Raw genomic sequence first — 72,089 nt, 5'->3', positions numbered from 1 at the left:
GGAATCTAAAACTGGTCTCACAGGAAAGGTTCCATTCATAGAATATAAGAAGGGTCAGTTCTCTTGTACTTAAGTGGCATTGTGCCTTTTGTATTTATTTCCGATGCAATTTCTGTGTTTCATCGTCAATAAGAAGGTCCAAGGGATACAGTAAACCTGAGGTGAAGCATCGGAATCTGAAACTGGTTTCAGAGGAAAGGTTCCAAACATAGACAATAAGATGACTCAGAATTCTTGTACTTAAGTGGGCATTGTGCCTTTTGTATTTAGTTCCGATGCAATTTATCTGTTTCATTGTCAATAAGAACGTCCAAGGGATACAGTAAACCTGAAGTGAAGCATCGGAATCTAAAACTGGTCTCACAGGAAAGGCTCAAAACATAGACAGTAAGATGAGTCAGACTTCTTGTACTAAAGTGGGCATTGTGCCGTTTGGATTTAATTCCGATGCAATTTCTGTGTTTCATCGTCAATAAGAAGGTCCAAGGGATTCAGTAAACCTGAAGTGAAGCATCGGAATCTAAAACTGGTATCACAGGAATGGTTCAAGTCATAGAATATAAGAAAAATCTGTCCTCTTGTACTTAAGACGGCATTGTGCCTTTTGCATTTAATTCCGATGCAAATTCTGTGATTCATCGTCAATAAGAAGGTACAAGGGATACAGTAATCCTGAAGTGAAGCATCGGAATCTAAATCTGGTCTCACAGGAAAGGCTCAAAACATAGACAGTAAGATGAGTCAGACTTCTTGTACTTAAGTGGGCATTGTGCCTTTTGTATTTAATTCCGATGCAATTTATGCGTTTCATCGTCAATAAGAAGGTCCAAGGGATACAGTAAACCTGAAGGGAAGCATCGGAATCTAAAACTGGTCTCACAGGAAAGGTTCAATTCATAGAATATAAGAAGAGTCAGTTCTCTTGTACTTAAGTGGCACTGTGCCTTTTGTATTTATTTCCGATGAAATTTATGTCTTTCATTGTCAATAAGAAGGTCCAAGGGATACAGTAAACCTGAAGTGAAGCAGCGGAATCTAAAACTGGTCTCACAGGAAAGGTTCAAAACATAGACAGTAAGATGAGTCAGTCTTCTTGTACTTAAGTGGGCATTGTGCCGTTTGGATTTAATTCCGATGCAATTTCTGTGTTTCATCGTCAATAAGAAGGTCCAAGGGATACCGTAAACCTGAAGTGAAGCAACGGATTCAAAAACTGGTTTCAGAGGAGAGGTTCAAAACATAGACAGTAAGATGAGTCAGACTTCTTGCACCTAAGTGGGCATTGTGCTTTTTGTATTTAATTCCGATGCAATTTGTGTGTTTCATTGTCAATAAGAACGTCCAAGGGTTACAGTAAACCTGAAGTGAAGCATCGGAATCTAAAACTGGTCTCAAAGGAAAGGCTCAAAACATAGACAGTAAGATTAGTCAGACTTCTTGTACTTAAGTGGGCATTGTGCCGTTTGGATCTAATTCCGATGCAATTTCTGAGTTTCATCGTCAATACGAAGGTCCAAAGGATACAGTAAACCTGAAGTGAAGCATCGGAATCTAAAACTGGTCTCATAGGAAAGTTTCAATTCATAGAATATCAGAAGAATCAGTCCTCTTGTACTTAAGTCGGCATTGTGCATTTTGTATTTGATTCCGATGTAATTTCTGTGTTTCATCGTCAATAAGAAGGTCCAAGGGATTCAGTAAACCTGAAGTGAAGCATCGGAATCTAAAACTGGTCTCACAGGAAAGGCTCAAAGCATAGACAGTAAGTAGAGTCATTTCTCTTGTACATAAGTCGGCACTGTGCCTTTTGTATTTAATTCCGATGCAATTTCTGTGTTTCATCTTCAATAAGAGGGTCCAAGGGATACAGTAAACCTGAAGTCAAGCATCGGAATCTAAAACTGGTTTCAGAGGAAAGGCTCAAAACATAGACAGTAAGATGAGTCAGACTTCTTGTACATACGTGGGCATTGTGCCTTTTGTATTTAATTCCGATGCAATTTATGTTTTTCATTGTCAATAAGAACGTCCAAGGGATCCATTAAACCTGAAGTGAAGCATCCGACTCTAAAACTGGTTTCAGAGGAGAGGTTCAAAACATAGACAGTAAGATGAGTCAGACTTCTTGTACTTAAGTGGGCATTGTGCCGTTTGGATTTAATTCCGATGCAATTTCTGTGTTTGATCGATAATAAGAAGGTCCAAGGGATACAGTAAACCTGAAGTGAAGCATCGGAATCTAAAACTGGTCTCACAGGAGAGGTTCATTTCATAGAATATAAGAAGAGTCAATTCTCTTGTACTTAAGTCTGCATTGTGCCTTTTGTATTTAATTCCGATGCAATTTCTGTGTTTCATCGTCAATGAGAAGGTCCAAGGGATACAGTAAACCTGAAGTGAAGCACCGGAATCTAAAACTGGTCTCACAATAAAGGCTCAAAGTATAGAGAGTAAGAAGAGTCATACTTCTTGTACGTTAGTGGCCATTGTGCCTTTTGTATTTAATTCCGATGCAATTCATGTGTTTCATCTTCAATAAGAAGGTCTAAGGGATGCAGTAAGCCTGAAGTGAAGCATCGGAATATAAAACTGGTCTCACAGGAAAGGTTCAATTCAAAGAATATGAGAAGAGTCAGTTCTATTGTACTTATGTCGGCATTGTGCGTTTTGTATTTAATTCCGATGCAATTTTTGTGTTTCATCGTCAATAAGAAGGTCCAAGGGATACAGTAATCCTGAAGTGAAGCATCGGAATCTAAAACTGGTCTCACGGGAAAGGAACAATTCATAGAAAATAAGAAGAGTCAGTTCTGTTGTACTTAAGTCGGCATTGAGCCTTTTGTATTTAATTCCGATGCAATTTATGTGTTTCATTGTCAATAAGAACGTCCAAGGGATACAGTATACCTGAAGTGAACCATCGGAATCTAAAACATGTGTCACAGGAAGGGCTCAAAACATTTACAGTAAGATGAGTCAGACTTCTTGTACTTAAGTTTGCATTGTGCCTTTTTTATTTAATTCCGATGCAATTTCTGTGTTTCATCGTCTATAAGAAGGTCCAAGGTATACAGTATACCTGAAGTGAAGCATCGGAATCTAAAACTGGTCTCACAGGAAAGGTTCAATTCATAGACTATAAGAAGAGTCAGTCCTCTTGTAAATAAGTCGGCATTGTGCCTTGTGTATTTAATTCCGATGCAATTTCCGTGTTTCATCGTCAATAAGAAGGTCCAGCTGATACAGTAATCCTGAAGGGAAGCATCGGTATATCTAAAACTGGTCTCACAGGAGAGTTTCAATTCATAGAATATTAGAAGAGTCAGTCCTCTTGTACTGAAGTCGGCATTGCGCCTTTTGTATATAATTCCGATGCAATTTCTGTGTTTCATCGTCAAAAAGAAGATCCAAGGGATACGGTAAACCTGATTAAAGCATCGGAATCTAAAACTGGCTTCACAGGAATGGCTCAAAACATAGACAGTAAGATGTGTCAGACTTTTTGTACGTAAGTGGGCATTGTGCCTTTTGTATTTAATTCCGATGTAATGTATGTGTTTCATCGTCAATAAGAAGGTCCAAGGGATACAGTAAACCTGTAGTGAAGCATCGGAAACTAAAACTGGTCTCACAGGAATGGTTCAATTCATAGAATATAAGAAGAGTCAGTTCTCTTGTACTTAAGTCCGCATTGTGCTTTTTGTATTTAATTCCGATGCACTTTCTGTGTTTCGTCGTCAATGAGAAAGTCCAAGGTATACAGTAAACCTGAAGTGAAGCATCAGAATCTAAAACTGGACTCACAGGAAAGGTTCAATTCATAGAATATGAGAAGAGTCAGTCCTCTTGAACCGAAGTCGGCATTGTGCCTTTTTTATTTAATTCCGATGCAGTTACTGTGTTTTATCGTCAATAAGAAGGTCCAAGGTATACAGTAAACCTGAAGTGAAGCATCGGAAACTAAAACTGGTCTCACAGGAAAGGTTCAATTCATAGAATTTAAGAAGAGTCAGTTCTCATGTACGTAAGTCGGCATTGTGCCTTTTGTATTTAATTCCGATGCAATTTCTGTGATTCATCGTCAATAAGAAGGTCCAAGGGATACAGTAAACCTGAAGTGAAGCATCGGAATCTAAAACTGGTCTCACAGGAAAGGCCCAAAACATAGACAGTAAGAAAAGTCAGACTTCTTGTACTTAAGTTGGCATTCTGCCTTTTGTATTTAATTCCGATGCAATTTCTGTGTTTCATTGTCAAGAAGGACGTCCAAGGGATACAGTAAACCTGAAGTGAAGCATCGGATTCTAAAACATGTGTCACAGGTAAGGCTAAAATCATAGACAGTAAGATGAGATAGACTTCTTGTACTTAAGTGGGCATTGTGCCTTTGTATTTAATTCCGTTGCGATTTCTGTGTTTCATCGTCAATAAGAAAGTCCAAGGTATACAGTAAACCTGAAGTGAAGCATCGGAATCTAAAACTGGTCTCAGAGGAAAGGATCAATTCATAGAATATAAGAAGAGTCAGTCCTCCTGTACTTAAGTCTGCATTGTTCATTTTGTATTTAATTCCGATGCAATTTCTGTGCTTCATCGTCAATGAGAATGTCCAAGGGATACAGAAAACCTGAAGTGAAGCATCGGAATCTAAAACTGGTCTCACAGGAAAGGCTCAAAACATAGACAGTAAGATGTGTCATACTTCTTGTACTTAATTGGGCATTGTGCTTTTTGTATTTAATTCCGATGCAATTTATGTGTTTCATTGTCAATAAGATCGTCCAAGGGACACAGTAAACCTGAAGTGAAGCATTGGAATCAAAAACTGGTCTCACAGGAAAGGCTCAAAACATAGACAGTAAGGTGAGTCAGACTTCTTGTACTTAAGTGGGCATTGTGCCATTTGTATTTAGTTCCGATGCAATATCTGTGTTTCATCGTCAATAAGAAGGTCCAAAGGATACAGTAAACCTGAAGGGTCGCATCGGAATATCTATAACTGGTCTCATAGGAAAGGTTCAATTCATAGAGTTTAAGACGATTCAGCCTCTTGTACTTAAGTCGGCATTACGTCTTTTGTATTTATTTCCGATGAAATTTCTGTATTTCATCGTCATTACGAAGGTCAAGGGATTCAGTATACCTGAAGTTAAGCATCGGAATCTAAAACTGGCTTCACAGGAATGGCTCAAAACATAGACAGTAAGATGTGTCAGACTTTTTGTACGTAAGTGGGCATTGTGCCTTTTGTATTTAATTCCGATGTAATGTATGTGTTTCATCGTCAATAAGAAGGTCCAAGGGATACAGTAAACCTGTAGTGAAGCATCGGAAACTAAAACTGGTCTCACAGGAAAGGTTCAATTCATAGAATTTAAGAAGAGCCAGTTCTCTTGTACTTAAGTCGGCATTGTGCCTTTTGTATTTAATTCTGATGCAATTTCTGTAGTTCATCGTCAATAAGAAGGTCCAAGGGATACAGTGAACCTGAAGTGAAGCATCGGAATCTAAAACTGATCTCACAGGAAAGGCTCAAAACATAGACAGTAAGATGAGTCAGACTTCTTGTACTTAAGTGGGCATTGTGCTTTTGTATTTAATTCCGATGCAATTTTTGTGTTTCATCGTCAATAAGAAGGTCCAAGGGATACAGTAAACCTGTAGTGAAGCATCGGAATCTAAAACTGGTCTCACAGGAAAGGCCCAAAACATAGACAGTAAGAAAAGTCAGACTTCTTGTACTTAAGTTGGCATTCTGCCTTTTGTATTTAATTCCGATGCAATTTCTGTGTTTCATTGTCAAGAAGGACGTCCAAGGGATACAGTAAACCTGAAGTGAAGCATCGGATTCTAAAACACGTGTCACAGGTAAGGCTAAAATCATAGACAGTAAGATGAGATAGACTTCTTGTACTTAAGTGGGCATTGTGCCTTTGTATTTAATTCCGATGCAATTTCTGTGTTTCATCGTCAATAAGAAGGTCCAAGGGATACAGTAAACCTGAGGTGAAGATTAGGAATCTAAAACTGGTTTCAGAGGAAAGGCTCAAAACATAGACAGTAAGATGAGTCACACTTCTTGTACTTACGTTGGCATTGTCCCTTTTGTATCTAATTCCGATGTAATTTATGTTCTTCATTGTCAATAAGAACATCGAAGGGATACAGTAAACCTGAAGTGAAGCATCGGAATCTAAAACTGGTCTCACAGGAAAGGCTCAAAACATAGACAGTAAGATGAGTCAGACTTCTTGTAATTAAAAGGGCATTGTGCTTTTTGTATTTAATTCCGATGCAGTTTATGTGTTTCATTGCCAATAAGAACGACCAAGGGATACAGTAAACCTGATGTGAAGCATCGGAATCTAAAACTGGTCTCACAGGAAAGGCTAGAAACATAGACAGTAAGATGAGTCAGTCTTCTTGAATTTAAGTGGGCATTGTACCTCTTGTATTTAATTCCGATGCAATTTCTGTGTTTCATTGTCAATAAGAAGGTCCACGAGATACAGTAAACCTGAAGTGAAGCATCGGAATGTAAAACTGGTCTCAGAGGAAGGGATCAAAACATAGACAGTAAGAAGAGTCAGTTTTCTTGTACTTAAGTCGGCATTGTGCCTTTGGTATTTCATTCCGATGCATTTTCTGTGTTTCATCGTCAAAAAGTAGATCCAAGGGATACGGTAAACCTGAAGTAAAGCATCGGAATCTAAAACTGGTTTCAGAGGAAGGGATCAAAACATAGACAGTAAGAAGAGTCAGTCTTCTTGTACTTAAGTGGGCATTGTGCCTTTTGTATTTAGTTCCGATGCAATTTCTGTGTTTCATCGTCAATAAGAAGGTCCAAGGAATACAGTAAACCTGAAGTGAAGCACCGGAATGTAATAATGGTGTCACAGGAAAGGTTCAAGTCATAGAATATAAAGAGAGTCAGTCCTCATGTACTTACGTCGGCATTGTGCCTTTTCTATTTATTTCCGATGCAATTTCGTATTTCATCGTCAATAAAAAGGTCCAAGGGATACAGTAAACCCGAAGGGAAGCATCGGTATACCTAAAACTAATCTCACAGGAAAGTTTCAATTCATAGATGATAAGAAGAGTCAGTCCTCTTGTACTGAAGTCGGCATTGCGCCTTTTGTATTTAATTCCGATGCAATTTCTGTGTTTCATCGTCAAAAAGAAGATCCCAGGGATACGGTAAACCTGAAGTTAAGCATCGGATTCTAAAACTGGTCTCACAGGAATGGTTCAAAACATAGACAGTTAGTAGAGTCATTCTTCTTGTACTTAAGTCGGCATTGTTCCTTTTCTATTTAATTCCGATGCAATATCTGTGTTTCATCGTCAACAAGTTGGTCCAAGGGATACAGTCGACCTGAAGTGAAGCATCGGAAACTTAAACTGGTCACACAGGAAAGGTTCAAAACGTAAACAGTAAGAAGAGTATGTCTCCTAGTTCTTAAGTCGGCATAGTGCCTTTTGTATTTAATTCCGATGCAATTTCTGTGTTTCATCGCCAATATGAAGGTCCTAGGGATACAGTAAACCTGAAGTGAAGCATCGGAATCCAAAACTGGTCTCACAGGAAAGGTACAAATCATAGAATGTAAGAAGAGTCAGTCCATTTGTACTTTAGTCGGCATTGTGCCTTTTGTATTTAATTCCGACGCAATTTCTGTGTTTCATCGTCAATAAGAAGGTCCAAGGGATACAGGAAACCTGAAGTGGAGCGTCGCAATCTAAAATTGGTCCCACACGAAAGGTTCAAAGCATTGACAGTAAGAAGAGTATGTCTTGTAGTACTTAAATCGGCATTGTGCCTTTTGTATTTATTTCCGATGCAATTCCTGTGTTTCATCGTGAATGAGAAGGTGCAAGGGATACAGTAAGCCTCAAGTGAAGCATCTGAATCTAAAACTGGTCTCACAGGAAAGGCTCAAAACATAGACAGTAAGAAGAGTCAGACCAATGTACTTAAGTCAGCATTGTGCCTTTTGTATTTAAATTCGATCCAATTTCTGTGTTTCATCGTCAATAAGAAGGTCCAAGGGGTATAGTACACCTGAAGTGAAGCATCGGGATCTGAAACTGGTCTCACAGTAAAGGCTCACATCACAGAATGTAAGAAGAGCCAGTCCTCTTGTACTTAAGTCGGCATTTAGGCTTTTGTGTTTAATTCCGATGCAATTTCTGTGTTTCATCGTCGAAAAGATATTCCAAGGGATACAGTAAACCTGAGGTGAAGCATCGATATCCAAAACTGGTCTCACAGAAAAGGCTCAAATCATAGAAAGTGTGAAGAGTAAGTTTTCTTGTACTTAAGTCGTCATTGTGCCTTTTGTATTCCATTCCGATGCAATATCTGTGTTTCATCGTCAATAAGAAGGTCCAAGGGATACAGTAAACCTGAAGTGAAGCATCGGAATCTAAAAGTGGCCTCTCAGGAAAGGTTCAAAGCATAGACAGTAAGATGAGTCAGTTTTCTTGCACTTAAGTCGGCATTGTGCCTTTTGTATTTATTCCCGATGCAATTTTTGTGTTTCAACGTCAATAAGAATGTCCAAGGGATACAGTACACCTGAAGTTAAGCATCGGAATCTGAATCTGGTCTCGCAGGAAAGACTCAATTCATAGCGTGTAAGAAAGATCAGTCTTCCTGTACTTAAGGCGGCACTGTGCCTTTTGTATTTAATTCCGATGCAATTTCTGTGTTTCATCGTCAAAAGGAAGGTCCAAGGGATACAGTAAACCTGAAGCGAAGCATCGACATCTAAAACTGGTCTCAGAGGAAAGGCTCAAATCATAGAATATAAGAAGAGCCAGTCCTCTTGTACTTAAGTCGGCATTGTGCATTTTGTATTTTATTCCGTTGCAATATCTGTGTTTCATTGTCTATAACAACGTCCAAGGGATGCAGTAAACCTGAAGTGAAGCATCGGAATCTAAAACGGGTCTCACAACAAAAGTTCAAAACATAGACAGTAAGAAGGGTCAGTCCTCGTGTACTTAATCGACATTGTGCCTTTGTATTTAATTCCGATGACATTTTTGTGTTTCCTCGTCAATAAGAAGGTCCAAGGTATACAGTAAACCTGAAGTGAAGCATCAGAATCTCAAACTGGTCTCACAGGAAAGGCTCAAAACATAGACAGTAAGAAGAATCAAACTTCTTGTACTTAAGTCGGCATGGTGCCCCATGTATTTAATTCCGATGCAATTTCTGTGTTTCATCGTCAATAAGAATGTCCAAGGGATACAGTGAACCTGAAGTGAAGCATCGGAATCTAAATGTGGCCTTACAAGGAAGATTCAAAACATAGACAGTAAGAAGAGTCAATCTTCTTGTAGTTTAGTCGGCAATGTTCCTTTTGTATTTAATTCCGATGCAATTTCTGTGTTTCATCGTCAAAACGAAGGTCCAAGGGATACAGTACACCTGAAGTAAAGCATCGAAATCTGAAACTGGTCTCACTGTAAAGGCTCAAATCAAAGCATGTAAGAAGTTTCAGTCTTCTTGTACTTAAGTCGGCATTGTGCCTTAGGTATTTAATTCCGATGCAATTTCTGTGTTTCATCGTCAAAAAGTAGATCGAAGGGATCCGGTAAACCTGAAGTGAAGCATCGGAATCTAAAACTGGTCTCAGAGGAAGGGATCAAAACATAGACAGTAAGAAGAGTCAGACTTCTTGTACTTAAGTGGGCATTGTGCCTTTCGTATTTAATTCCGATGCAATTTATGTGTTTCATTGTCAATAAGAACGTTGAAGGGATACAGTAAACCTGAAGTGAAGCATCGGAATCTAAAACTGGTCTCACAGGATAGGTTCAATTCATAGAATATAAGAAGAGTCAGTCCTCTTGTACTTAAGACGGCATTATGCCTTTTGTATTTAATTCCGATGCAATTTCTGTGTTTCATCGTCAATAAGAAGGACCAAGGGATACAGTAAACCTGAAATGAAACATCGGAATCTAAAACTGGTCTCACAGGAAAGGCTGAAAAACATAGACTGTATAATGAGTCAGACTTCTTGTACTTAAGTGAGCATTGTGCCATTTGTATTTAATTCCGATGCAAATTCTGCGTTTCATCGTCAATAAGAAGGTCCAAGGGATACAGTAAACCTGAAGTGAAGCATTGTAATCTAATACCGGTCTCATAGGAAAGGCTCAATTCATAGAATATAAGAAGAGTCAGTTCTCTTGTACTTAGTCGGCATTGTGCTTTTGTATTTAATTCCGATGCAATTTCTGTGTTTCATCGTCAATAAGAAGGTCCAAGGGATACAGTAAACCTGAAGTGAAGCGTTGGAATATAAAACTGGTCTCACAGGAAAAGTTCAATTCATAGAATATAAGAAGAGTCAGTCTTCTTGTACCTAATTCGGCATTGTGCCTTTTGTATTTAATTCCGATGCAATTTCTGTGTTTCATCGTCAATAAGAAGGTCCAGGGGGTACAGTAAACCTGATGGGAAGCATCGGAATATCTAAAACTGTTCTCACAGGAAAGGTTCATTTCCTAGAATATAAGAAGATTCAGTTCTCTTGTACAGAAGTCGCCATTGTGGCTTTGGTATTTTATTCCGATGCAATTTCTGTGTTTCATCGTCAATAAGAAGGTCCAAGGGATACAGTAAACCTGAAGTGAAGCACCAGAATCTAAAACTGGTCTTGCAATAAAGGCTCAAAGCATAGAGAGTAAGAAGAGTCAGACTTCTTGTACGTAAGTGGCCATTGTGCCTTTTGTATTTAATTCCGATGCAATTTACGTGTTTCATCTTCAATAAGAAGGTCTAAGGGATGCAGTAAACCTGAAGTGAAGCATCGGAATTTAAAACTGGTCTCACAGGAAAGGTTCAATTCAAAGAATATGAGAAGTGTCAGTCCTCTTGTACTTATGTCGGCATTGTAGCCTTTTGTATTTAATGCCGATGCAATTTCTGTCTTTCATCGTCAACAAAAAGGTCCAAGGGATACAATAAAAATGAAGTGAAGCATCGGAATCTAAAACGGGTCTCACAGGAAAGGTTCATTTCATAGAATATAAGAACAGTCAGTCCTCTTGTAGTTCTGTCGGCATTGTGCCTTTGGTATTTCATTCCGATGCAATTTCTGTGTTCCATCGTCAAAAAGTAGATCCAAGGGATACGGTAAACCTGAAGTGAAGCACCGGAATCTAATACTGGTCTCACAGGAAAGGCTCAAAGCACAGACAGTAAGAAGAGTTAGACTTCTTGTACTTAAGTGGGCATTGTGCCTTTTGTATTTACTTCCGATGCGATTTCTGTGTTTCATCGTCAATAAGAAGGTCCAAGTGATACAGTAAACCTCAATTGAATCATCGGAATCTAAAACTGGTCTCACAGGAAAGGATCAATTCATAGAATATCAGAAGAGTCAGTCCTCTTGTACTTAAGTTGGCATTGTGCCTTTTGTATTTAATTCCGATGCAATTTCTGTGTTTCATTGTCAATAAGAAGGTCCAAGGGATACAGTAGACCTGAAGAGAAGCATTGGTATACCTATAACTAACCTCACAGGAAAGTTACAAATCATAGATGATAAGAAGAGTCAGTCCGCTTGTACTGAAGTCGGCATTGCGCCTTTTGTATTTAGTTCCGATGCAATTTCTGTGTTTCATCGTCAAAAATATGAGCCAAGGGATACGGGAAACCTGAGGTAAAGCATCGGATTCTAAAACTGGTGTCACAGGAAATGTTCAAAACATAGACAGTACGTGGAGTCGTTCTTCTTGTACTTAAGTCGGCATTGTGCCTTTTGTATTAAATTCCGATGCAATTTCTGTGTTTCATCGTCAATAAGAAGGTCCAAGGGATACAGTGGACCTGAAGTGAAGCATCGCAATCAAAAGTGGCCTCTCATGAAAGGTTCAAAACATAGACAGTAAGAAGAGTAAGTCTTCTAGTACTTAAGTCGGCATTGTGCCTTTTGTATTTAATTCCGATGCAATTTCTGAGTTTCATCGTGAATAAGAAGGTCCAAGGGATGCAGTAAACCTGAAGTGAAGCATCAGAATCTAAAGTGGCCTCTCAGGAAAGGTTCAAAACATAGACAGTAAGATGAGTCAGTATTCTTGTACTTAAGTCGGCATTGTGCCTTTTGTATTTAATTCCGATGTGAATTCTGTGTTTCATCGCCAATACGAAGGTCCAAGGGATACAGTAAACCTGAAGTGAAGCATCGATATCTTAAACTGGCCTTACAGGAAAGGCTAAAATCATAGAATGTAAGAACAGTCAATCCTCTTGTACTTTGGTCGGCATTATGCCTTTTGTATTTAATTACGTTGCAATTTCTGTGTTTCATCGTCTATAAGAAGGTCCAAGGGATGCAGTAAACCTGAAGTGAAGCATACGAATCTCAAACTGGTCTCACAGGAAAGGCTCAAAACATAGACAGTAACAAGAGTCAAACGTCTTGTACTTAAGTCGGCATGGTGCCCTTTGTATTTAATTCCGATGCAATTTCTGTGTTCCATAGTCAATAAGAAGGTCCAAGGGATACAGTGAACCTGAAGAGAAGCATCGGAATCTAAATGTGGCCTTACAAGAAAGGTTCAAAATATAGACAGTAAGAAGGGTCAGTCTTCATGTACTTAAGTCGGCATTGTGCCTTTCGTATTTAATTCCGATGCAATTTCTGTGTTTCATCGTCAATAAGAAGGTCCAAGGGATACAGTACACCTGAACTGAAGCATCGGAATCTGTAACTGGTCTCACAGGAAAGGCGCAAATCATAGCATGTAAGAAGTGTCAGTCTTCTCGTACTTAAGTCGGCATTGTGCCTTTTGTATTTAATTCCGATGCAATTTCTGTGTTTCATCGTCAATAAGAAGGTCCAAGGGATACAGTAAACCTGCAGTGAAGCATCGGAATCTAAAACTGGTCTCACAGGAAAGGCTTAAAACATAGGCAGTGAGAGAGTCAGACTTCTTGTCCTTATATGGGCATTGTGCCTTTTGTATTTAATTCCGATGCAATTTCTGTGTTTCATCGTCAGTATGAAGGTCCAAGGGATACAGTAAAACTGAAGTGAAACATCGGAATCTGAAACTGGTCTCATATGAAAGGCTAAAATCATTGAATGTAAGATGAGTCAATCCTCTTGTACTTAAGTCGCCATTATGCCTCTTGTATTTAATTCCGATGCAATTTCTGTGTTTCATCGTCAATAAGAAGGTCCAAGGTATACAGTAAACCTGAAATGAATCATCGGAATCTAAAAGTGGCCTCACAAGAGAGGTTCAAAACATTGACAGTAAGAAGAGTCAGTCTTCTTGTGCTTAAGTCGGCATTGTGCTTATTGTATTTAATTCCGATGCAATTTCTGTGTTTCATTGGCAATAAGAAGGTCCAAGACATACAGTACACCTGAAGTGAAGCATCGGAATCTTAAACTGGTCTCACAGGAAACGCTCAAATCATAGCATGTAAGAAGTGTCAGTCATCTCGTACTTAAGTCGGCATTGTGCTTTTTATATTTAATTCCGTGGCAATTTCTGTGTTTCATCGTCAATAAGAAGGTCTAAGGGATACAGTAAACCTGAAGTGAAGCACCGGAATCTAAAACTGGTCTTACAATAAAGGCTCAAAGCATAGAGAGTAAGAAGAGTCAGACTTCTTGTACGTAAGTGGCCATTGTGCCTTTTGTATTTAATTCCGATGCAATTTATGTGTTTCATCTTCAATAAGAAGGTCTAAGGGATGCAGTAAACCTGAAGTGAAGCATCGGAATCTAAAACTGGTCTCACAGGAAAGGTTCAATTCAAAGAATATGAGAAGTGTCAGTCCTCTTGTACTTATGTCGGCATTGTGGCCTTTTGTATTTAATTCCGATGCAATTTCTGTCTTTCATCGTCAAAAAAAAGGTCCAAGGGATACAATAAAAATGAAGTGAAGCATCGGAATCTAAAACCGGTCTCACAGGAGAGGCTCAAACATAGACAGTAAGAAGAGTCAGACTTCTTGTACTTAAGTGGGCATTGTGCCTTTTGTATATTATTCCGATGCAATTTATGTGTTTCATCGTGAATAAGAAGCTGCAAGGGATACAGTAAACCTGAAGTGAAGCATCGGAATCTAAAACTGGTCTCACAGGAAAGGTTCATTTCATAGAATATAAGAACAGTCAGTCCTCTTGTAGTTCTGTCGGCATTGTGCCTTTGGTATTTCATTCCGATGCAATTTCTGTGTTCCATCGTCAAAAAGTAGATCCAAGGGATACGGTAAACCTGAAGTGAAGCACCGGAATCTAATACTGGTCTCACAGGAAAGGCTCAAAGCACAGACAGTAAGAAGAGTTAGACTTCTTGTACTTAAGTGGGCATTGTGCCTTTTGTATTTACTTCCGATGCAATTTCTGTGTTTCATCGTCAAAACGGAGGTCCAAGGGATACAGTACACCTGAAGTGAAGCATCGATATCTAAAACTGGCCTCACAGGAAATGCTAAAATCATAGAACGTAAGAAGAGTCAATCCTGTTGTACTTTGGTCGGCATTATGCCTTTTGTATTTAATTCCGTTGCAATTTCTGTGATTCATCGTCAATAAGAAGGTCCAAGGGATACAGTAAACCTGAAGTGAAGCATCGGAATCTAAAACTGGTCTCACAGGAAAGGCTCAAAACATAGACAGTAAGAAGAGTCTGACTTCTTGTTCTTATATGGGCATTGTGCCTTTTGTATTTAATTCCGATGCAATGTATGTGTTTCATCGTCAATAAGAAGGTCCACGGGATACAGTAAACCAGAAGTGAGGCATTGGAGTCAAAAAATGGTCTCACAGCAAAAGGTTAAAACATAGGGAGTAATAAAAGTCAGTCCTTTTGTACCAAATTCGGCATTGTGCTTTTTGTATTTAATTGAAATGCAATATCTGTGTTTCATCGTCAGTATGAAGGTCCAAGGGATACAGTAAAACCGAAGTGATGCATCGGAATCTGAAACTGGTCTCATTGGAAAGGCTAAAATCCTAGAATGTAAGAAGAGTCAATTCCCTTGTACTTAAGTCGGCATTGTGCTTATTGTATTTAATTCCGATGCAATTTCTGTGTTTCATTGGCAATAAGAAGGTCCAAGACATACAGTACACCTGAAGTGAAGCATCGGAATCTTAAACTGGTCTCACAGGAAACGCTCAAATCATAGCATGTAAGAAGTGTCAGTCATCTCGTACTTAAGTCGGCATTGTGCTTTTTATATTTAATTCCGTGGCAATTTCTGTGTTTCATCGTCAATAAGAAGGTCCAAGGGATACAGCAAACCTGCAGGGAAGCATCGGAATCGAAAACTGTTCTCACAGGAAAGGCTCAAACATAGACAGTAAGAAGAGTCAGACTTCTTGTACTTAAGTGGGCATTGTGCCTTTTGTATTTAATTCCGATGCAATTTATGTGTTTCATCGTCAATAAGAAGGTCCACATGATACAGTAAACCGGAAGTGAAGCATCGGAGTCAAAAACTGATCTCACTGGAAAGATTCAAAACATAGAGAGTAATACGAGTCAGTCTTCTTGTACCTAATTCGGCATTGTGCCTTTTGCATTAAATTCCGATGCTATTTCTGTGTTTCATCGTCAATAACAACGTCCAAGGGATACAGTAAACCTGAAGTGAAGCATCGGAATCTAAAACCGGTCTCACAGGAAAGGCTCAAACATAGAGAGTAGGAAGAGTCAGTCTTCTTGTACTTAAGTCGTTATTGTGCCTTTTGCATTTAATTCCGAAGCAATTTCTGTGTTTCATCGTCAATTAGAAGGTCCAAGTGATACAGTAAACCTGAAATGAAGCATCGGATTCTTAAACTGGTGTCACAGGAAAGTTTCAAAACATAGACAGTAAGAGGAGTCAGGGCTCTTGTACTTAAGTCGGCATTGTGCCTTTTGTATTTAATCCCGATGCAATTTCGGTGTTTATCGTAAATACGAAGGTCCAAGGGATACAGTAAACCTGAAGTGAAGCATGGGAATTTAAAACTGCTCTCACAGGAAAGGTTCAAATCATAGAAAGTAAGAAGAATCAGTTCTCTTGTACTTAAGTCGGTATTGTGCCTTTTGTTTTTAATTCCGATGCAATTTCTGTGTTTCATCGTCAATAAGAAGTAGTAGTAGTAGAGGGGTTTTGTGGGCGCACGACAACAAGGTCTTCAGCGCCCGTTCAGTATCAATGTGATACGGGTGTCAAGGAAAAAAAAAAATACTCAGAATATTTACATTAAACGGAACATAAAACACGGGAAACAATCATCGGGAAAGATGTGCTCATCCAGACCGAAGCGTGGGATGAAGCAGGGCGTCAGCAGTAAAACATGGACAACACAGGAAGAAAACGAGAGAGGGGGCTAAAACAATGTAGCAGATGGAAGTGGCCGGCTGACCGCAAGGAAAAAAGGGAGGTGTCAGCCACTCTGCAATACACTAAAACCTCCAGCCTAAAAGTTTAGGCCAGAGTCCAGACACATCACAAAACTTAAAAACCCTAGACACACACGTCTCATCATTAGCTAAAACACAGGGCAGATCACCATCAACTTGTGCTTCTGCCCTTGCATCACGGTATAAAATGCAGTCTGTTAAAATGTGGCGGACAGAGATGTGCACACCACAAGCATCACAAAACGGAGGATCCTCCCGCCGTAATAAATAGCTATGCATCAGAGGACAGTGCCCGATCCGAAGACGTGTGAGGGCCACCTCTTCCCGCCTGTGCAACCGACAGGAGGAACGCCACGGCCGAGTGGTTGACTTTACCGACCGCAGTTTATTGGCCGTCACCGCCAGCCATTCGTCCTCCCACAACTCCATGCACTTCCTGTGGAGTGCAGCGATGACTGACTGCAAGGGGATAGGACACTGGACCACATCCTGCTCTCTGCAGGCCTCCTTGGCAGCCCGATCAGCCTGTTCATTGCCCCAGATGCCGACATGACCAGGCACCCAGCAGAAGGATACCTCTTGATCCCGCTGTTGGAGCAAGTACAGTTGGCTATGTATCAGCTGGACCATCTCTTCAGTCGGGTACAGGTTCCGCAGCGATTGTAAGGCACTAAGAGAATCGGAGCAGAGAAGAAAGCTATCGCCCCGAACTCGATGCATCTGCTCCAGTGCCGTCAGGATCGCGTGGAGCTCCGCTGCGAAAACGGTATATTCAGCAGGGAGGCGAATCCGGGTAACATGGTCGGGGAACACCACAGAACAGCCAAGGAAATTCTCCTGTTTGGAGCCATCAGTGTAAACGACAGTGAAACCGGGATGCACATCTAAAATGTTAAGAAAAAGTGACTGGAATGTAAAATCTGGCGTGCCATCCTTCTTAAAACGAGTCAAATCTAAAATAAGTTTGGGTCTCCGGAGGAGCCAAGGTGGAGATCTGCTCCAACCGCGACGTAAAACACGAAGACCAGCCATAGACATTGCGGCGAGGCAATCCTGTGCGCGAATCCCATAGGGCTGCGTCGCACGTTGCCGGTTATGAAATAACCGTGCCAGAGGAAGCTGAGCAACGGTATGGTATGCAGGTGTGTACGGTGTGGACAAACTTTTATACGCCTGGCGTACCGTAAGTAGCCGTCGCCGCATATGAAGTGGCGGTTCACCAGCCTCTGCACAGAGGCTTGGTATGGGGCTAGTTCGGAATGCCCCAGTGGCCAACCGCAGCCCTTCATGGTGGACAACGTCCAAAATCTTTAAGTACGAAGGCCTCGCAGACCCATACACCGTGCACCCATAATCGAGCCGAGATCGCACAAACGCCCTGTAAAACTGGAGCAGACAAGTCCTGTCAGCTCCCCATGTACTGTGGCTAAGACATTTTAAAATGCTTAAAGCCTGAAGCGACCGCCGTTTCAGGTCTTTAAGATGAGGTAACCACGTGAGCCTCGAGTCAAAAATGAGACCCAGAAATCTCACCGTGTCTCTAAAAGAAAGAATAGTGTCCCTCAAGCGCAACTCAGGAAAGGTGAAAATCGAACGAGAACGGTTAAAAAGAACACATACAGACTTCTCGGTGGAAAACTTAAATCCACTCTTCAGCGCCCAGTCATCCAAACGCCTAATCGTAAGTTGCAACTGACGAGTTGTCGTTGCAAGGCTTAAAGAAGAGCAGAACAAAGAGAAATCATCCACAAACAAAGAACACTGGACAGGACTTTTCACCATGGACGTAATGCTATTGATAGCGATGGCAAACAGAGTCACACTTAAAACGCTGCCCTGAGGGACACCATTCTCCTGCTCAAAGCGATCAGACAGGACGTAATCAATTCGGTATCTAAAATATCGTGGCGAGAGGAAAGACTGAATAAAAAGAGGAAGACAACCACGAAAACCCCATTCGTGAAGCTGCTCCAGGATGAGACGCCGCCAAGTGGTATCGTAGGCCTTCTCGATGTCGAAAAATACACCTATAAGGTGATGACGGCGTAGGAAAGCTTGTTGGATAGCCGCCTCCAGGAGGGCAAGGTTATCGAAGGTGGAACGAAACCTCCTGAACCCACACTGAAAGCGACTAAGTTGCCGGGATTCTAACATCCAGACAAGGCGGCGGTTGACCATCCGCTCCAAGGTCTTGTTGTTGTTGTTGTTGTTGTTGTTGGATGTTTAAGGGGGACTAAACAGCGAAGGTCATCAGTCCCCCATTCCAAAATCAGGCGAGCCGAAAATCGACGAAGCAGATAAAAACCAAAGGGGGAGGAGACGTCCCCCCAGGCGCTAAAAGCACACAAATGCAGCAACAAACAATACAGACAAGAACAGGACAGAGGAACACCAGACAGAAAGAAACAGAAGAAAGGAAGATGGCCGGAGACTGGTTGACTGACCACGAGATCAAAAATGGGAAAGAGTCAACCATCTCACGGCACACCAGAACAGCAACAGACACAAGGACAATAGACACAGAAAGGGAAAGGCGCAGGACCTCCCTAAATCGAACCATAAAACGGACTACCACGGATAAAATTTAAAACGGTATCAGCCATGGAGGCATCGTCGGATAAAACCAAAGCCAAAGTGCCCGGGAGATTAAAAGATTGCCGGAGTGTGCGCAGTCGAGGACACTCCAGCAAAATGTGGCCGACCGTCAGCCGGGACCCACACTGACACAAGGGGGGATCCTCCTGACGTAACAGATGGCCGTGCGTCAGGTAGGTATGGCCGATGCGCAGCCGACACAGGACTACCGAGTCCCTGCGAGAAGCCCGCAGGGAGGAACGCCACACATCGGTTGTCCCCTTGACAGCCCGTAGTTTATTCGGGGCTGTCATGCCACGCCACTCAGCAGCCCACACCCCAAGTACCTTACGGCGCAACACCAGCTGCTGGTCGCGAGCCGTAAGGCCGATCTCCAAAGCTGGGGCGTCTATCGCCCCTTTGGCCAGCCTGTCAACACGTTCGTTCCCCGGGATGCCAACGTGACCTGGCGTCCAAACAAAAACCACCGAACGACCAGAGTGGGTAATGGTGGAAACAGACTCCCGAATAGAGGACACCAGAGGAGAAGAGGGATAGCAGCGGTCGATGGCCTGGAGGCTACTCAGGGAGTCACTGCAGATGACGACGGACGCATCTGAGCAGGAACGCATATGCTCAAGAGCTCGCAAGATGGCCACCAGCTCTGCAGTAAAAATACTGCAGCCAGCCGGCAAGGAGCGTTGCTCAACATGGGCAGCGTGAGCAAAAGCGTAGGCAGTGCGACCATCAACCAGGGAACCATCAGTGTAGACAGGCTCACAGCCCGGAAATGAGGCGAGGAGCGCAAGAAAACGGCGACGGAGGGCCACAGGCGGAACCGAGTCCTTAGGTCCCTGTGCCAAATCCAGATGGACGGACGGCCGGGACAAACACCAGGGAGGCGTAGGTGTACGGACCCGGAAGGGAGGCAGAAGAGGGAATGACCCCAGTTCTGACAGCAGGGACTGGACACGGACAGCTACGGAAAGCCCAGACCGAGGTCGCCGTTCGGGCAGGTGGTGGACCAAGGCAGGGAAAAGCAGGCGACGATTGGGATGGCCTGGCGAGCAATGTACGTGGACAGCATAGTCGGCGAGCAGACGATGGCGGCGAATCCGCAGCGGGGGAACCCCAGCCTCCACCAGTAGACTATCCACGGGGCTGGTGCGAAAAGCGCCAGTTGCAAGCCGAACCCCACAGTGATGGATGGGGTCTAACAACTTCAACACTGAGGGGGACGCAGACCCATAGGCCAGGCTCCCATAATCAAGCCGGGACTGCACAAGGGCTCTGTACAACCGCAGCAGCGTGCGGCGATCTGCACCCCAAGACGTGTGGCTAAGGCAGCGGAGGGCGTTGAGGTGCCGCCAGCATTTTTGCTTCAGCTGAGTAACATGAGGAACCCATGTGAGCCGGGCATCAAACACGAGTCCCAAGAAGCGGCAAGTGTCCACCACGTCAAGCAGGTGGCCGTCGAGGTAAAGTGCAGGATGAGGATGGACCGTCCGACGCCTGCAGAAGTGCATTACTCGAGTCTTGGCAGCAGAGAACTGAAAGCCATGAGTCAGTGCCCATGATGCTGCCTTGCGAACGGCGACTTGCAGCCTGCGTTCGGCGACTCCCGTAGTCGTGGAGCTAAATGAGATGCAGAAGTCGTCGGCATACAAAGAAGGAGACACCGACGACCCCACTGCTGCTGCCAGACCATTAATGGCCACTAAAAATAAGGAGACGCTCAACACCGAGCCCAAGGTCTTCCCTATGCAACTAGTGAGGGCAATACTACGGTAGCTACTTGGGCTCGAGCGGTCTTTCCCAGGTTTTAAAAAAGGGATTAAAACTGCCTCACGCCACGGGTCAGGAAAGTGACCCGACGCCCAAATGGCATTAAAAAGTGCGAGGAGGATTTCTTTGTTGCGCATTGTGAGGTGCCATAGCATACTGTAATGGATCCTGTCGTGACCAGGGGAAGTGTCACGAGCTCCAGACAATGCAGAATCCAGCTTCCACATAGAAAAAGGGCAGTTGTAAACTTCATGAGAGGTGGGCTGGAAGTTCAGACTACACCTCTCAGCAACCGCTCTATGGCGCTGGAAACCTGGATCCTGACTGGTTGTGGCAGTAACTGTCGCAAAATATGCTGCCATAGTCTGGGCAATGTCTCGCGGATCTGTGTGGAGAGTGCCGTTATTCAGTACAGCAGCTATGGGGCACCTCCCTCCTCTGCCAGAAATTCTCCTAATGGTCTCCCACACAATGGAACTTTTGGTGGAACGATTAACGGTGTTCAGGAACTTTTGCCACGACCTCTTCTTGCTCTCACGAATAATGCGGCGACATCTCGCCCTCGCCACCCGAAAGGCTGCAAGATTCTCAGCAGTTGGCCGACACTTGAACCGCCGCAGAGCCGCACGCCTGGTCCTGATTGCAGAGCGGCATTCGTCACTCCACCAAATCACAGGTGGCCTTTTCCGGTGACCTGTGGACTGTGGAATGGATGCCGCAGCGGCATGGTGGACCGTTTTGGTAATATGACCCACCCACACCTCAACATTCGCACAGTGTTCGAATTGGGCCAACTGGCTATAAAGTGTCCAGTCAGCTCCACTGAGCACCCATCGTGGTGGTCTCCTGTCGGGGCCCACGCCATCTGGCATTTGAATCCAGATTGGGAAATGATCACTGCCGTGCAAGTCAGCGACCACTTCCCAGTGAGCACTAGCGGCAAGAGCTGGAGAGCAAAGCGAGAGATCAATGGCAGAGAACGACCCAGTCACCGTGCAGAAATGAGTACTCTGTCCTCCATTGAGCAAGTAGGCACAGGATGACAGGAGAAGCCTCTCAATTGCTCTACCCCTGGGGCAGGTAATTGCAGAGCCCCAAAGCACATTGTGGGCATTAAAATCACCACAAATAATGAATGGCTGGGGGAGCTGTGTAAGAAGGTCGGTGAGGGCCGCTTCATCAAGAGCATCATGTGGGGGCAAGTAAAGTGAACATACAGTCAATGGATGACGCACGTGCACGGACACAGCGACGGCCTGTAGAGTCGTCGTAAGTGAGAGAGGCGAGGAATGGTAGTCCGTCCTGACGAAAATACCTACGCCTCCTCTAGCTCTCTCTCCACGCAGGTCGTCCTTTTTGTGGAGTGTATAGCCTCGTATCTCAGGGGAGTATGATGGATGGAAATACGTCTCCTGGAGACAGAGACACAATGGTCGACCCTGAGAAAGTAGACGAAGTTCCTCCACATGCGTCCTGAACCCTTGCAAGTTCCACTGGAGTATGGGAGCCATCTATGTTGGGGGTAGCACCTTCATCCTGTCTCTCCGACGGGGTAGGGAGACCGCAGCAGGTGGAGGGGCAGGCGTGGGACGAGATGATTGCCCCACACATACATCGTACTCCATCAACTCTGGGGAAGAGTCAGATGAAGCCTCGCGTAAAACAACATCCGCATGGTCAGATGGTTTACCACGGGATTTGACCCGCTGTTGCTGCTGCACAGTAGCTTTCTGTGGCTTGGTGGACTTTGGGGGAGCGGATGTGGGAGTGGTAAGTGGCGCACTGGGCTTGGGGACAACCTCAGCTGTTGGAGGCGCGAGGGGCTGGACCAAGTCCGCCACTGTACTTTTGTCTGCCGTTCGAGTATCGGCTACTGGCTCTGGAACACTGGCTGCGTTGCAAGTGCACTGACAGCTACAGGTGTTAGTGCCAACACTCACCACCTCAGTCTGCGTTGAGGCATCGACTTTTGGAGTAGGCTTCTGTACCAGGGAAGCAAAAGATGTAGCAAATGTGGGACGTTGCATCGACTTATAAATCTTCTTGGCCTCACCATAGGGGATACGCTTGGTTGTTTTTGTTTCCTGGACCTTGCGTTCCTCTAAAAATATGCGGCAGTCCCTACTCCAAACAGGGTGGTTCCCAGAGCAATTAATACATTTAGCCGGAGACGAGCAACCAACTCCTTCATGAGCAGCCTGACCACAGTTTCCACAAGTCGCTTCGCCTTTACAGCCTAAGGTGGTATGCCCAAAACGCTGGCATTTGAAACAGCGCATTGGGGCCGGGAAATAAGGCCTCACACTAAGGCGAAGGAAGCCAGCTTTAACATGTTCAGGAAGTGTTGTGCTACTGAAGGTCAGAATAAAGGAGTCGGATTTGACAAGAGTGCCATCAACCCTCTTCATGATGTGTTGGACATCAACGATACCTTCCGGAGCCCACTCACGTTGCAGTTCTTCCTTGGTGAATATCAGCTAGATCCCGGCATGTCACAACACCTTTGCTATAGTTCAAGGTGCTGTGCAGTTCGGTGTCTATGGCATACTCTCCAAGGCATTTAGCAGATTGGATGTTAGTTGCTTGCTGGGAAGTGGAAGTTTCCACTAGCAAGGTCCCATTACATAAGCGCTTCACCGATTTTAAGGAGCCACAGATTCCCTCCAATCCCTTTTGTATGTAGAAGGGCGAAACCTTCTCGAAACTACCCTCCTTCCGTTTCACAATGAGAAACACATTCGGACCACCAGAATGCATTCTGTTACCTAAGACTGGACTTTTCAAAGAAGCGCCGGAGTCAGGGGGACTGACTGCACGGGCCCTCTTAAGAGACTGGGTGTTAGAACCTTCCAGCGGCCCACCCTTTCCGCTGGGAGAAAGAAAAGAGAATTTCGAAGGATCCATCTCGGTCCCAAGAGCAGCTAGGGAACTAGAAGTCCACCTAGACAGAGCCCCGCGTGCCTTGGTAAGCCTTATACAACTGAGGTGCGGCAGGTTCCCCAAAGGTTGTTTGCTATCGACTGTTCCACCTCAACAGCCATGCATCTCATCAGCGCACAGCACACCTTGAGATTGAGGGTTTTTTTATAGAGGTTTATTCCATCCTCGCGATCCGGGCGGTCAAGCCAAGATCCCCATTCCCTGAGACACACAACATTCCACCGCCGCGCCCCACGGTGGTCGTTGAAGTATGCTTAGAGGTTACGGTGACAGGGGGACTGGCGGCGCTTACCAGTCCCCAGCTCAGGAACCTCGGGGTCGCCAAGCCCGTACCCAGCAAACGAATGCTGAGCCCCTGGGATGCAATTTCTGTGTTTCATCGTCAATAAGAAGGTCCAAGGGATACAGTAAACCTGAAGTGAAGCATCGGAATCTAAAACTGGCCTCACAAGAAAGGTTCAAAACATTGACAGTAAGAAGAGTCAGTCTTCTTGTGCTTAGGTCGGCATTGTGCCTATTGTATTTAATTCCGATGCAATTTCTGTGTTTCATCGCCAATAAGGAGGTCCAAGAGATACAGTACACCTGAAGTGAAGCATCGGAATCTTAAACTGGTCTCACAGGAAACGCTCAAATCATAGCATGTATGAAGTGTCAGTCATCTCGTACTTAAGTCGGCATTGTGCTTTTTATATTTAATTCCGTGGCAATTTCTGTGTTTCATCGTCAAAAAGATATTCCAAGGGATACAGTAAACCTGAAGTGAAGCATCGGAATCTAAAACTGGCCTCACAGGAGAAGCTAAAATTATTGAATGTAAGATGAGTCAATCCTCTTGTACTTAAGTCGGCATTGTGCCTTTTGTATTTAATTCCAGTGCAATTTCTGTGTTTCATCGTCAATAAGAAGGTTCAAGGGATACGGTAAACCTGAAGTGAAGCATCGGAATCTAAAACTTGTCTCACAGGAAAGGTTCAAAACATAGACAGTAAGAGAAGTCAGTCCACTTGTACTTAATCGGCATTGTGCCTTTGTATTTAATTCGGATGAAATTTTTGTGTTTCTTCGTCAATAAGAAGGTCCAAGGTATACAGTAAACCTGAAGTAAAGCACTAGAATCTAAACCTGGTCTCACAGGAAAGGTACATAACATAGACAGTAAGACGAGTCAGTCTTCTTGTACTTAAGTCGGCATTGTGCCTTTTGTATTTAATTCCGATGCAATTCCTGTGCTTCATCGTCAATAAGAAGGTCCAAGGGATACGGTAAACCTGAAGTGAAGCATCGAAATCAAAAACTGGTCTCACAGGAAAGGATCAAATCATAGAATATAAAATGAGTCAGTCCTCTTGAACTTAAACCGGCATTGTGCCTTTTGTATTTCTTTCCGATGAAATTTCTGTGTTTCATCGTCAATAGCAGGGTCCAAGGGATACAGTAAACCTGACGAGAAGCATCAAAATCTAAATCTGGTCTCACAGGAACGGTACAAATCATAGATTGTAAGAAGAGTCAGTTCTCTTGTACTTAAGTCGGCATTGTGCCTTTGTTTTTAATTCCGATCCAATTTCTACGTTTCATCGTCAATAACAACGTCCAAGGGATACAGTAAACCTGCAGTGAAGCATCGGAATCTAAAACGGATCTCACAAGAAAGGTTCAAAACATAGACAGTAAAAAGAGTCAGTTTTAGATTTCGATGTTCATTTCAGGGTTACTGTATCCCTTGGCCCTTCTTACCGACGATGAAATACAGAAATATCATCGGAATTAAATACAAAATGCACAATGCCGACTCAAGTACAAGAAGACTGACTCTTCTTAGTGTCTATGTTTTGAACCTTTCCTGTGAGACCAGTTATAGATTCGGATGCTTCACTTCCGGTTTACAGTATCCCTTGGACCATCTTATTGACGATGAAACACAGAAATTGCATCGGAATTAAATACAAACGGCACAATGCCGACTTATGATCAAGAAGACTGACTCTTCTTACTGTCTATGTTTTGAACCTTTCCTGTGATCCAGTTTCAGATTTTGGTGTTCATTTCAGGTTTACTGTATCCCTTGGACTTTCTTATTGACGATGAAACACAGAAATTGCACCGGAATTAAATGCAAAAGGCACTATGACGACTTAAGTACAAGAAGACTGACTCTTCTTACTGGTTGTGTTTTGAGCCTCTCCTGTGAGATCAGTTATAGATTCCAATGTTTCACTTCAGGTTTACTGTATCCCTTGGGGATTCTTATTGACGATGAAACACGGAAATTGCATCGGAATGAAATACAAAAGGTACAATGCCGACTTAAGTACAAGAAGACTGTCTCTTCTTACTGTCTATGATTTAACCTTTCCTGTGAGACCAGATTTAGTTTCCGATGCTTCACTTCAGGTTGACTATTTCCCTTGGACCTTCTTATTGACGATGAAACACAGAAATTGCATCGGAATTAAACACAAAAGGCACAATGCCCACTTAAGTACAAGTAAACTGAATCTTCTTACTGTATATGATTAAAACCTTTCCTGTAAGACCAGTTTTAGATTCCGATGCCTCACTTCAGGTTTACTGTATCCCTTGGACCTTCTTATTGACGAAGAAACACAGAAATTGCATCGGAATTAAATACAGAATGCTCAATGCCGATTTAAGTACAAGAAGACTGACTCTTCTTACTGTCTATGTTTAGAACCTTTCCTGTGAGACCAGTTATAGATAACAATGTTTCACTTCAGGTTTACTGTATCCCTTGGACCTTCTTATTGACGATGAAACACAGAAAGTGCTTTGGAATTAAATACAAAAGGCACAATGCCGACATAAGTAGAAGAGGACTGACTCTTCTTATATTCTATGATTTGAACATTTCCTGTCAGACCAGTTTTAGGTTCCGATGTTTCACTTCAGGTTTACTGTATATCTTGGGCCTTCATATTGACGATGAAACACAGAAATTGCATCGGAATTAAATACAAAAGACACAATGCCGATTTAAGTAAAAGAAGACTAACTCTTCTTACTGTCTATGTAACGAACCTTTCCTGTGAGGCCAGTTATAGATTCTGATGCTTCACTACAGGTTTACTGCATCCCTTGGACCGTCCTATTGAGGATGAAACACAGAAATTGCAACGGAATTAAATACAAAAGGCACAATGGCGACATAAGTAGAAGAGGGCTGACTCTTCTTATGTTCTATGATTTGAACCTTTCCTGTCAGACCAGTTTTAGGTTCCGATGTTTCACTTCTGGTTTACTGTATATTTTGGGCCTTCATATCGACGATGAAACACAGAAATTGCATCGGATTTGCATACAAAGGGCACAATGCTGACTTAAGTACAGGAGGACTGATTCTTGTTACATCCTATGATTTGAAACCTTCGTGCTAGACCAGTTTTAGATTCCGATGCTTCACTTCAGTTTTATTGTATCCCTTGGGCATTCTAATTGACGGTGAAACACGAAAATTGCATCGGAATTAAATACAAAAGGCACAATGCCCACTTAGGTACAAGAAGACTGACTCTTCTTACTGTCAATGGTTTGAACCTTTCCTGTGAGACCAGTTATAGATTCCGATGCTTCACTTCAGGTTTACTGCAACCCTTGGCCCTTCTTATTGACGAGGAGACACAGAAATTGCATCGGAATGAAATACAAAAGGCACAATGCCGACTTAAGTACAAGAAGACTGACTCTTGTTACTGTCTATGTTTTGAACCATTCCTGTGAGAAGAGTTATAGACTCGGATGCTTCACTTCAGGTTTACTGCAACCCTTGGCCCTTCTTATTGACGAGGAGACACAGAAATGGCATCGGAATGAAATACAAAAGGTACAATGCCGACTTAAGTACAAGAAGACGGACTCTTCTTACTGTCTATGATTGAACCTTTCCTGTGAGACCAGTTTTAGACTCCGGTGCTTCACTTCAAGTTTATTGCATCCCTTCGACTTTCTTATTGGCGATGAAACAGAGAAGTTGCATCGGAATTAAATACAAAAGGAACAATGCCTACTTAAGTACCAGAAGGCTGACTCTTCTTACTGTCTATGTTTTGAGCCTATCCTGTGAGACCAGTTATAATGCCGATGCTTCACTTCCGGTTTACTGTATCCCTTGGACCTTCTTATTGACGATGAATCTCAGAAATTGCATCGGGATTAAATACAAAAGGCACAATGCCCACTTAGGTACAAGAACACTGACTCTGCGTACTGTCTATGATTTGAACCTTCCATGTGAGACCACTTTTACACTCCGATGCTTCACTTCAGGTTTACTGTATATCTTTTACCTTCTTATTGACGATGAAACGCAGAAATTGCATCGGAATTTATTACAAAATGCACTATGCCGACTTAAGTACAAGAAGACTGACTCTTCTTACTATCTATGTTTTGAGCCACTCCTGTGAGATCAGTTTTAGATTCCGATGCTTCACTTCAGGTTTACTGTAGCCCCTGGACCTTCTTATTAACGATAAAACACAGAAATTGCATCAGAATTAAATACAAAAGGCTCAATGCCGACTTAAGTACAAGAAGACTGACTCTTCTTACTGTCTATGATTTTAACCTTTCCTGTGAGACCAGTTTTACATTCCGATGCTTCACTTTAGGTTGACTGTATCCCTTGGGCCTTCTTATTGACGATGAAAAACAGAAATTGCATCGGAATTAAATACAAAAAGAACAATGTTGACTTAAGTACAAGAAGACTGACTCTTCTTACTGTCTATGATTTTAACCTTTTCTGTGTGACCAGTTTTAGATTCCGATGCTTCACTTCAGGTTAACTGTATCCCTTGGACCTTCTTATTGACGATGAAACATAGAAATTGCATCGGAATTAAATACAAAAGGAACAATGCCGACTTAAGTACAAGAAGGCTGACTCTTCTTACTGTCTATGATTTTAAACTTTTCTGTGTGACCAGTTTTAGATTCCGATGCTTCACTTCAGGTTAACTGTATCTCTTGGACCTTCTTATTGACGATGAATTACGGAAATTGCATCGGAATTAAATACAAAAGGCACTATGTCGACCTAAGTACAAGAAGACTGACTCTTCTTACTGTCTGTGTTTTGAACTTTTCCTGTGAGACCAGTTATAGATTACAATGTTTCACTACAGGTTTACTGTATCCCTTGGACCTTCATATTGACGATGAAACACAGAAAGTGCTTTGGAATTAAATACAAAAGGCACAATGCCGACTTAAGAACAAGAAGACTGACTCTTCTTACTGTCTATGTTTAGAACCTTTCCTGTGAGACCAGTTTTAGATTCCGATGCTTCACTTCATGTTTACTGTATCTCTTGGACCTTCTTATTGACGATGAAACACAGAAATTGCATCTTAATTAAATACAAAAGGCACAATGACGACATAAGTAGAAGCAGACTGACTCTTCTTATATTCTATGATTTGAACGTTTCCTGTGAGAGCAGTTTCAGGTTCCGATGTTTCACTTCAGGTTTACTGTATATCTTGTGCCTTCATATTGACGATGAAACACAGAAATTGCATCGGAATTAAATACAAAAGACACAATGCCGATTTAAGTAAAAGAAGACTGACTCTTCTAGCTGTCTATGTTACGAACCTTTCCTGTGAGACCAGTTTTAGATTCTGATGCTTCACTACAGGTTTACTGCATCCCTTGGACCGTCCTATTGAGGATGAAACACAGAAATTGCAACGGAATTAAATACAAAAGGCACAATGCCGACTTAAGTACAAGAAGACTGACTCTTCTTACTGTCTATGTTTTGAGCCATTCCTGTGAGACCAGTTTTAGATTCCGATGCTTCACTTTATGTTGACTGTATCCCTTGGGCCTTCATATCGACGATGAAACACACAAATTGCATCGGAATTAAATAGAAAAAGAACAATGTTGACTTAAGTACAAGAAGACTGACTCTTCTTACTGTCTATAATTTGAACCTTTCCTGTGAGACCAGTTATAGATTCGGATGCTTCACTTCAGGTTTACTGTATCTCTTGGACCTTCTTATTGACGATGAATTACGGAAATTGCATCGGAATTAAATACAAAAGAAGACTGACTCTTCTTACTGTCTGTGATTTGAAATTTTCCTGTGAGACCAGTTATAGATTACGATGTTTCACTACAGGTTTACTGTATCCCTTGGACCTTCATATTGACGATGAAACACAGAAAGTGCTTTGGAATTAAATACAAAAGGCACAATGCCGACATAAGTAGAAGAGGACTGACTCTTCTTATGTTCTATGATTTGACCCTATCCTGTGAGACCAGTTTTAGATTCCGATGCTTCACTTCAGGTTTACTGTAACCCTTGAACCTTCTTATTGACGATGAATCACAGAAATTGCATCGGAATTAAATACAAAAGGAACTATGCCGACTTAAGTACAAGAAGACTGACTCTTCTTACTGTCTATGTTTTGAACCTTTCCTCTGAGACCAGTTTTAGACTCCAATTGCTTCACTTCAGGTTTATTGTATCCCTTGAACCTTCTTACTGAGGATGAAACACAGAAATTGCATCGGAATTAAATACTACAGGCACAATGCGGACTTAAGTAAAAGGAGACTGACTCCTCTTACTGCCTATGTTTTGAACCTTTCCTGTGAGACCAGTTTTTGATTTCGATGTTCATTTCAGGTTCTCTTTATCCCTTGGACCTCCTTATTGACGATGAAACACAGAAATTGCGTCGGTATTATGTACAAAAGGCACAATGCCGGCTTAAGTACAAGAAGACTGACTCTTCTTACTGTCTATGTTTTGAGCCATTCCTGTGAGACCAGTTTTAGATTCCGATGCTTCACTTCAGGTTTACTGTATCCCTTGGACCTCATTATTGACGATGATACACAGAAATTGCATCAGAATTAAATACAAAAGGCACAATGCTGACTAAAGTACAAGAAGACTGACTCCTCTTACTGTCTATGTTTCGAACCAATCCTGTGAGACCAGTTATAGTTTCGAATGTTTAACTTCAGGTTTACTGTATCCCTTGGACCTTAATATTGACGATGAAACACAGGAAGTGCTTTGGAATTAAATGCAAAAGGCACAATGCCGACAGCCGGCCGTACGGGCCAAGCGGTTAAAGGCGCTACAGTCTGGAACCGCGTGACCGCTACGGTCGCAGGTTCGAATCCTGCCTCGGGCATGGATGTGTGTGATGTCCTTAGGTTGGTTAGGTTTAAGTAGTTCTAAGTTCTACGGGACTGATGAGCTCAGAAGTTAAGTCCCATAGTGCTCAGAGCCATTTGAACCATTCATTTTGAACCACAATGCCGACATAAGTAGAAGAGGACTGACTCTTCTTAAAGACTATGATTTGAAACTTTCCTGTGAGACCAGTTTTAGATTCCGATGCTTCACTTCAGGTTTACTCTATACCTTTGACCTTCTTATTGACGATGAAACACGGAAATTGCATCGGAATTTAATACAAAGGGAACAATGCCGACTTAAGCACAAGAAGACTGAGTCTCCTTACTGTCTATGTTTTGTGCCTTTCCTATGAGACCAGTTACAGTTTCCGATGCTTCACTTCAGCTTTTCATTATCCCTTGGAGCTTCTTATTGACAATGAAACGCAGAAATTGCATCGGAATTAAATACAAAAGGCACAATGCCGACTTAAGTACAAGGAGACTGACTCTTCTTACTGTCTATGTTTTGAACCTTTCCTGTGAGACCAGTTTTAGATTTCGATGTTCATTTCAGGTTTACTTTATCCCTTGCACCTTCTTAATGACGATGAAACATAGACAGTAAGAAGAGTCAGTCTTCTTGTAGTTAAGTCGGCATTGTGCCTTTTGTATTCAATTCCGATGCAATTTCTATGTTTTGAGCCATTCCTGTGAGACCAGTTTCAGATTCTGATGCTTCACTTCAGGTTTACTGTATTCCTTGGACCTTCTTATTGACGATGAAACACAGAAATTGCATCGTAATTAAATACAAAAGGCACAATGATGACATAAGTAGAAGAGGACTGACTCTTCATAAATTCTATGATTTTAACCTTTCCTATGAGACCTGTTTTAGATTCCGTTGTTTCACTTCAGGTTTACTGTATCCCTTGGACCTTCATATTGACGATGAAATACAGAAATTCCATGAGAATTAAATAAAAAAGGCACAATGCCGACATATGTACAAGAAGACTGACCCTTCTTACATTCTACGATTTGAGCCTTTCCTCTGAGACCAGTTTTAGATTCCTATGCTTCACTTCAGGTTTACTGTATCCCTTGGATCTTCATATTGACGATGAAACACAGGAATTGCATCGGAATCAATTACTAAAGGAACAATGCCGACTTAAGAACACACAGACGACACACACAGACGACACACACAGACGACACACACAGACGACACACACAGACGACACACACAGACGACACACACAGACGACACACACAGACGACACACACAGACGACACACACAGACGACACACACAGACGACACACACAGACGACACACACAGACGACACACACAGACGACACACACAGACGACACACACAGACGACACACACAGACGACACACACAGACGACACACACAGACGACACACACAGACGACACACACAGACGACACACACAGACGACACACACAGACGACACACACAGACGACACACACAGACGACACACACAGACGACACACACAGACGACACACACAGACGACACACACAGACGACACACACAGACGACACACACAGACGACACACACAGACGACACACACAGACGACACACACAGACGACACACACAGACGACACACACAGACGACACACACAGACGACACACACAGACGACACACACAGACGACACACACAGACGACACACACAGACGACACACACAGACGACACACACAGACGACACACACAGACGACACACACAGACGACACACACAGACGACACACACAGACGACACACACAGACGACACACACAGACGACACACACAGACGACACACACAGACGACACACACAGACGACACACACAGACGACACACACAGACGACACACACAGACGACACACACAGACGACACACACAGACGACACACACAGACGACACACACAGACGACACACACAGACGACACACACAGACGACACACACAGACGACACACACAGACGACACACACAGACGACACACACAGACGACACACACAGACGACACACACAGACGACACACACAGACGACACACACAGACGACACACACAGACGACACACACAGACGACACACACAGACGACACACACAGACGACACACACAGACGACACACACAGACGACACACACAGACGACACACACAGACGACACACACAGACGACACACACAGACGACACACACAGACGACACACACAGACGACACACACAGACGACACACACAGACGACACACACAGACGACACACACAGACGACACACACAGACGACACACACAGACGACACACACAGACGACACACACAGACGACACACACAGACGACACACACAGACAACACACACAGACAACACACACAGACACACACAGACACACACAGACACACACAGACACACACAGACACACACAGACACACACTCTCTGGCTGCTATAGTGTGAAGAGTGAAGAACACGTGCTGAAAAAGCTCACCAAACTGAAACAACAGTGGGTATGTTGTAGTTGTGTATGGCTAACAGAGATGGTGGCTTCTTTGGTCATTTAATCACTGAATGAGTGCTGAGTGTATCTACATCCATCTACTTCTACATACATACATAATCCACATACCACCACACAGTGTAGAGTGAAGGCATATTGCATCACTTCCAGTCATTACCCCAAAAGGAAGGAGCATAGAAAGCAGGGTAAACATGGATTCATGACAAATAAAAAAAGCAGAGATGCAAACATCATCAGGTAAGTTGATGCTGGGTGTTCTTTGAAAGTGCCATTGTGTGTTGCTATCAGATTATAACAATAAGGAGAAAAATTCCACGTACTGGTGAAATCTCCAGACGAGGTAATGCGAGGCTGTCAGGTGAAGTGTCACAAGAAGCTTAATGAGGTCATATTTTTGCTCAATGACAATGTACCAGCTCATTCTGTACAGATCAGACATGCGGTCTCTTTCAGCTATCAAATTTTGCCTTATCTCCATATCCTCCACTCTGTGATTTTCTCTTCAGACATAGAAACCATTGTGTGGCAGCCATTTTTCATATGGAATCAAGTCAATTTTTAGGGTGGAACATTTTCTAAACAATCAAAATGCCGACTTGTACAACTGAGGTATCTGTCAAGGAATATGTAATTCAATAAAGTATGTTGCATCAACTGTTGTGTGTAAACACAAAAAAATTATGCCTTGTTCTATAATCAGTTCACCACTGTAACCCAAGGAAGTTACTGTACATGCACAACTGTGTGTTAAGTACAAAATCATTACAACAACATAGTCGAAGTGTTGCTGGCTACTCTCGTGGACAGTATACAAAAGGATTCTCTGAATCTGAATACAGCAGATTAAGCTACAAATCAAAGAAAACTATAACGTAAAGTAATTGTCTACTGTTGAAACTACGAATGTCGGAGAAGAAAATTCTGCAGGCAAATGCATTCCAGGTAAGAAAGATGCTGCTTCATATGTTGAACATGCTATTTGTACTTTAAGTGATCAATAAGTCAAAAGAGATGAGCGATAATCAGCTCTACCAGTGTCATTTCCACTATTAAGACATTAAAGCTATTGTGTCTTCTTCAGACACTATGTGGTAAATATAGAACCAAGTGGCATAGGGAACCTTCTGAAAAATTATTTTCATGGGAAAGATCTAATCCAACACATGTAGCAAAATTTCTTTCTATGAAATATAACTTTTTGATTATATTAACGGATGAAATGTTTTACATAATTATACATGAAACCAGCTGGAAGGCAAATTATATATTTAGAAATTGTAACCAATCTAGAAGGATCAGTGAAAATGAGCATGCCATTTACAACTAAAGAATTTGATGCATATCCTGGTATACTAGTTACAGCAGGAGTAAGTGTGTACACAGAGAAAATGTCAAAAATAAATGGATTTCCTTTGGCCTGAAGCCTGTGTCTGCTAGCTACAATACACTTGATAGATTTCCAGATACAATTACAAAGGTTATATGGTTAATTTTTGAGGGAATAATTAGAAGTTTGCAACCACTTTCTCATACCATAGACCGAATGGCAGTTCTTACAAATGGCTTATTCTAGAAGTTTGTGTCAGTGTTCTGTGATCCATTTTACATGTTCTAATGGCAAATCCCCCTAATTTTTTCATCAACAGATGCTGACATGAAACTGGACTACACAAATTTACTGGTTTCATTTCTCAACTGCTTTTTGAACCAAACGTTTTTGTCATTAAGCACAGTTGACCTGCACAGTCAATTTTCTGGATTTGAAAATTTGTGTTCTTCACGGCTTAAAAAATTTCTCTGCAGAAAATCTTGTTCTGTCTGTTGTCATGTGCTGTCTTTTCATTTGCATTCCTCCATTTTTGGGACAGAGCTAATGAAATTATCCTCATCAGAAATTGTTTTACAGCATATAATAATCAAAAAACAAATTAGTTTATCTACTTGTAATGTTTACAGTGTAACCACCAGTGTTGCTATGAAGCAGCACATCACACCTGGCCATTGACTTTTTCAGTTTTCAGTACAATGAATATTCTTAAACATGCACTAGTCCCTAATCATGATCATAGTAATAGAGACAGAACCTGTTGGCCCTTTCAATCCAGCACTTTGGCCTGCAGTCATTTTGGTGGCTGTCTGCTCTACTTCACACCCAGCAGTCTGTCACTAACTGGAGTTTACGTGGTCACTTTGTGAGAAAGAATGTTATTTCAGCTGTCTATTCCTATCTCATTGGAGATTTAATAAATTCTCTCTGCTTCATAATAATTCTCTGACACCAAACAGGAAAAAAAAAAAAAAAAAAAAAATTAGGAAAATCTGAAAATGTTTTTGTGAACGTACAACTTGACTGATTAATGTGTGCCACAGAATAATTTATCAACTGGGTTTCTGTATGCATCTACATGTATTGTCAGCTTTCTTATCTTGAAATTCTACTTCAGTATGAGAACCAACTGGATTTAAATGACCATTTCAAGGTCAGAAGTGTGTACTTATATTTACCACTGAACTAGCTCAACAGCTTGACTCATTACAAGAAAGAGTGCTTGAAAATGTGATTGCACATGGAACCAGATTTCTTTTTCTTTTCTTTTTATATTTTATTCATTTATTTATTTATTAATTAAGGGGGGGGGGATGAATAACAACTCAATCATCATATTTACAAGCTCAGCTACCTAGAATGGAGTGCTTTCTTCCTATGCTTCCAATGTTTTAAATATAAGGAAGTAAGTATTATTAATCTCGCTTGTTATTGACAAGTTTGGTGACTTCAAATGTGACCAGTAACTAGGCTGCAGACCAAGTTAGGTTTGTATCGCCAATACACATTCTCAGTCCAAGATAAGCAACATGCTGCAAACTTGCATGATCTCCAAAACCCCTGGATCAGTTCTAACCACATTTGGCACACTAACAACAAGCTTCACAGGTATCTGCAGTGTGGCTGTCAGAAACGCCTAGCTGACACTGGGGCTGAGATGTGGGCAGATAGCACAGCTGGCATGTCATGTCTGTGTAGTATTTGTCTCTTTATTCAATTGTTTTGCTCCTGGAGGGGCAGTACATGGGCAGGCAAAGCCAGGGTGGATGAAATTGAGAGAGGTAAGTGAGGCGTTGTGGAAGAAATGTACATGTAGAGGTTCGAGTGTAAGGTGGTCGAAGTGTGGGAGGTAGAGGTAGAGTGTGGGGAGGGGGAAAATGGGTGGTATGTATGTGTCAGATGCAGATGGAGGTGCAAGCAGGGGCACAGGAAAAATCCTGGATTGGATTGTGGACAAATGCTGTGCACAGGGTGCTGCTGCCTCACCCACCTACCTCAAGATCAAACGAGTCAAATGTGTGAACAGCAAGCATTACAGAGAAGCCTCTGTGTTGCTATTGCTCTGTTGAAGGCTATTGTTCTGATTTTTTTTTAAACTGTCCAAAGCATTCCAAACTACAAGAACTTTCCTTACTCTGGACTCACTATTGGGGCCTGTAACAATCTGATGCATCACAGCTTACTCAAATAAGTTTCCTTTGTGTATGAAGATTCATTTATCTGGACTTGTCTTAAGGTGGTGTATTTGAATGGCATATTTAGATAACTTTGGTAAAGTTACGTTTTACCCAACATTTACCTATTAATGGAATTGGGATTGTAGACTGGTCAGAAGTTTTGTTATTTTTCATGTATGTAAACTGATAGGGATGGACACCACACTTGTTGAAGCCAGAATAGTACTTGCAGCCTCAGCACAACTCACAGCACAGTGCCTGCAGAGTGTTACATTATTCTGTGCTACAGCATCCTGTCTTGAAGATGTGTGGCAGGCCAGGAAATTTTAGAACTGTCATTCAACTGTCAAACTGAGTTCACATAATGTCAGAACAGATGTATGAACACTGTTTAAGCTACGTTACCTTGCATACAGTGATTTTAAACAAAGGTGCAATTGCAATATTTCTCTGTTCAAAAGACACCTTTTATTCTCTCTCTCTCTCTCTCTCTCTCTCTCTCTCTCTCTCTCTCTCTCTCTCTCTCTCTCTCTCTCTCTTTCGCACAAACACACACAAATTTACTGCTCCCATGATTGCTACCTAGCAGTGAGATCTAGCTTTTCCTGCTCACCTCATTTCTGATGTGCATCATAATAAAAATTTAATAGTATGCTGCACCCAACTTTCTTGTAGAGCTCAATGAGGTTCCTGCCCTCAACCAGGTAACAGGTTGTATTCATTCTTTTGCTCAAAAATAAGAGAATTATCCAAACTGCTGCCTTTCCCTCTTCCTTGATTCTGTCACATCCCCTCCAACAGAACTAAATTTTTTCTACCTCAATCTGAGCTTAAATGACAGAAAGCTTTTATCTTTGCCATTAGTTCTGTGATCTTTGTGTCTTTTACACATAATCTCCATAAGCCCTTGGCCAGTCTCACTGGGAATCTTCTCCTGTCCCAATACAGTTGCCCATGCATCTGAAACAGAGTTCTGTAGTCATGTCGTCCAAAGGGTCAGGTCTTACATTACAGTTGGTACCTTAGAACAGCCACAGATGAGAGTTGCCAGTGGAAACACAACTTGCTAAAATACACAGCATCCAAAATGTAGAAATGTTCTTTTATTTGATGTAACTGTACGCCATAGGGGGTCAGGGAAATCAGTCATTGTACGGCACTTATACTGAGGAACACATTAAATGATCCAATGTAGTAATTGAAATACGAGATAATAAAAATCTTATGGTGAAAACAAATGACCTAAAAAGAGTTCTTATAGTCACAGGATGGCAGAGGCACATTCTGGAAGTGAGAATAACCATAACAGAATTCAGGATTACTTTGGTCCAATTGTGGAGTATCATCCATATCTGTAACTTATTATAGTCCGTTCATCCCCAGGATCACACTATGACAGCAGGAGGGGAGTCAGTGTTTACAGCAAGATATATGAGGGGTGGTCAAAAAGTTTATAGCCTAAGTTAGTTACCATAGTGCCTTCCACAAATACCACCACCTACTTTTATAGTGACCCTTTCCGGGTATGCAAGTCAAATTTCGCATCTCCTGCTTCGTTAGTTTTGCCACTTGGATGTGTTTTATATCTTAGTATAAGCAAAATGGTGAATATTGAGAGAATAAGGAACTGTGCTGTGATTGCATATCTTCATTTGAAGAGAGTGACACCCAAGGAAATTGTGGAGGACATGTGGAATATACATAAGGACAGTGCTATGTCTTATGAAACAGTGAGAAACTGGGTGTCCAACTTCAAACATTGAAGAATGAGTGTTGAAGACTTGCCAAGCAGTGGAAGACCTGACACCATTGCCACTGATGAAACAGTGACTGCAATTCATGGTACGATTTTATAGGATCATCAAACAACATTGCAGCACACTGAAACCACATTTGGAATCTTTCATGGGCATGCTCACAACATTGCATTCCCAGAATATCAATAACAAAGTTTCATCTCAGTTGGTCCTGGAAGATTTGAATGCAGATCAGAGGTGGGAACATGTGCAGCATTATGAATAAATCGTGCACCAATTTGAAGTGGATGAAGACAGCTTTCTTGCAAGGAATGTGATAATGGACAAAATGTTGATTCACCACTTTGATTCCAAGACAAAACAGCTGTCACAACAATGGAAACGTCCTTCATCCCCTATCCCAAACAGACTCCAGGTGCAAAAATCAGCTGGTAAGTTATTGGCATTGGTCTTCTGTGATGCAGAAGGGGTAAACACGGCGGATTACTTGCGAAAAGGTGTAACTGTCAGTGGATCATACTATTGCACCCTCCTGCACCATTTGAAAGAAGAGATAAAGGAAATAAGTGTGGAAAATTGGCACGTGGAGTTCTTTTCCATCAGAACAGTGCATCAGCACACGAAGAAGATCCTACCTCTTCCCTGCATTTATATACTGGAAATAGTCACGCATGTCAAAAAAAGCATACTGAGAAAAGAAAACCTTTTTCCTCAAAACAAAAGTGTCCATGATTACAGTACCAGGTCAGACAGTGACATACACGTCAATCATTGTAACACCACATTATGCCAAAAAGGTGTATATCATGCAGGAACAAAACTTTACAACAGATTACCAAGACATATAAAATCTCTTACTGAACTACAAAGCTTTAAAAAGTCTGTGACATCCTACCTTCTGAAAAACTGCTACTATTCAGTCTCACAGTATCTTATGCAAGAAAAAATGTGATTTGTATCTTTAATTGTAGAAATAAGTTATAAATATACAGTATTTCAAAAATTTGTAATTATTAACTGTATAGATCCAATTTGTCATAAAAATTTATAAAATTTATGTTTGATATTTGAAAATCCAATAGCCAAAAAATGTTTTCTGTCCAATATCCTGTGTACAATATATGTACTTAAAAAGAGATTTATATGGACAAATAAATAAATAAATAAATAAAAAAGCCCTCGCAATACTGTGTGACGGTGGGTTTGAATTTTTACATTATCTGCCATATTCCTCAGATTTGGCTCCATCAGTCTTATTTCTTTTTCCAAACCTAAAAATGACCTCAAAGGACAATGATGATGCAGTGAATGCTTGGTTGGATTTGAAATTAAAGACTTTTTATTTGAATGGTTTGTAGAAGTTATCTGAGTGTGCCCACAAATGTATTGGTGTACATGGGTATCATATTGAAAAATAAATTGATATAACCCCCTCTCATAGAGTGTCCTCGTTCGCCGTAAGTAATTTTAAATTGAAGAAATTAAGGAACTAATTTGAAACCATGTGGGTACTTGCCAAGAAAGCAGTAGATTCTTGTCAGGAGAATCATTTTAACTATCATGAGTGCCTTTGAGTGTGCTGGTGCAAAACGGACTTGAAAATGGCACTGGTGGAAAGAGAGAAAAATCACAATATAATTGGACAACTGGGTAGACAAGTGCAAAAATCAAGAAACTGGGGAGCAATGAATTCCCTCTGAGTAATATGTAAACTCAATTTGGGGTCCTAGATGAAAATGATGCATCTTATTTTAAAGCACACATCGGGGTATTATGAGGGCAACAAAATCACTTGCCAACAGAAAAATGCCCCTATCAGAGCACAAAAAGGCAAATATGCTCCTGTTTAATAGACCAATTAAAAAGTGGGGTACTAGCTGCCACATTCTATCTTCCTCAAACTGTAACTTGCTTACACTCACTCGCTATCACACCAAGTCGCTTATACCCATCAATCACTGTCATTTTCTCTCTGTCTCTAACTGTCCCCCGTGTCATAGTCATGGTTCCCTTCCTTCTGCCCTGCTACTATTGTCTCCTCTCACTGCCACCTTCTTACTGCTAATGTCTCATTCAATCCTTTACATTGCAGCTGTCTTCTCACTACTGTTATCTTCTCTGTTCTTTGTTGCCACTGTTGATGACTGTCTCTGATTATCACCGGTTCTCACTCATACTAATTTCTTCTTCTGGGGATTTTTCTCCTACTGGAACTGTCTTTCACTATTTTCCTTGTACCCTTTTGTCACAGCCATGTGTGTTCCAATCCCACTTTGTTACTCTCTTTCTCTCAAACTCTGTCTATTTCACTCCACCCTTTCTATACCACAACCACTGTATAATATCTGTGGTGTCACCGCCAGACACCACACTTGCTAGGTGGTAGCATTTAAATCGGCCGCGGTCCATTAGTATACGTCGGACCCGCGTGTCGCCACTGTCAGTGATCGCAGACCGAGCGCCGCCACGCGGCAGGTCTAGAGAGACTTACTAGCACTCGCCCCAGTTGTACAGCAGACTTTGCTAGCGATGCTACACTGACAAATACGCTGTCATTTGCCGAGACGATAGTTAGCATAGCCTTCAGCTACGTCATTTGCTACGACCTAGCAAGGCGCCTTTACCAGTTAATATTGAAATTATAAAATATGTACCGTCAAGAGCGATGTACACCAATTATGGATTAAAGTTAAGTATTACATCAACTACGTACTTTATTTGCTACTATTAATTCCCTTAACTGTTCCAGACCTCACTCCAGTTTGCGTGAGCTTAAACGCGTGCCTTTCGGCTACCCGTCACTGTGGATTGGCTGTCTTGCCAGTCCACAACAATATCATCCATTATTTATTACTTTTCCAGCATTTTACTGCTGTTTCCATTCTTTCCCTACTATGGCAAGGAATATCAGTTGTATGACAAGAATTTCATGGGTCAGTAACATTTTGAGATTTTGCTTCTGTGAAACCGAGTAAGTCCAAGGTAAATTTACACCTCCGTCCAGAATTTACATGCACAAAACTTTCACATGTGCTCAAACATTACAACTTTAAGTTCCAGAACCCTTCTGATTACAACAGACACTTCACTTCTCCATTACTAAGTCACTTTATTCACTTTTAAACAATGTTTTTTGCCTCACACTGCATTTTATGTGCATATTTTACAAGCACAGGTACGCTAACTTTTAAACACTGTATCTTAGAAACGGTTAAATATATCTATAAAATTTTCAACTTTTTTCAGGACTGGAATCTTAAGAATGTGTCATAAAAATTACAGCCATTGCCTGTACATAGCCATCTTGGAATCTGTGGCTTGGATTTGATACTCAAAAACCACATTTTTGGGGTATTTCATGATAATGGATACTGATATTTGAAAACAGGAAGACGGTGTTTCTAGATAAATGCATAGAGATTATATCCTTAAAACTTCAGCAGTTTGCTCTTGTTAGTTATTTAATTTATCCAGTGCTGACATAAGCAAATGCTAAGAAACTTTTTTTTTTTGTATTGTTTGGGGTCTTTGCAGGAACCACCAATGATCTAATTGGTGCCTCCATGAGCTTCTTAAGGCACGCTGTAGACCACATTGAACACAAAAACAACCAACCTATTTGCTCCATTTGCCTAACCTGAAAACCATGTGTAATATTAAAAAAACTGACCCTGTACTGCAGGATAGTTACAGGTACACAACTGCTTCCTAGCCCACGGCCTATACAAAACACTTGACCCTAACTTTATGTCACCAATAGACCCCACAGTCAGAGCCCCGGAAAAACCACTTTTTATGCATTTGGAAAGTACTGGTATGACTCAGAGTCATATGTATTCCAGTTGAGGTTGACCAGGCAACAGATAATGATAGCAAGAGCCACATTAACAAATGTCAATTATGTAGTAAGTTTTATGGAAGGACATGAACAGATTATTAGTCAAGGACTGAAAAGCCTCTGTCTGCATACAATACAATTCAAAAACATCACTTATCAAATGCAGCAACGAGCTGTTACGTTGATACCACTGATGTGTATTTAAAATCTGAAATCTACTCACCAAGCAGTGGCAGAACAACACACACACACACACACACACACACACACACACACACACACACACAGGTTAAACTTATAAAAGCTTTCAAAGGCAGCGGCAACTCCCAGTGGAAGAGTTGAAGCTGTAGGAAGAGCAGTGAAGGAAGAGGACTTGAGAGATGTAGGAAAAGGAGTACAGTTCAAGAAAGAATTTGAAACTTATTGCTTGTCCAACATCCCACTATAGGTATTATTAGCCTTTATCCAGGGCTCAGAAAGGCATATGAGCTCCGATTTTTAATTTTGCCAATTATGTCATTGGCGCTAGATATTGCAGATCCACTGAAAGGGGTGGTGACTCAATAATAATTTTAAGAAATTGCATTAAGTTCAGTGAAACAAATAAAATGTATCATCTAAATGTAGAAAAGCACTTTGCTGTTGTTTCAGTTAAAGTACACAATGTTCAAACAGTCATTACTTGCAGCTACAGATCACGAGATGGAAACATCGATCACTTTCTACAAAATCTGTAATCTGCAATTACTTATTACATTTCAAAAAGGAAAAAAGTTATTGTGTACTTTTAATGTAAAATAGCGGTGGTTTCACGTGAAGCCAGTGACTTAAGAAAAGAGCTAGCAACTTTCTCAATGGAAAATACTCCGAAAGAACCTACTAGACTAACATCAACTTTCTCTTCTTCCACTGACACTATCACTGTAAATCCCTACTCTGCCCCAGTAATAAAACTTGAGAACTCGTCAAATGGTCTCTCTGATGGCAAAGGCCTCCTGTTGGATGAAAACCTACAATATGAAGTAAATTCCATGTCCACCTCACTCAAAATAATTCACTGGAGGTGCATTTATGATCCTGGTAGTTAACAATTATTTAAGGATTTGTTAAAACACAGTCTTTGGTAAATGTTTACCTGGAAGAAGACACTCATATAAAGGCTAAGAATTTTGTTGACACTCTGAACCTGAAAATGAAGGGTTGATAACACAATGAATATTCAGCTCCTACACAACTAAGCAAAGACTGTAAAAGGAAAGAGAAAGTAAGAGAAGCCCCAGTTTTCTTAATTATTTCAAAAAATATGAGAAAGTTCTTCAGAAACTGATATCCAAGTCAGATAGGCTCTCAGTCAATCAGTACATTAAAAATTCAATCAACACGAATAAAGCTGTGTGGAAAGTTGTCAGTGGTACTACAAGAACAAACCACTGCCTTATTTTCTAGGTGAGAATGGGAAAGAATATCAGATCATAAAGAAATAAGTGAATTTTTTAATACACATGCCACAAATAATGTGAGTATTCCTTCTTTAGGAATGACCAAACAACAAAAAAACCTTTCTGAAATAATTGCTAAAAAATCAGACCGGTCAATCTTCTTAACACCAACGCCAGCTGCAGACGTTATAACAATTATCAGAGAAACAAATATCTCATGCTTTTGTGATACTGATGGTTTGTCTGACCATTTAATAAGAAACTGGCCACAGAAATTGCTGGATCCCTTTGTGATGAAATAAACGGTGTATTAAGCAATGACTGCTTTCTGGAACTCTTCAAAATCTCAAGAGTCATTCTGGTTCTCAAAAATGGTGATCAACATGCTGCAAATAATTACTAACCAATATACCCCTTAGCAGCAGTAAGAAATGTAACTGAAAAAGTAATGTGTAATTATGTGTTATAATTCCTGAATAAAGCAAACTTATTATCAAAACATCAATATGGGTTTTGCAAGTACAGATTTGTTAATGAGCCCTTCTTGCTCCCTGTGACCAAATTTTCTTTTCTTTCAATCACAGAGATTGGGTTGTTCTTTGATGTAACCAAAGCATTTGATTTGGTCAATCACCAGATATTGTTTCAGAAATTAGGCACATATGGCAACTAAGCAGTGTGTAATCAATGGTTTGAATCATACTAACAAACAGGATGCACATAACTGAAGTCCCTTCCACTAGCAGAAAAAGGACTTGCTCTAACAAAGCCCTCATTACTTGTGATGTACCACCAGGCTCTGTTCTGGATCCACTTTTCTTTCTGCTTTTTATTAATGGCATCCATTGAACCTCCCTAAAATTTCTCCTCTGCTCTTTGCTGATGAATTAAATATGTTGTTCAATAGCACATCAGAGCAACAGATGACGGACCAAATATCAGATACATCAAGTCGGCTGCTTTCCTGACTTCACAAAGGAAGCGACTGCATCAGTTTCAATGGACAATAGGGGACAGCTAAAAAAGGCATGTGGTAAAAGGACTAAAAAGCAGTATACAAAAATGGAAGTCTAAAACTAAAAATTAAATGGCCTTCGCCATATTGCTTCAGTAGACAAAGAATGAAATGCAGCCGACCGCGCACAAGGCATTCGCTAAAACAGCTCATAAATCAGATGGCAAACCCAAGCTGGAATGTCAATTGGTAAAAAAAAAAAAAAAAAAAAAAGGGCATTCCAGCTGGAAGTGGTGGACGGTTAAAATTTGGGCGCAATGTGTACAAAGTGGTGGGGCAGCACCACTGAGCAAATGACAATGACTAAAAAGGCAGTGCCCAATATACAGCCAAGTTAAAATAATCTCCTTCCAGTGAGAGGGCCAAGATGAGGTCATCCAAGGTGCTGGGAGAGGCTTAATAAGCCTAAGGTTATTCCTGTGAAGGAGGACCATTGGCGATGCCAAATTGACTTCCCACCTGTGAGGAGGTGGTGCCCGAGATCACCAGAGAGAATAGAGGTACTCGTGGGCTGAGGTACAAGTTTGGTTGTTTGGTTGGTTTAGGGGTGGGAGAAGGGACCAAACTATGAGGTAATTGGTCCCTTGGTCGTAATAAATCAATGCCACAAGTGTGAGAGTAAAATGGATGAAACATGTAACACCAAACGGAAAGAAAGGAAAAGCCACAAGAACAAAGGGCAAGCAATGAATAATAAAAGGAACAAAACAGGACAAGAAAACAGAGTGACACTAGAAACGGAAGGGAGTAAAACATGGAAGCAGATTACAGTGGCTGCCCAACCACGAGAATAAAAAGGGAAAGCCAGCCACTCTGCAATACATTAAAACCTCTACCCTAAAAGTACTAGGGTGGAGGACACAGAGGGACAAAGGACATGCACTGAAACCTACATAGTAGTATAAACCCCACTCTCTTGGATAAAATGTAGAGCTAAAGCTGCTGCGGAGGCATTGTCACCCGACACCGAAGCCGGGGTGCTGGGAAAGTTAAAAGTCTGCTGCAGAGCGGCTAAAAGTAGGCAGTCCAGCAAGAGGTGAACGACTGTCATTTGGGAGCCACAGTGACACTGAGGTGGGTCTTGCAATGGAGTAGGCAACCATGCGTTAGCCACATATGGCCAATGTGGAGCCGGCAGTGGACAACTGATTCCCTGTGAGAGGCCTCCAGGAAGACTTCAACACATTCATAGTCTCCTTAATGACACGCAGTTTTTTATGTGTGCCGTTATGACATTCCATCTCCAAAAGCCAGAAAACCCTGCGGTGTAAGACAGAATGCAGGTCAGCTTCGGAGATGCCTATCTCTGGAAGCTGCTTCTGCATCGCCCGTTCGGCCAGCCTGTCGGCAAGTTCGTTGCCGGGGATTCTGACGTGTCCTGGGGTCCACACATACATCACAGAATGGTAGGACTGTTCCACAGCACTGACGGACTCCTGAATGGACGCTACAAGAGGGTGGTCAGGGTAGCACTGGCCAATAGCTTGTAGGCTAATCAGTCAGTACACATGAGAAATGACTCACCAGGGCACGAGCGAATGTACTCGAGAGCATGAGACATGGCCGCCAGCTCTGCAGGGAAAACACTGCAGCCAACTGGCAAGGAGTGCTGCTCAACATGTCCTCCATGAACATAAGTGAAGCCTACGTGACCATCAGCCATTGAGCTGTTGGTGTAAACCACTTCAGGGCTTCCAAACTCGTCAAGAATCAATAGGAAGTAACGGCAGAGAGCCACAGAGTTAATTGTATCCTCAGGGCCGCGCAAAAGGTCCAGGCAAAGCTGCAGCCGAGGTGTACACCGTGGAGGCGTATGTTGAAGGGACCACAAGTAGAGGTGGTAAAGGGAAGGACTGCAGTACAGAGAGAAGGGACCACACGCGAACTGCAGTTATTAGCCCTGATCTGGGTCGCCAATGTGGGAGATGGGCTGCCATAGGCAGGAAAAGGAGACAGTAGTTCAGATGCTCAGAGGAACTACAAATGTGTGCTGCGTAACTGGCGAGCACCAGTGCGCTGTTCACCGGACTGGTCCTAAAAGCTCCTGTCGCTAATCGAACCCCACAGTGGTGCACAGGGTCAAGTAAATGCAATGCTGAAGGCACTGCGAACCATAAACCACACCCCCCATAGCCTATTAGGGATTGGACAAGGGCTCTGTAGAGCTGTAGCAGTGTACTGCAATCTGCACCCCAATTGGTGTTACTCAGGCAATGAAGGGCATTGAGTTATTGCCACCACTTCTGCTTAAGCTGCTGGTACGGTGAGTGGATCATCATTAAGGTAAAGTGCGGGTTCCGGATAAATAGTACGAAGCTGACAGAAGTGCATGACACACGAATTTGCAGCTGAAAACTGGAAGCTGTGGGCTAGAGCCCATGACTGCACCTTGTGCATGGCTCCCTGGAGGCGCTGCTCAGCAACAATAGTACTGGAACAGCAATATGAAATGCAGAAGTCGTCTGCATACAGAGAAGGTGAGACGGAGGGGCTGACAACTGCGGCTAGACCATTAATGGTCACTAAAAATAGAGAGACAATAGAGATCCCTGCTGGACTCCATTCTCCTGGATATGTATAGAACTCTGGGACTCACCAACTCGGACACGGAAAGTACGGAGCGACAGGAAGTTTTGGATAAAAATCGGGAGTGGTCTCCGGAGACCCCACTCATAAAATGTGGCAAGGATATGATGTCGCCAAGTCATGTCGTAATCTTTATGTAAGTCAGAAAGACGGCAATCAGGAGTTGCCATCTGCAAAAGGCAGTTCGGATGGCAGACTTTATGGACACAAGGTTATCAGTGGTAGAGCGACCCTGGTGGAAGCCACCCTGACATGGAGCCAGCAAGCCATGTGATTCCAGTACCCAACCCAACTGTCGTCATACCATACATTCCAGCAGCCTACAAAGAACGTTGGTGAGGCTGATGGGCCGATAGCTATCCACATCAAGCTGGTTTATACCGGGTTTGAGCACCGGAATGATGGAGCTCTCCCGCATTGCGATGGAAAGACGCCGTCGCACCAGATCCAGTTCAAGCTGAAGAGAATATGTCGCTTGTAGTCAGATGAAAGCTGTTTAATCATCTTGCTGTGGATGCTACCAGGCCCAGGAGCTGTGTTGGGGCAATGTGCAAGGGCACTGAGGAACTCCCACTCTGTAAGTAGGGCGTTATAGGATACAATGCAGCGTGTAGTGAATGAGAGGACGTTCCCTTCCAGCCGCCGTCCGAGTGTGCGAAAGGCTGGGGGGGTAATTCTCTGACGCAGAGGCTCGAGCAAAGCGCTCAGCAAAGCGCTCAGCAATCGCGTTTGCGTCGGTACATAACTCGCCATTTGTGGTAACACCAGGGACAGCTGTTGGGCCCTGGTACCCGAAAAGACGTTTCATCTTGCGCAGACTTGGGAAGGTTCCGTGTGGCACCCAGTGGTGCAGACGTATCTCTCCCAACACTCCTGCTTCCTTCATCTGGTAAGTTGGCAAACTTGGACACGAAGACGTTTAAAGGCTGTGAGGTGCTCCAGGGAAAGGTGCCGCTTATGCCACTGTAGAGCTCACTAACGCTCCTTAATTGCTTCAGCGACTTCTGGCTACCACCAAGGGATTGCCTTACACTGCAGGCTCCCTAAAAAGCAAGAGATCGAGTTTTCAGCCGCAGCAACAATTGTGCTAGTCACCTGCTCAACCATCACATCGATGTTGCCGTGTGGAGGAGATTCTGCAGTGACAGCAGACGTAAAAGTGCCCCAGTCCGCCTTGTTCCAAGCCCATGTGGGCAGGCATCCATGTGCCTGATGCTGGGGCAGTGATAGAAAAATGGGAAAGTGCCACTACCACGCAGATCGTCATGTGCTCTCCAGTCCTGGCAGCAAATTGATAGATCAATTGCCGAGTAACTACCATGAGCCACACTGAGCTGTGTGGCAGCCCCAGTATTTGAGAGACAGAGGTCGAATTGCGACAGTAAAGTGTCGACATCTCTGCCTCGGCCAGTAAGCACGGTACCACCCCACATGCGCTGATGGGCATTAAAATCTCCCAGAAGTATAGGAAAGCTTCAGGGAGTTGATCAATCACTGCAGCTAATACATTCAAGGGTAGTGCACCATCTGGAGGAAGATAGACATTGCAGACAGTTATTTCTTGTGTCGTCCTTATTCTGACAGCCACAGCTTCAAGAGGGATTTGAAAGGGCAAGTGTTCACTACAGACCGAGTTTAGGACATAAATGCAAACTCCACCAGACATACTATTATAGTCACTACGGTTCCTCTAATGTAATGTAACGCCAGGGAGGGCAGGGGTCCACATTGCTGGGAATGAGGTTTCCTGGAGGGCAATGCAGATAGCAGGTGTAAAGCTTAACAGTTGCTGTAGCTCAACCAGGCGGTGGAAAAAACCGCCGCAATTCCACTGGAGGATGACGTCATCATGAGAGTGGGAAGGCATGGAACATTCAATGAGGCAGTTTACGCCTCAGAGTCCCCTGCTGCCATCGATTTATTGCCTGAGCAGTCTATATGCATTGTGTGTGAGGGTGTCCTCAGCGGACACCAAAATCTCCATTCCATCCTCAGCTGCAGAGCTTGTAGGTAGCAATTTCCTTTGTCTTAGGGATTTTCTTTTTTGATTTCTCTCGCTGCTTCTTGGATTTCTCTGGCTGGGAGGACTTAACTGCCTCAGTCTCTGGGACTGAGAATGAGTGTGAAGCCCTATGATCAGTTGCTTTTGGGCTCTTCAGCCACTCGTGGGTGTCATCTTACCCACTAGAAGAAACCTGGGAAGGGAGTGACCCAAAGGACACTTTCCTAGCAAGAGAAGCCAAAGAAGACTTGCGAATCTCCAGCTTACAAGCGGAGACGTATGTCCCCGATGGTTGGGGGGTGGGGTATTGCTCCCAAAGTTGATGATACAGGAGCAACAGGGAGGGAAATTCCCCCACCATCAAGGGCGAAGGTGTAGTCTTCCAGCTCTGAGAGGTGACCTGGGTTGGCGGAGCTGATGGTGCCAGGAGTGTTGTAGCGGCGGTGTAAGACGATGCCATACGCACTGGATGCAGGTGTTCAAATTTTGTCTTAGCCTCAGTGTAGATCATTTTGCCCAGGGTATTTTACTCCATGATTTTCCATTCTTTCTGGAAAATCCTGCAGTCAGGCGAGCAAGTTGAATGGTGCTCTCCACAGCTGACACAGATGGGAGGCAGGGCACATTCAGTATTGGGATGTGATGGGTGTCTGCAGTCTCGGCATGTGATGCTGGAAGTACGGCGGGAAGACATATGGCCGAACTTCCAGCACTTAAAGCACCACATTGGGGAGTCATATAGGGCTTTACATCACACCGGGACACCATCACCTTGACCTTGACCTTCTCAAGCAATGTATCACCCTCAAAGGCCAAGATGAAGGCACTGGAGGCAACCTGACTACCCTTATGTCCCCAGTTGATACGCCAGATGAAATGTACACAATGTACACAATGTACACCTCGCACCTCTAAATTGGCGCGCAGCTCTTTATCGGACTGCAAAAGAATGTCTCTGTGAAATATGATACCCTGGACCATATTTAAGCTCTTAGGGGGTGTGATGGTTACAGAAACATCCCCCAGCATGTCAGAAGTGAGTAACTGCTGTGACTGGGCAGAGGATGCTGTTTTGATGAAGACCGACCCAGATCTCATTTTGGAGAAGCCCTCCAGCTCGCCAAATTTATCCTCTAAATGCTCAACAGAAAACTGAAGCTCCATCACCATGAAAGATTCCCCATCAGCTCTCGAACATACAAGGTACCAGGGAAAATAAGATCCACTGCCATCCTTAGTCTGACGTTTCTCCCACGGCGTGGCCACGGAGGGGAACAATTTGGGGTTGTACTTCTGTGTGCTGAATTGAGCTCATTATCACTTGGAGACTGCTGGTGTTTGACCACCAGCAAGAGACGATGGACTATGCTTCATCGCGCATCATCCGCCATGATGCCACCCACTCTGACCAGGGGCCCTCCCCATGGGCGCCACCCAGCTGCAGCAAATGCTACCTGGCAGGATGGCCATTGCTGGGAGTACAATGCCCCAGGGGCATATGTGGGGAGTTAGCAGCGCAGGCATCAGCAGAGTGATCCCTGTGTGGTCAGGGGATACAATTAACAGGGTACTGGCTACAGTTCTGGATATCAGGGGCAAATAACTCCACGGTCATTGTTGATGCAGAAATTGACATTGCATAGTGCATAGTGGAAAACACACTCAGGAAGGTGCCCTCACCCAATAAATGGAGAATGGGAAGGACTGCAATCCAACAATGAGAAAGTTGGCTAAAGATCTCAATGCACGATCGACACAATGCACCTTTTAAGGGACCCTTCCAGAATTGGCTTGCTCTTCGGAAAAATTTTTAAGAATCGAGGTCAAAACCTATAGGGGACCATCACACAAATGCCAAAATGTGTGAAATCCCTTTTAGTCACTAAGTATGAAAGGCACAAATACCCTGGACCCACAGGATGCAGCCTCATTTCCTGGCAGACCAACATGACCAGGGACTCTCAGAAAAGTGACATTGGCTCCACCAAGAGTGACCAAGTGACAGTTTTCCTGTACCTGCCGTGCTAAGGAATGAGCAGTGTACAGTGCACAAAGACTTTGGAGGGAGCTGAGTGATTCTGAGTAGAGGAAAGAATTTGGAAGTTGTGTCACCAGATGTACTCCACGGTCTGATACAAGGCAGAAAGCTCGGCTGTAAATACTGAAGAGGATGCCAGAAGCCAATATCAAAAGACACAGGTGCCAGAAGGCACACCTGACTCCACGGTCATTCCGAGAGCCATCAGTGTATACAAAGGTACCATAGCTAAGTTCCCTGCAAAGGTCATGACATTGAAGGCGATAGACCGATGCTGGAGTAGTGTCCTTAGGAAACGAATGTAGGCCAAAGTTAATGGGCCACTTCATGAAGCCAAGGTGATGAAGGGTTCACACCCACTGGGAAAGTTCAAGTAGCATGAAGTGAAGCCACTGTAGCAAGTGGCGAAAGCGAACACCAGGAGGTAACAGAAGAGGGACGAGCCCCAAATGAAGATCAAAGGTATCATCAAAGAAGGAGGCATAGGAGGGGTGGCTATGCATGGCAGACAAATGGCACGCATACCTGCTGAGGAGCAGGTAACGGTGGTATGACAGCAGTAGTTCAGCAGCACACAGACTCTCAACCGGGTTGGTGTAAAAGGCACCTGTGGCAACACGGATGCCACGATGGTGGATTGTATGGAGACAGCATAAAAGAAATGGGCATGCAGATGCACAAACAAAGCACCCGTAGCCGAGTTTTGAACGGACAAGGGACTGGTATAAACAGAGGAGGGTGGTTCGATTGGTAACCCAAGAAGTACCATTGAGGACACGGAGGACATTGAGGGGCAGTGTACAGAGGGCTGCCTGATAAGACACAAGGGAGGACCAAGAGTGTTTCCTAACGTGCATGAGCCTCAAGAAATTCTTAGTGTTAAGCAATGGAAGGGCAACAGGCCCAAGATGTAGAGATGGTGGGGGAAACCATTTGCGCCACCAGAAATTAATACAGATGGGTTTTGTCAGTGGAAAAGTGAAAGCCATTGGCGGTGTTTCCGGAGTGAAGACTATCAAGACAGCACTGAAGATGCTGCTCAGTTAGACAGGTCCACGGAGAACTGCAAAAGATCGCAAAATCATTGACAGAAAGGGAGTCGGAGATGCCCGGTGGGAGGCAGGCTATTATAGTGTTAATGGCGATAGCAAAGAGGTTGCCACTCATGACGGAACCCTGAGGAACACCATTTTCCTGAATAAAGGTGTCTAACAAGGCACAACACTCACACAACTCGAAAACTCAGTGTTGTAAAAATGCCTAAAGAAAACACGAAATCCACACTGTGCATTTGTGGGTAAATGGCGAGACTCTAGCCACCACACTAGCTGGGCACAAATCATATGTTCTATCACCTTGCAAATGCAGCTGGTAAGAGAGATGGGGTGGTAGCTAGAAGGAAGGTTTCTGTCCTTACCGGGCTTAGGTACGGGTATGGCGCCGGCTTCATGACAGCACCCTGGAAATGTGCCCTCGGCCCAGATGCGGTTGTATGTGTTAAGCAGAAAGCACTTGCCCCCAAGAGAGAGGTGCTGCAACGTATGAATGTGGATAGAGTCTGGCCCTGGGGTGGAGGACTGAGATGAACTGAGAGCACGACCTAGCTCCCTAATAGTGAATGCGTCATTATAGCACTCACAATTTGGAGAGGGTAAGGGTATGGCCTGAACCTCCGATGACACTGGCACCTACTGTCAGACCAGAAATGGGGTAATGTATCTTTGTTCCAGAGAGCCATCAGAGGTGTCCCACATGACAGAGGAAGGTGTGGAACTGTTAAAGGAACTAGTGAATGGAATCGAGCTAGCTATTTTGCTACCCCCGAATAACTCGACCGTTTGCACACAACTGTTTATAATAAATGCAGTTTTCCAGTGTAGGGTGGTACATCTCCATGCACGAATTTTATTGACAGAGGTCGAGTTGATGAAGAAGATCAGCCAATAGGGCACCTCTCCGCTGGGTTCTGCGAGAACCCCAAAAGGGGTGATGCCCGTTAATGCCACCGAGTAGCAGAAGTGGGCGACATACCTGCCCAATAAGCTTAAGAAAGTCTGCCCTGGTGACATCGAAGGACAGAGGTACCTAAATGGTACAGAGGGAGAAAGTCAGGTGAGGAAGGAAAAGGCGAATGGCAACAGCTTGAAGATGGGAAGTCAGGGAGACAGGATGGCTGCAAAGGAATCCCATATGAGCAGCACGACACCCCCACGAGATGAGATGCCAATCTCAGGGGGGAAGGTCAAAACGGATTGGTAAGTAATGTGGAAGCTCGAAGCAGTCTCGAGGCCGAAATTTTGTTTCCTAAAGGCAGATTACAAGGGGATGCTCTGATGCCAGAAGCAGCAACAAATCCTCTCTGTGGACCGAAGGCCGCAAACTTTCCGTCGGAGGACAGTCACGGGGACGAAGGACGTAGGGGTGTCAACTCGGCGGCTGCAGAGGGACATCCAGTGTGGAGTCACTACTACAGGGCACGGAAGCACAAGGATCCTGCTCGGGGGGGTCCACAGAAGCATCGGCACACTCATGCGGTCGGCCTGTGGAGTCCGATGCAGAAAAACGGTCAGTGGTGTGCACTGGAGAGACAGAGGCATTCCAGGCTACGTGATCACATGGTCACACTGTCGAGCAGGACCTTTGAGTGGGTGAAGGAGAATACCTTTGTCCCTCCAGCCAAATGACACCCGAGTCTTCCTCTGACCAGAAGGACTTGAAAAAGTGGACTAAGGGCAAAGAGTCGTCTTCTCGGGGTACTCCTCCCGTCCTTTACCTTTTCTGCCTGCCAGTTGCGTAGCGGGCAGCTTTGCCCATTTGCTACCTTGACACTAATCGGCTTCACAATATCAGAGCCAAAATTGAGGTTGCACGTCTGCTTGACCGTGTCCTTCATGGAGTGAGGGGGTAACGAGAATGGAACTATAGGTGCCAGACAGGAGAACACAGGGTTTGCGACTAGCCAGTAACTTGGGAACTACTGAGTAAGGCACTTTTTCCTTTACCCATATCTCCTGAATAGCCCACTCGTGTAGATAAATAGGACAATCCCGGAGGAGGGGGCACGGCCACCTTTGCAGTTGACACAGCGGGGAGGAGGAGGCGGACATTCGCCCTCGTGTGCGTCCCTGCCACAGGTTATGCATATGGCTCGGTGTTGACAAGATGTTCGAGTATGTTTAAACAGTGACACTGGTAGCAGTGCATCGGATTCGCAATATACGGCCGGACTGTGATAATTTCATAGCCTGCTTTAATTTAGGATGGCAGCATCACCCTATCGAAGGAGAGGAAAATAGTGCGGGTGGGCAGCACGGAGGAATCTACCTCTTTCATTACACTACGGATGCCAATGACACCGTGATCAGAGAAGTAAGAGTATATTTCAGCCCCGGTTAGACCGTCAAGCAGCCCGGTGTAAATGACACCGTGGGAAGAATTCAGAGTTCTATGTGCCTCGATACGAAGAGGGTAGCCACAGAGAAGCCAGGCAGCCGTCAGTTGTTGTGCTTGAGAATCAGAAGCAGTCTCCAAAAGCAAAGTGCTATTCCATAAATGAGAGCAGGATTTCAGAGGGCCAGCAATGGCATTAACACCTTTTTGAATAATAAACGGACTGACTGTGGCAAAGGACCGACTGTCTTCAGTACACAATATGACAAGGAACCGCAGTGCAGTGGGAAGGGTCTGCGGATCTGTGGATCTGTAGCCTCAATAAGTTTACATTTCGTCGATGTTGATGGAGACAATGATTGAAATGCTGGAAATCATCTGGGATTTCCTCAGGGTGAGTCAAAGTGCATGCTCCTTCCAACTGGGGGACCCATTCCCAAGGGGGCTCACCTGTCTTAGGTGATTGTTCACACCTCACGTCACACCTACCGAACAACTGACGGAGGGACCAATTGGCAAGTCAGGAAGGTTACAGCTCAGGCAATACCCTCCCCGGGCCTCGGCCTGTTCCAGGGGGTACGTGCGAACCCTACCTGTTGACCCAGGGCTGGGCATTACGCATTACCCAGTCACCTTTTGTGTGTCAGACACTTGGGCCGGCCTTCAGAAGTGCACAGGGAGGAAGAAGAGAAAAAGGATTCTCAAATGCTGAAGTGGAGGAACGAAAGGGGGAAGGGAACCAATAAAGGAAAAGGGAGCCTAAAATAAAGTCAAGAGTGTTCACAGGTCAGCGACAGAATCCAGAATGTTCCTAGTAATACCCCAAAAGTGTTCCCCAATGGAGGGGAAGAAGAACAGGAAGAGGATAGCCGTACAGAACGGCAGGGAAAAAGTGCGGCAAAGGCTGGGGCCCCACGTTAGCCATGAACAAACCCACCAAGGAGTGGCGAGCCCACTGAGGGGGTTTTTCATTTCCGTTTAGAATTGCTGGCTATGAATGTGGGGAGGTACAATAATGAATCTCTGTCCTAAAAGAGAAATGATGAAATATAAACCTGCTGAAGACATTTCAGAGAGAATAGGGAATAAGTGGTTGGAAGAACACCCATTAGATATGAAGTAAGTAGTAGTGATGTAATATCTGAAATAAACCACGTGTCAAGGCAATATATAGAGGATGTACAGGGAAGTGAACCACTGATGTTTATGTCAACAATAGGTAAGAGATGAAAGGAAGTGGTAAAGTGGTTTTAAAAGACTTGAGTATATTTGTACTGTAATCACAATAATACTGTACTGTATATGGGTTGTTGTTGTTGTTGTGGTCTTCAGTCCTGAGACTGGTTTGATGCAGCTCTCCATGCTACTCTATCCAGTGCAAGCTTCATCATCTCCCAGTACCTACTGCAGCCTACATCCTTCTGAATTTGCTTAGTGTATTTATCTCTTGGTCTCCCTCTCTGATTTTTACCTTTCACGGTGCACTCCATTACTAAATTGGTGATCCCTTGATGCCTCAGAACATGTCCTACTAACCAACGCCTTCTTCTAGTCAATTTGTGCCACAAACTCCTGTTCTCCCCAATTCTATCCAATACCTCCTCATTAGTTATGTGATCTACCCATCTAATCTTCAGCATTCTTCTGTAGCACCACATTTCGAAAGCATCTATTCTCTTCTTCTCCCAACAATTTATAGTCCATGTTTCACTTCCATACACGGCTATACTCCATACAAATACTTTCAGAAACGAATTCCAGACACTTAAATCTATACTCGATGTTAATAAATTTCCCTTCTTCAGAAACGCTTACCTTGCCATTGCCAGTCTACATTTTATATCCTCTCTATTTCGACCATCATGAGTTATTTTGCTCCCCAATAGCATAACTCCTTTACTTCTTTAATTGCCTCACTTCCTAATCTAATTCCCTCAGCATCACCCAAGTTAACTCGAGTACTTTCCATTATCCTCGTTTTTCTTTTGTTGATGTTCATCTTATATCCTCCTTTCAAGACACAGAAGAGCAGTTGAATGGAATGGACAAAGTCCTTTGCTGTCTCTGACAGAATTACAATGTCATCGACGAACTTCAAAGTTTTTATTTCTTCTCCATGGATTTTAATACCTACTCCGACTTTTTCTTTTGTTTCCCTTACTGCTTGTTCAATATACAGACTGAATAATATTGGGGAGAGGCTACAACTCTCTCTCACTCACTTGCCAACCACTGCTTCTCTTTCACGTCCCTCGACTCTTACAACTGCCATCTGGTTTCTGTACAAATTGTAAACAGCCTTTCGCTCCCTGTATTTTACCCCTGCCACCTTTAGAATTTGAAAGAGAGTATTCCAGTGAACATTGTCAAAAGCTTTCTCTAAGTCTACAAATGCTAGAAATGTAGATTTGCCTTTCCTTAATCATTCTTCTAAGGTAAGTTGTAAGATCAGTATTGCCTCACATGTTTCTATATTTCTACGGAATCCAAACTGATCTTCCCCGAGGTCGGCTTCTACCAGTTTTTCCATTCGTCTGTAAAGAATTCGTGTTAGTTTAATGAGTCACAGCTGCAAAATACTGATAGTTTGGTAATTTTCACATCTGTCAACACCTGCTTTCTTTGGGATTGGAATCATTATATTCTTCTTGAAGTCTGAGGGTATTTTGCCTGTCTCTACCATCTGGTGAGCAAGATGTATGAGTTTTGTCAGGACTGGCTCTCCCAAAGCCGTCAGTAGTTCTAATGGAATGTTGTCTACTCCTGGGTCCTTGTTTTGATTCAGGTCTTTCAGTGCTCTGTCAAACTCTTCACGCAGTATCGTATCTCCCATTTCATCTTCATCTACATCCTCTTCCATTTCCATAATATTGTCCTCAAGCACATCGCCCTTGTATAGACCCTCTATATACTCCTTCCACCTTTCTGCTTTCCCTTCTTTGCTTAGAACTGGGTTTCCATCTGAGCTCTTGATATTCATACAAGTGGCTCTCTTTTCTCCAAAGGTCTCTCTAATTTTCCTGTAGGCAGTATCTATCTGGACCCTAGTGAGATAAGCCTCTACATCCTTACATTTGTGCTCTAGCCATCTGTGCTTAGCCATTTTGCACTTCCTTTCGATCTCATTTTTGAGACGTTTGTATTCCTTTTTGCCTGCTTCATTTACTGCGTTTTTATATTTTCTCCTTTCATCAATTAAATCCAATATATCTTCTGTTACCCAAGGATTTCTACTAACCCTCGTGTTTTTACCAACTTAATCCTCTGCTGCCTTCACTATATCATCCCTCAAAGCTACCCATTCTTCTTCTACTGTATTTCTTTCCCCAATTCCTGTCAATTGTTCCCTTATGCTCTCCATGAAACCCCGTACAACCTCTGGTTTAGTCAGTTTATCCAGGTCCCATCTCCTTAAATTCCCACCTTTTTGCAGTTTCTTCAGTTTTAATCTACAGTTCATAACCAATAGATTGTGGTCAGAGTCCACATCTGCCCTGGAAATGTCTTACAACTTAAAACCCGGTTCCTAAATCTCTGTGTTACCATTATATAATCTTTCTGATACCTTCTAGTATCTCCAGGATTCTTCCATGTATACAACCTTCTTTCATGATTCTTGAACCAAGTGTTAGCTATAATTAAGTTATGCTCTGTGCAAAATTCTAGAAGACGACTTCCTCTTTTATTTCTTACCCCCAGTTCATATTCACCTACTATGTTTCCTTCTCTCCCTTTTCCTACACTCAAATTCCAGTCACACACGACTATTAAATTTTCGTCTCCATTCACAACCTGAATAATTTCTTTTATCTCATCATACATTTCTTCAATTTCTTCATCATATGCAGAGCTTGTTAGCATATAAACTTTTACTACTGTGGTAGGCATGGGCTTGGTATCTATCTTGGCCACAATAATGCGTTCACTATGCTGTTTGTAGTAGCTTACCCACACTTCTATTCACCTGACCAGAAGTCTTGTTCCTCCTGCCACCGAACTTCACTAATTCCCACTGTATCTAACTTCAACCTGTCCATTTCCCTTTTTAAATTTTCTAATCTACCTGCCTGATTAAGGGATCTGACATTCCACACTCCGATCTGTAGAACGCCAGTTTTCTTTCTCCTGATAACGACGTCCTCTTGAGTAGTCCCCGTCCAGAGATCCAAATGGGGGACTATTTTACCTCTGGAATATTTTACCCAAGAGGACACCATCATCATTTAACCATACAGTAAAGCTGCATGCCCTCGGGAAAAATTACGGCCGTAGTTTCCCCTTGCTTTCAGCCATTTGCAGTACCAGCACAGCAATGCCGCTTTGGGTAGTGTTACAAGAACAGGTCAGTCAATCATCCAGACTATTGCCCCTGCAACTACTGAAAAGACTGCTGCCCCTCTTCAGGAACTACACATTTGTCCGGCCTCTCAACAGGTACCCCTCCATTGTGGTTGCACCTGCAGTATGGCTATCTGTATGGCTGAGGCACGCAAGCCTCCCCACCAACGGCAAGGTCCATGGTTCATGGCAGGGTCCTGTGTGTTATTCTTGATAAGAGAATGATAAATTTTTGTAGATTTAGGTATCTAAGATGATTAAATGCAAATCAGCGTAAAGAAATATTTTTATGTTCGAGATAAAAGATTGCCTTTTATAATATATTCATGTATTGAATGACTATGATTAACTGAAAAAGATGAATTCATAATGCATACTGGTAAATCTATATGGTGAAAGATTTAGGGTTACTTGAGAGAGATGAATTAAATATATAGAGAGGTTAATCCCTATATTAATGGATTTATAGAGCAATTAAAAATTAATTATGGAATGAACATAAATGTGTGTGTGTGTCCTGCATAAAACCGACACAAATATTTTTGGAGTCCAAGGACAGACTTTCGCTAAAGGGGCAAGTATTGCAAATGATTTACATTAGGTACCTTGAGTAGTTTCAAAGAATGATATGGCATAATGTGTACACGCAGAAGTGAAACTTTATGTCAACCAGGTTGCTGAGAAACTGTTCTTTGGCTAAGGACAGCACGACTACATGGCAAAAAATTGTGAGGCTGGGATGGAAAAAGCCCAAGTGATACAGGCAGCATGCAATCCGTGGGTGTCACATTTGGGAGCTAATATAAGCACTACAACAGACACTGTGAGGTATTCCAATGACTGCTTGCCTCAGACACAGGAACTGCTATGCTCTGCTTCTGGAGTGGGGCTTACTTTCTCACAGCTCTTAGATATACAGGGTTGAACCAGGATTGTACAATACTGAAGATGTTTAAGTAATGGGAATTCTTGATTCTATTACAGAATATTTATTTATTCATCAATTTCAAATTTGTCCCTTTGGAAGTAATTGTCCTCAGCTATAATACACTTATACCAGCACTTTATCCGATCTTCAAACTTCTTAGGGAATTCACTTTCTGTCATGTTCTTCAGCTCCTTTGGCAATTCTGTTTTTACCTCATAGTGGGAAAATGACATCCTTACACAGTTCTCCTCAGCCTCAGGAATAGAAAAACATTGCAGGGGCTATGTCTGAAAAAATACCCTACCTGAATCAACACAACAGTTTTGTTTTTTCTCACCACAAAATTGTGAACAGGCATTGAGGTGCGAGTGGGAAAATTATCGTGATGCACATTCCATGAGTAGTTTTGCCTCAGTCCTGGTCATTTTCTGTGTATTGCTTCACACAAATGGGGCTTAACTTGTGGTTAGTATTACTTACTGACTGTGCAACTGTGAAGCAGGAACTCGTGATGTAATATCCCATTTAAATCTAAGAAGAGTGGGGAAACTCTCACATGAGATCAAATTTTTAGAATTTTTTTCAGTCTTGGCTCTTCACGCAGTTTTCTTTGCTGGGCCTCAGTTCCTCAGTTTTGTCATCCATTATACCTTTCTTTGGAAGTTCTGGATCATTGCTGACCCGATTCAACAATTACTGAGCAATGTTACACACTGTCTTTTTTGGTCAAAATTCAACAACTTCACAGAAAAACTTAGCTGGTACAGGTTTTGTGCCTAAAACATTCAAAAAATTGCTTGGAAAGGGCCAAAGGATATGCCAAGATCAGCAGCAAACTCTCAGATTTTCCAGAACCATTCTGTTTGCTTCTTTCACACTGTCATCAGTTATTGGTGTGGTTGGGCATCCAGGGTGGTCATTGTCTTCAATACCTTCAACCCTCTTAGAAACATTTAAATCACTTTTAAATTCTTTCCTCTTTCGTAGTAGATTTGCCAAAACCCACGGCCAACATTTTTTTCGATTACTAGAAAATATTTATCACTTTTTCAACTGTCAACAAGAAAATAAATATTCAAAACAGTTAAGAATTCGAACATACATCAGCAACTGTGTGTATGAACAAGATAAAAGATGAAAATACAATGTATAAAGCCTAAAAAATTAAGAAATTCCTACTGTTTGATCACACCTTATACAAAGTCATTGTGTTACTACCTCATTGGATTAATCCCAGTTTCTTATCATACACAGCTGTCTGGCATTAGATATTTTGTTCAAAATTTCCTTGTCATTTTGCAGCAAGTTTCCTAGTTGGAAACCTTCCAGCTTATAATTTTAGACACCAATGCTACGAGTTGGAAGAGCCTACTGCACAACTGCAAATTAACATTAGTCAGCTCTGATCCTGACCTGCTTGCAGGATGCTAAAGAAAACACCAATACCCAGTTATATTCCTACTTATTGAGCATTTCCTAATGTCCCATCTGGAAACTTTTTTAATTCCCAGACACCATTACACGAATGAGTAAATTAATAGTAGGATTAAGAAAAGTTAACGAATAAAAAGTTGAACAGCAGAAAGACAGCAAGGTCCAAATACAAACACTTCTAAATAATACAGCTGCTTACGATATATGTATTTATCGGAATACTTACAATTACGAACATTGTGAAGTTTGCCGATCAGCTGGCAGGTGTTGCCACCACTGAGCCTGACCTGACTGCAGCTCCAACCCACTCTTGATGTCACAGCTGCAGTCAGGTATCTCGTTTTGTTTTGGCCGACGTATCTAATGAACATCACAAAGAGAATTAGATGTGTACATTAATTTACTGTAAATGACATGCAAGAAAAGAAAATAATAGGAAAGGTTAAGTACAAAATACTTCACTGAAACTTAATAATCATGAAACTTAGGTTGAGAACTGCAGCACTTTCAAATCTCCTGCATCAGGGTACATAAATAGCAGAAATGAGTTCCTCTGCTCTGTGGGCCGAACAGGAGCCCAACGTGCGGACAATGTTTTGGGTATTTTTCACTGGGTTCCCTTCTGAGTGATGAAGGAGGTACTCTTCAAACTCAGGAGTGAAGAATGCCCACAGAAGACTGATTACCCTCCTAGCTGTAAATATACCACATTCTCACAGCCATTGTTGTTGTCATATGAAAATGGTATGTGGTGTTATAATTACGACAGGAACAGACAATGACATGCTCTTCTCAGTTTGTGTGTACCATGTAGTCAGAGATTTGGAAGTAGTTCAGTCTAGGAACTCGTTTTATATCCAAATGGTAACACCTTGGGTATGGGTTCATTATAAAAATTTATCTACAAATTCAGCACTTTATCTGTAGTGCATGGACCCAGAAACACATAAGAGAAGAGAATACTTTCCACTGGCTCCAGAGCTCTTGTTTTTTCTCCAGTACAAATGCTTTTCCACAATTGTGGCATTGAATATTGGAGGTGCAATTTCACCTCAGTAGCCACAAAATATTTTCTCCTCAGATATGACTTAGAGATTTTAGGACATGGATCTTTCTCCATTGGTTCCTACAAAGGTCTTTTAGTACCTGGTTAAGATCATAAATATAAACGAGCTGAAAGTATGATATTGGTGCAAATTGTTTTTAGATTCCCAGATTTTACAAGCATCTAAATTATTTCCTAATTGTCCTATAATAACCCCTGTTCACTCTCTTTCCTCCCATTACTATTTTTGCAATTTTCAACCACTACAAGTTTCAACAACAATTTGCATGTTGATTTACATGGAAATCAAATTCTCTTCTTGCTCATGCTCAACCAGTAGGTTAATGCATAACAAAACTCTATAGTTTGTTTCAGAATGTTATTCTATTTGGGTTCATTTAGAAATACATTTGGCATATTTATAGCTCCTCTAAAATGGTTCCACAAGATTTTATTACCCAATTGCTGAAGACAGAGTTGTGTCTGGAGCATATTATTCCCAATAACTAATGTTTTCTGGTCTGGTCAGTGTTTCAGTCTTGCAAGTGATGTTAAAATCACACAAATGAATGTGCAGTAGAATCTGCCATAAGCTGATCCAGCCACTTTTGACTAGTTTTGTTGCTTTCCGACATGAGTGCAGATTTTGTAAATATTACGAGTTCTACATATTTAAGTGATGTATAATGTTTCATAGGTATTTGTAGCTGAAGAATGAAAAATTTCTTCCGGAGACCTGTGGTGAATATAATTAATAAATTTTTAAAATATATTACATAGCATTCAGACTTGTCTGCCTATACAGCATCAGTTGCATGCCATCTTTTACCTTGACACAGAAGGCGGACTTGTACTGTAGCAATATTTGCAAACAAACAGTTACTTTCATGTCTAAAACTTTTTCCTGTCTTCAAAATGGAAATCTGTGTTAGTTGCCAAAAGCTTCTGTTTCACAGTTTTTTTAACTTTTAACTGATTTCTGATAATGCTACTTCCTAAAATTACTTACTATTGGTGTGTAGTAGATTATAAAGGTAAAACAGACTATCAAATACATTATAAACAAGATTTCTCAATTACAACACTTAAATTTGAATAGGACATTTCCTCATATGTACATGACCACAAGACCCTTTGGAACAGTTTTTCACTTTTGGAGCACTCTTACTTCTGTGGAGTAATTTTTGTAATTTCAGAAGAAGACTGAAATACACACAGTGAATTCAATAACAGCAAAATGGCTTAGAAAATTCTGGAAATGTTTGCCCTTACTTTAACCTGCTATTGATCATCAAAAATAGCATTTCAGTTTGTTTTACCTTTTAAAGGCAAGTCATTTAACATACAAAACAAAATGCAAGAAACATTTGATTAGTGTGTAATAATTTCACAAGATGCTAATTTATGAGTTATCTACACTCTTCATTTGGTTTGTCACAATGTTTACCAAATTACTTGACTTTTCAAGTGCATTTTTATTCCATATGAAATTCTCATGAAACTTTAATTCATAAATTCCAGAAGGTTTCATAAATGTGCAATGGCTTATAACTGTGCTACGATGACTGCTATTCATTATATATGGCTGAAAAAGCATACACAACTTAGACAGTATATGTTTATCTATTTCACAATAAACAAGCCATTGATATAATGAGAGTCAGATGAATCTCAGTGATCCACTATCTGGTTTACTGGGATTCATGATTTGTGTGCTTGGAATCAGATGCACATATCACTAGGAGTTTGACAGGACATTCTGGCCTGAACTGCTTTCACATCTGGGCAATCCGCCACCACTTCTGGCCTGACCTACTTTCATATCCATGCAACTGGCCCACACTATCGAAAGAAATGTTATGCAATCTTACAGTGTAAGTGCTGAAGGGCATATAATACCACAAACTATTTCTAAGCTCTTGAGCCTAAATGTTCCAGGTTTAAGCTCCAGCATGTGGTCTTATCTTAATTATCATGTAATTTGATCAAATATTTGCATTTCTTTCGTGTTACTTGATTAATTAATTAACACAAAAAATATGGTATCAAGTAAAAACATCTTAATTGTCTCTGTCATGTGTAAAACACTGTGACATATTTATCCCCATTTGGGGTATGTGTTGCCTGCTTGGGGCCCATAGACCCATAGTGTTTGACCATAAAGCTATGTCACCATGCATAAATAGTTTAATTTTCTCCAAAAGCATTCAGTTCTGGCAAGCAAATAGAGGCTAACAGATTGTGTGTAAAGCAGATCTCAGGCAGTTAATAGCTTACGTTCCAGAGGTTGCTGAGAGCTGTAATCTCACACACACATTTCATCTATGAGATGCTTCCTCTTTGAGAATGGCCACATCAGAACTGATACCAGTGAGTATGATGCAGTTGTGACAGCAATTATTACCAAAGTACAAAGGACAACTCTAACTAGCAGAAAGATACATACGTTAAGTAAACTAGATTAAAATAAAAAAATTAAAAAAAAAATCAGTAATGTTTTGGCTCAGTGAGGAACTTCTAACTTTCAGCATAGGTCAGGAGGATGTAGATAAACTATTGCTCAAGTTCAAGAGAATAGTTGACCACACACTAGATGGGTATGTAACAGTTCATAATGGGAGGGAGCTTCCATGGTGTACAGTCCACTGCAAAGAAACTTCAAAAGTAACAGAGATGACCGCATAATGTAAGTAACACAAAGCATTGGACTATAGGTAGAGATGAGTGCCAAATGTCCATTCATCAAGAGAGCAATGCAAGATGTCTTCAATGACTTCCATACAAGAATATTGTCAAATTATATGTCACAAAATGCCCAAAATAATTCTGGTTGTATGTAAAGGCTGTTGCTAGTATCAAAGCTAGTGTCCAGTATGTAGCAAATGAGGCAAGAACTGAAATTCAGGATGGCAAAGCAGAAGCTGAAATGCTGAACTACATTTTCAACTGTTCCTTTACAAAGGAAAACCAATGAGAACTGTCCAATTTAATCATCATACCACTGAAAACAATAATGAAATAATTATTCATGTCAGTGGTGTTGAGGAACAGCTGAAATCATTAAAGCTGAACAAAGCTCCAAGCTCCGACGGAATTCCTGCGAGATTCTATACTGACTTTGTGATTGAGTTAGGATCTCTTTTCACTATAGTCTATCACAGATCCTTTGAACAAAAAAGTAGTGCCCAGTTCTTGGAAAAAGGCACAGGTCATACCCATCTACAAGAAGGGTAGTAAAATTCATCCACAAAGAAGCTACTATCCACTATCCTTCACATTGATTTATTGTTGAATATTTGAACATACTATGGGCTCAAATATAATAGGTATCTTTAACACAGTGACCTCCTCAGTAAAAACCAGCACGGTTTTTGAAAATTTTGATCAGGTGAAACCCAATTCGCATTTTTTGCACATGACTTACTGAAAGCTTTGGGTTAAGGCAAGGTAGATGCAGTGTTTCTTGATTTCAAAGAAGTATTTGTCTCAGTACCACACATGTACAATCCTATGTGGTACCAAGTGACATTTGTGAGTGGACTGAAAACTTTTTGGTAGTGAGGACACAGAATGTTGCCCTGGATGGAAAGTCATCATCAGATGAAGAAGCAACTTCAGGTGTGCCCCAGAGATGTGTTTTGTGACTCCTGCCATTCATGTTGTATATTGAAGACCTTGCAGACAATATTAATAGTAAAATCAGGCTTTTTGCTGAAGACACAGTTATCTATAATGAGCTACTATCTGAGATAAGCTGCATATATAGTCCATCAGTTCATGACAAGATTTCAACATACCTGAAATACAGCACAATTTAAACCAAAGGTCAGTTAAACGGTAAATATGACTTTGAGCCCCCCTGAGTAAACCCCACTCAGACCTGACAATCTTATCACAATGTCCAATCCTTGAGCAACAAAACTGATGACTTTAGCATTTTGCTGACCAGTGAACTCAGTGGTATCTCAGTAGTATGCCTAGCAGAAGCACTGGCTCTGCACTGATTTAGTTAAGTTAATCTCACGACCAAATTTCAAATTGTGTGAACACTACTACAGATCAAATGATGGACATTGTGGGGTTGCCATCTTCTTAAAAGAATACATTGAATATAGACCACTTCCCACCCAAAAGGAAATAACAACAGACAAGTTCATTGAATGTGCAGCCATAAAGCTTACAGATCTAAATCTAATTGTAGCTACAATTTACCGTCCCCCTCCAGTAGTATCAATGATTTTCTGTTACAAATGGACTTGTTTCTATCGAAAGTAAATCAGTGGAAACAGGATGTGATTACATGTGGTGACTTTAATATAGACTTTCTCACCCACAACAGAAACAGGGAGACATTGACTAACATTGCAAAAACTTATAATCTCCATGGCCTTGTAAACGAGCCCATTAGAATAACACCCACATCCAAGACAGCTCTAGATCAAATTTTTTGCAAATAGAAATAAACTTAACCCAACTCTTGAAGTATACAATGCAAGATTCAGCGACCACTAAGCTGTCATTCTAAAGGTTAATATTAGCAAAGATACCTCAAACCCAGTCCCACCTAAAACCTTATGAAGGTTTTCCACTCAAGATAACTCGAATAAGCTCCTCAGTAAAGAAAGGTGGACAGAGATGTACACAGCCAATGATGTCAACATGAAATTCAACATATTTCTTGACAAAATAATTCACCACTTTGAAGAGGCTTTTCCACAAAAACCAGTAAGAATATATAATAATAAGAGAAACAAGACTTGGATTACATCAGCTATAAGAATCTCTTACAAACATAAAAGAATACTCCACATGGTATTTATACACAGTAGTGACTCCCCCAACTAACAGAATACCATAAAAACTACACATGTATCCTAAGAAGAGTGGTAAGACAAGCAAAAATGATGCAAAATGATGAGTACATTGACAAATCCAGCAATAAAGTAAAAGCAATGTGGAATATCATAGAAAGGGGAAGAGGGGAAATGAAAGCTACACACACAAACAAAGAAATCAGACTCGACAATGAATCTATATCTAATCTGGAAGTTGTGGTGAACTCTTTCAACAATTTCTTTATGAGCATAGCTGAAAAATTGGTCAAAAATAATCCGAACACAAACTACCAACCACCAAACCAAAAATATCACATGTGCAGAGTCAATTTTCATTACCAAAGTCACTGAAAATTATGTTGCAAAAGCCCTCAGAGAGTTAAGAAATTCATATTCTGCTGGATTCGATGGTACCCCAGCAAATGTAATCAAAAATTGTGAATACACAATTGCTGAACCATCAACTCACCTCTGTGACTGTTCTTTCCAGGCAGGTATTTTCCCTGAAGCTATGAAGCTTTCTAAAGTAATTTCTGTCTTCCAAAAAAAGTGATGATAAAGATATGCATAACTACAGGCCTATCTCAATCTCATTTTGATTTTCTGAAGTTTTTGAAAAAATAATGCACAAAAAACTGATGGACTTCATTATAAAAAAAATTTTTAAAAAATGCTAAGTTTAGCTCAACATGGGTTCAGAAGCAAAAAATCTATTGTAACTGCAGTATATGATTGCATAAATATGCTATTAGTTTTGTTAGATAGAAAACAACCCTTAACAGGCATATTTCTGGATCTATCCAAGGCTTTTGACACTGTTGACCACAAAATATTGCTGGAAAAAATAGAACACTATGGTATCAGAAGAATAGCAAAGAATTGGATTGCTTCATTCCTAACCAGTTGGATGCAGAGAGTCGGCATGAAATACACTAATAGAAAAAACGAACTCGATAACTGAAATCCTATCAAGTAATAAAACTGTGAAGCAAGGTATACCACAGGGCTCAATATTGGGACCCCTACTTTTCCTCTTGTATATCAATGACTTGAGACTGAATGAAGATGCACACAAACCAATAATATTTGCTGATGACACAACTGTACTCCTCAAAGGAGAGAATACAGAGGCTGTGCAAAAAGCTGTGAACTTAGCAACTGGGCTAAAATCAACAGATTAACTTTCAACACCAAAAAGACAACTTGCATGAACTTTCACAAAACAAAATCCAAATTCCTCTCAGCCACTTGTCACTGTACATAACCAGCCAAAAGATACTGACACTGTTTTCAAATTCCTGGGTCTGTGGGTTCAAGATAGCCTCAAATGGAACACACATACAAGAAAGATAAATGCCAGAATTACTACTGGCTGTTATGCATTGAGTATACTGAAATCATGTGCTAGCCTGAAAACATTAACCAGTCCGTACTACGCTTACATACAAGCCCACCTAAAATATGATGTGATATTCCGGGGAAATTCTTCAACTGCTCTGAGCACATTCAAAATCCAGAAGAGAGCAATGAGGATTACTACTGGGAGCAAACCCAGAGACTCCTGCAAATCCATCTTCAGAAAGTTGGAAAACCTCTCACTGCCTTTCTATATATTCTCGAGACTCTAAAATTTTTCAGGAACTACATAGTGCCAATTGACTCCAGAGTCATAAAGAATAATGAAATACATAACCACAACACCAGGAAAAGCTCAAATCTGCATGTTATAATGAGAAACACTCAACTGTGAAAGACGGGCCATTCCATATGGGCCTCCAACTGTTCAACAATCTTCCCACTAATATTATGTCCACTGAAGACAACATAACATTTAGCAAAGCCATGATGTCATATCTGTTGTGTCACTGTTTTTACTCTATAAATGAATACTTAAAACAGTAATCTTGCTATCTGCATTAAATTGAAAACATTGCACAATTGGACTGAAGTAAACTTAACCAATCTTTGCAATATAATACATTAGATACTTTATGCCAATATATGTTAACAATGTTAACTGATATTTTCCAACACACTGTGTACCATCAGATCACATGGAATAAATAAATAAATAAATAAATAAATAAATTGCTGTGTAGAGCTACAACAACATAATATTATTATTGTCTCAGTATATATGATTGCATGCAGTGATGTGACTAATTTTTACAGAAATTGCAGTGTCTTCTTCATAAACTCAAAAAAGAAAATAAGAACATATTGTAATTGACTGGTCAGCAGATAGTATTGGCAAAAAGAATTTGAATAGAAACGATCCCTTTCTATCTAATAATGTATGCTCAGTCATATTAGACCTGGCTGACTATGTTGTTGTTGTTGTTGTTGTTGTTGTTGTTGTTGTTGTTGTGGTCTTCAGTCCTGAGACTGGTTTGATGCAGCTCTCCATGCTACTCTATCCTGTGCAAGCTTCTTCATCTCCCAGTACCTACTGCAGCCTACATCCTTTTGAATCTGCTTAGTGTATTCATCTCTTGGCCTCCCTCTACGATTTTTACCCTCCACACTGCCCTACAGTACTAAATTGGTGATCCCTTGATGCCTCAGAACATGTCCTATCAACCGATCCCGTCTTCTAGTCAAGTTGTGCCACAAATTCCTCTTCTCCCCAATTCTATTCAATACCTCCTCATTAGTTATGTGATCTACCCATCTAATCTTCAGCATTCTTCTGCAGCACCACATTTTGAAAGCTTCTATTCTCTGCTTGTCTAAACTATTTATCATCCATGTTTCACTTCCATACATGGCTACACTCCATACAAATACTTTCAGAAACGACTTCATGACACTTAAATCAATACTCGATGTTAACAAATTCCTCTTCTTCAGAAACGCTTTCCTTGCCATTGCCCGTCTACATTTCATATCCTCTCTACTTTGAGTATCATCAGTTATTTTGCTCCCCAAATAGAAAACTCCTTCACTGCTTTAAGTGTCTCATTTCCTAATCTAATTCCCTCAGCATCACCCCGACTTAATTCGACTACATTCCATTATCCTCATTTTGCTTTTGTTGATGTTCATCTTATACCCTCCTTACCGTTCAGCTGCTCTTCCAGGTCCTTTGCTGTCTCTGACAGAATTACAATGTCATTGGCAAACCTCAAAGTTTTTATTTCTTCTCCACGGATTTTAATGCCTACTCCAAATTTTTCTTTTGTTTCATTTAATGCTTGCTCCATATACAGATTTAATAGCATCAGGGAGAGGCTACAACCCTGTCTCACTCCCTTCCCAACTACTGCTTCCCTTTCATGTCCCTCAACTCTTAACTGCCATCTGCTTTCTGTACAAACTGTAAATAGCCTTTCGCTCCCTGTATTCTACCTCTGCCACCTTTAGAATGTGAAAGAGAAAGCTTTTGACAATGTTGACTGGAATACTCTCTAAGTCTACAAATGCTAGAAATGTAGGTTTGCCTTTCCTTAATCTTTCTTCTAAGGAAGTCATAGGGTCAGTATTGCCTCACGTGTTCCGACATTTCTGCAGAATCCAAACTGATCTTCCCCGAGGTCAGCTTCTACCAGTTTTTCCATTCGTCTGTAAAGAATTCGCATTAGTATTTTGCAGCTGTGACTTACCGAACTATCAGTTTAATAATTTTCACATCTGTCAACACCTGCCTTCTTTGGGATTGGCATTATTGTATTCTTCTTGAAGCCTGAGGGTATTTTGCCTGTCTCATACATCTTGCTCACCAGATGGTAGAGTTATGTGAGGACTGGCTCTCCAAAGGCTGTGAGTAGTTCTAATGGAATGTTGTCTACTCCACAAGCCTTGTTTTCGACTCAGGTCTTTCAGTGCCCTGTCAAACTCTTCACGCAGTATCGTATCTCCCATTTCATCTTCATCTACATCCTCTTCCATCCTCAAGAACATCACCCCTGAATAGACCCTCTATATGCTCCTTCCACCATTCTGCTTTCCCTTCTTTGCTTAGAACTGGGTTTCCATCAGAGCTTTTGATATTCATGCAAGTGGTTCTCTCTTCTCCCAAGGTCTCTCTAATTCTTCTGTAGGCAGTATCTGTCTTAACCCTAGTGAGATAAGCCTCTACACACTTACATTTGTCCTCTAGCCATCCGTGCTTAGCCATTTTGCACTTCCTTTCGATCTCATTTTTGGGACATTTGTATTCCTTTTTGCCTGCTTCATTTACTGCATTTTTATATTTTCTCCTTTTATCAATTAAATTCAGTATTTGTTCTCTTACCCAAGGATTTCTACTAGCCCTCGTCTTTTTACCTACTTGATCCTCTGCTGCCTTCACTACTTCATTCCTCAAAGCTAGCCATTCGTCTTCTACTGTATTTCTTTCCCCCAGTCCTGTCAATTGTTCCCTTATGCTCTCCCTGAAACTCTCTACAACCTCTGGTTCTTTCAGTTTATCCGGGCTCATCTCCTTAAATTCCCACCTTTTTGCAGGTTCTTCAGTTTTAATCTACAGTTCATAACCAAGAAATTGTGGTCAGAGACCTCATCTGCCCCTGGAAATGTGTTACAATTTTAAAGCTGGTTCCT

Source organism: Schistocerca americana, chromosome 5 (genome assembly GCF_021461395.2).
Source record: "Schistocerca americana isolate TAMUIC-IGC-003095 chromosome 5, iqSchAmer2.1, whole genome shotgun sequence".
Lineage (NCBI taxonomy): Eukaryota > Metazoa > Arthropoda > Insecta > Orthoptera > Acrididae > Schistocerca > Schistocerca americana.
This window is presented reverse-complemented; position numbering follows the sequence as displayed.